Source organism: Rosa chinensis, chromosome 2 (assembly GCF_002994745.2).
Source record: "Rosa chinensis cultivar Old Blush chromosome 2, RchiOBHm-V2, whole genome shotgun sequence".
Lineage (NCBI taxonomy): Eukaryota > Viridiplantae > Streptophyta > Magnoliopsida > Rosales > Rosaceae > Rosa > Rosa chinensis.
Genome location: NC_037089.1, coordinates 77,993,988 through 78,066,076, shown reverse-complemented (window position 1 = coordinate 78,066,076; position 72,089 = coordinate 77,993,988). Strand labels below are relative to the sequence as shown.

The window sequence follows — 72,089 nt, the reverse complement described above, 5'->3', positions numbered from 1 at the left end:
CTAGTTTAACTAGACAGTTTTGTTTCTTGTGAATGTTTGTTGTGCTGTTTATAGTTGTGGTTTCTTTGGTTCGCTACAATTTTGCTTGTGGAGGCTGCCGGATTCCGGTACCAATGTTGGCCAGGCGATGAACAAGACAGTGGTCAGGCAAGGTGAGGTGGTTAGGCCACCAGAGGTTGCCTCTTCACAACATCTGCATGCTTGTCGTCCATCACCTCACTCCGTACTTGATATCCGCGAGCATATGGACCATTTTTCTTGATTATATTTGCTGGGAATTGCCATTGCACAAATCAAGGCAAGACTTGAAGCATTCGTGCAGACGTGCATGGTGGAGGAGAAGTAATGCTCGGTCTTCAATGCAATTCAAATGATATGTATGGTCTTTACGTTCACACATGAGTTCTTGGGTCCAATTACTTTGAAGGTTGCTCTCCCACTCTGTGGGAGATGTAGTTTGGATTGTCTAGACAGTTTTGTTTCAGTTATCAGGTGCCCTCTTTCCTCAGTTAGGAGTTTTTCCCACTGGGTTTTATCCGAACAAGGTTTTAACGAGGCCACCACTGTTCCTGTTCTTCAACCAAAGAACTTCTAGATTAGGTTGATGAGAAGAAGTGAAGACATTTTTCCACTTCTTCCGCTTTCTGGTTATAAGTAGTTAATCTTGTGAAAGTTACAGGCAGCGCAGTTAGTTATGAGCGCTTTTGTTTCCTGACTTTCATTTTAAGTTGTGGATTGTCATTCTTGACTTTCCCGTACTTATATCCTGTACTTGTATCTCGTTTGCGTATAAATGCAAATCATATTCTCAAAAAAAAAAAAAAAAATCTACAGTCAAATCAGTATTTTCCAATCAATTTCAAGAAACCCGAAAACATATTGACTTCTTGTACGGTTAATGTTACGTCCCGAACCTAGAATTTACGATTTACTTTCGTGTTGGACGGTAAATTGTTAAATATTTTCAATTTTGAATCTTTTTGGATGTTTTAGTGGCCCTAAAAGTTGACTTTTTGTTTGGGTCAAAATTTGAGAAAATGTTCTTCACGAAAGTCGTAGGGGACGTTAAACCGAGCGCGTGCATATGTGGTTCGTAAAAATCGGATTTCGTATGCAAGAGTTATGGCAGAAATAGTAAAGTTACTGTTCACGGTAATTTTTGATTAAAATAGAAAGTTACCTAGGGTAGGTTTCCATTTCCGGAAACCCACCCTTCCCCTTTTCTCTCTCCTCCCCCCGAGCTCTCTCTTCCTCCGGTTCGCCCCATTCCCTTCCTCCTCCGATTGCCGGCGATTCCGGCCACCCCAGGACGTGCCACCGGTCATCCCAGGTTCGCCTCCTCCCTCCGAGCACGCCTACATCCTTGGTTTTCCACGATTTGGCCGGGAAACCACGGATCGAACGAAAGACTCCTCCGGCTGCAGTTGACGATTTCCGGCGATTCCGGCCACCTCCGGTCCCCATCTTTCTGTCGAAGGTTTGGTTTTCATCACTGATTATTTTCCCTATGGTCTTGTAACACGATTTGAAGTGTAGAGGCCGGATCGAATTAGGGTTCTTGAATTTTCTGGGTTTGTGTTCTTGGTTTGATTTCGACTGTTTCTAGTTGTTATTTGGAATTGTTGTAGTTATGAAGTGGAATCAGTGTGTTGAGTAGGTGTTGTACCTGAAATTTGGTGGCCGGAGGTGGAGGTTGGCCACCGGCGCGTGAAACCCACGCACTGCCACTGTAGGTGGCGCGTGAAACAGGGTTTTGGCCGGAAATTGTGACTGTTGAACATGTATTCGATCCATTTTACATCTAGTTAATTATTCGAAGCTTGGAAATCGATTTGGAAGTGATTTGAATATAATTTTGATGGTTGATCAAGAAAATTGGTGAAATTGTAAATCGAATTACGAGGAATCCATCAATCGGATTTCCTCGGTTTGGCCTTTGAGCCTATATATTAGGGAGATAATATTTTTGAGGAAGATTGGAAGAAATTGGACAATTAAAGTGGATTTTGGGGGTTGATTTTAATTAATTCAATTTAATTTTTCCAACCCGAAATTAAAGTTACGAACGTTCTATTGTACAGGACGTGAGGAGGATTTCCTCGAGGAGGGTTTGGATCGACGGCAAGCTTAGCCGTACTTTGTGAGTGGACTTTTGTTTTCAAACAAGTGATGCATGCATTTATTTATTAAAGCTTGATTTATTTTATTAACGTATTTTTACCGAGCATATAAAGATAATTGTGAATTCTCTTATGGAATTACTTTTAAATATTGTTTCTCATGAAGTATTTATGATTGGTAACGGTTGTGAGTTTTGGATATAAAGTATTTATGCTCGGATTCGAATTTATATTTGAGATTTTTGAAGGATTTTTGAAATGGGATTTCGATGGAGTAAGTCTCCATATTTATTTACCGACTTTCGGTTTAGGCATTGGGAATGCCTCGTTAATTTATACGGTTTTTTACGAAAATCATTGTACGGTTGGGAATCGTACCCGTATTGTTCCTTATACATGGGACTTGGGGAAGCTTTAAGGATTTAACGGTTTTTAACCACCATACCCAGGGTCGTTCTATATATATTATATTACTGGCTAGCCTATTATTACTCCTCCCTACTTACTATGTGTTCGTAGGTGAGTAGAGGAGAGCATGGGATGCTCAAGAGTGTGGGACACTCCGACCCGAGCCAATAAGGCTCCCTTCTTTCGTATGGTGAACGTCCTTCCCCATATTTTATTATGATTCGACTAGCGGGGCTAGTCCGATTTATTTTATCCAGCAGGGCTGGAATGGTTTGCACGAGTTTTGAGTTTAAAGAAATACGTTTTATAAATGTTGCATGCATCGAGACTTTATATTGTAAACTTGTGGGAAAGTATAAATTTATCTTCATTTATACTTATTTATTTTGTCCACTCACTCTAACGTTTTTATGTACTTTCCCCCTGGGCCCTTTGGTTTAAATTGCCCAGATCACAGTGTTGCGGACCGGCATAGGAGCGGAGGCTAGTACCACCTCTATCATCCATTCTCAGTAGGTTATTGATTAACCTACTCATTGTATTATATTCCGAGTCTATTCCTTAGATTGCTCTGAATACTTGTTGAGAGTGGATTTATACATTTGTATAATTAGGTGTGTAAGAGAGTGGTTTATTTTTGGGAGATTGTTGAACGATTGAGTTGTTGGGTTGTATTTGTGTAAGATATTTTGGTTGTGAAGTTTGATGTTTTTATTTGGAAAATTATAGAATGATGCTAGGAAGCAGGGTGGCTTCAAGCATAGAATTTAAATTCCTATTGAGAAGTGTTTTCAGCAGGTTTAGGGTTGCCCATTTTTAGGGGAGGTTCTGTCGAATTTTCTCGAAAAGTGGGTCCCGCAGGTCCACCTAGGATTTAGGAGGGTAATTCCGGGGTGGGTCCTGACAGTTGGTATCAGAGCATTAGGTTTCCCGTTTCCTGTCATTTATACTACTTTGTACAATTGAGGACATCTAGTATCTTCCGAGTGATGGCCCGACCGCGGCGGATCCCCATCGTATGCTCTTCGATGCTAGTGTGTTTTTCAAGTGTATAAGGTAGTTATCCTAGTGTCTTCGTTGTGAGTCATCTAATTCTCTCTTAATCTCAGGTACTATGCGTCCTAGACGCCGGACTCGTGGGGAAACCCCTCCCATTCCAGGAGATGAGCATACTCCTGGAGGAATAGCGGAAGCGTTGGGACGTATTGTGCAGCAGTTGACTGCAGCGCTTCCGGGCTCCAGAACTGACTTTACCATGGAGCGAGCGAAGAGGCATGGAGCTTATAGCTTCTCTCATGCTCCTGAGGCTATGGATGCCCAGAATTGGTTGAATAAAATGGAGAGAGTCTTCACTCAAATCCATTGCCCTGAGGATCGAAAAGTGGGCTTAGCGGTGGATTTTCTGGATGGTGTGGCTTTTGATTGGTGGTCTTATATGAGCAGGGATTTAGAGATTGATGGCCCAATCACTTGGGAACAGTTCAAGGAGCACTTTAGTGAGAGATATTATGGCACAGCTATCCGGGATAGGATGAAATATGAGTTCTTGCATCTACAGAAAGGGGAAATGACCGTGACAGAGTTTGAGCAGCGGTTCACCCAGCTGGCCCAGTTTGTGCCTGATATGGTTAGCACTGAGAGGGAGCGGATTTATAGGTTTGTGGATGCTTTGGGGGTAAGTATTCTGATCAGCTGACCGGAGTACCATTTACTGATTATGCTGAGGTCGTTAATGCTGCTTTACGACTTGAGACTAGGTATATGTCTGGTATCCGACCTCGGGATTTGGGTGGCCCCAGTCAGGGCCCACCCAAGAAGGCTGCTTCCACTTCTGGGTCAGGATCTTCAGCAGGCAGCGGACAGAGTAGTGGGTCTGGTGCTGGATCTCGTTATAGACGCGGGGGGCGTGACAGGAGATTCCCTCGGGGGCAGTTTAGTGGACGCCCGTTTGGGCAGAGCAGAGTTGGTTTTGGTGGTCAGCATAGGGCTCCAGCTAGGCAGCCAGCCCCGTTTGGGCAGTACCAGTCAGTCGGATGCTTTGAGTGTGGACAGCAGGGCCACTTTAGGAGGGATTGCCCTCTATTGACTCAGAGAGCTGCATTTACTCCTTATCAGACCGCGGGTCAGTCTTCTGCCGGTACGTCTATTAGTGGTACCGTGGCTTCTACTAGCGGTACCCATCATAGTTCAGCAGCCCGTGGCAGCCCGCAGCGGGGTAGGGGTCAGAGAGGACGTCCTACCACTCAGGCTAGGTTGCATGCCATGACGCAGCAGGAGGGCCACGACTCACCAGATGTTATCATTGGTACGTTGTCTGTTTTTGGTCAGCCTGCTTATACTTTAATTGATCCTGGTGCATCGCATTCTTTTATGTCGAGTAGATTTGCATGTTTTGCGAATGTGCCATCATCACTTCTTATTGGTGAATGGAATGTGTTATTACCTGCTGGAGCATCACTTAAGATAGAATGAGTTTTTAGAGGTTGTGATGTTTTGATTGAGGGTGTTAGTTTGGAGGTTGATTTAATTCCATTAGATCTTGTTGAATTTGATGTAATCTTGGGGATGGAGTTCTTGGCGACTCATCGGGCCAATATTGATTGCTTTCGTAAGATTGTGGTCTTTTGAAGTCCAGGAAAGCCAATGATTACCTTTCAGGGAGAACGTAATGTTCTAGCTTCCTGTATGATTTCCGCTTTGACCGCTGAGAAGCTGTTGAATAAGGGAAGTCAGGCTTATTTGGCACATGTGGTGGACACTAATAGGGAAGAGCTGAGTATTAGAGAGATACCAGTGGTTAGGAAATTTCAGGATGTATTTCCTGACGAATTACCTGGTTTACCTCCTGCTAGGGAGATAGATTTCACTATTGATTTACTCCCTGGCACCACACCCATATCTTTGGCACCATACAGAATGGCCCCAGCTGAATTAAGAGAGTTGAAGATTCAGTTGCAAGAACTAGTGGATAAGGGGTTCATCCAATCTAGTGTGTCTCCTTGGGGTGCCCCGGTTTTGTTTGTTGAGAAGAAGGATGGTTCTTTACGGTTGTGCATTGATTATCGAAAGTTGAATAGGGTTACGGTGAAGAATAAATACCCTTTTCCTCGTATTGACGACCTCTTTGATCAGTTGAGGGGAGCCAAGGTCTTTTCCAAAATTGATTTGAGGTCTGGTTACCATCAGTTGAGGATAAGGGAGTCCGATGTACCCAAGACTGCATTTCGATCACGTTATGGGCACTACGAATTTAGAGTAATGCCGTTTGGATTGACTAATGCCCCTGCAGCTTTTATGGACCTCATGAATAGAGTGTTCCGTCCTTACCTTGATCGATTTGTGATTGTGTTCATTGATGATATCTTGGTGTATTCCAAGGACAATAGTCAACATGCCAAGCATCTAAGGATTGTATTGCGAACTTTGAGGGAGGCCCAGTTATTTGCAAAGTTCAATAAGTGTGAATTTTGGCTGAATAGTATTGGATTTTTGGGTCATGTTGTATCCGCAGAAGGTATCAGTGTGGACCCTCAGAAGGTAGTAGCGGTGCTAAATTGGGAAAGACCTACCACAGTGACAGAGATACGCAGTTTCTTGGGTTTGGCAGGTTATTACCGGAGATTCGTGCAAGATTTCTCAAAGATTGCAACTCCTCTTACAAGGTTGACTAGAAAGGGTGTGAAGTTTGTTTGGTCAGAAGAGTGTGAGCAAAGTTTTCAAGAACTCAAGGGGCGTTTAACTAGTGCTCCAGTCCTAACTTTACCTGATGATAGTGGGGAGTATGTGGTATATAGTGATGCCTCGAGGCAAGGCTTGGGTTGTGTTCTGATGCAACATGGAAATGTGATTGCCTACGCCTCTAGACAATTGAAGCCGCATGAGTTGAATTACCCGACACATGACCTTGAATTAGCTGCGGTAGTACTTGCACTTAAACTTTGGAGGCATTATTTATATGGAGCTCGGTGTCAAATTTTTACGGATCATAAGAGTCTTCAATATTTACTCACACAAACAGAGATCAATTTGAGGCAAAGAAGATGGTTGGAGTTGATTAAGGATTATGATTGCACGATTGAGTATCATCCAGGAAGGGCTAATGTAGTAGCTGACGCTCTTAGTAGGAAGACATATCCTTCCCTGTTGCCCTCCCCTTCCTTGTCGCATATGAGAACAGTTCGGGTTCCACTCCTTTATGAATTGCGAGCTACAGGAGTTAGTTTGGAAGGGACTGATGAATTTGCAGCCTTAATAGCCAGCTTCCATGTGAGGCCAATCCTTATTGACAAAGTACGAGAGGCACAGCTACATGATGAAGCTCTACAAGAAGTAAGAGAGGCAGTAGAGAATGGAGCTAGAGAAGACTTCATTGTTAGAGGGGATGGAGCTTTGATGTTTGGGAATAGAATTTGTGTACCCAAACAGGATGATCTTAAACAGGAGATACTAGAGGAGGCTCATAGTTCTCCTTATGCCATGCATCCTGGTGGAACCAAAATGTACCGAACTCTCAAGGAATACTACTGGTGGTCTAACATGAAGAGGGAAATTGCAGATTATGTACGAAGATGTCTAGTGTGTCAACAAGTGAAGGCAGAAAGACAAAAGCCCTCAGGTTTATTACAGCCCTTACCTATACCAGAGTGGAAGTGGGAACACATTACTATGGACTTTGTATCAGGACTACCACGTAGTCGTAATGGTCATGATAGCATTTGGGTAATTGTGGACCGACTTACTAAGTCCGCACATTTCCTACCTGTCAGCAAGACTTATAAAATGGATAAATATGCAGAGCTATACTTGAATGAGATAGTGAGACTTCATGGCACACCCGTTTCTATTACTTCTGATCGTGATCCTCGCTTCACTTCAAAGTTTTGGAGTGAGCTGATGGAGGCTTTGGGCACTCAGTCTCAATTTAGTACTGCATTTCATCCTCAAACAGATGGACAGACGGAAAGGACCATTCAGACACTGGAAGACATGTTGAGAGCTTGTGTTTTACAATTCAAGGGGAATTGGGATGATCATGTCGCATTGATAGAGTTTGCTTATAATAACAGTTATCACTCCAGCATTGGCATGGCTCCTTATGAAGCCCTTTATGGCAAACAGTGTCGTACCCCTTTATGTTGGAATGAGGCAGGAGAGAGGAAACTCATTGGTCCAGAATTGGTACGAGTTACGACTGAAAAGGTCAACCTGATCAAGGAGAAACTCAAAACGGCTCAGAGTAGACAGAAGAGTTATGCTGATAACAGAAGAAAAGATTTGGAGTTTCAAGTGGGTGACTGGGTATTCTTGAAGCTGTCTCCTTGGAAGGGCATTATAAGATTTGGGAAACGAGGAAAACTTAGCCCTCGATATATCGGGCCATATGAGATCACGGAGCGGATTGGTGCAGTTGCTTATCGTTTGGCACTACCTCCGAGACTATCTAGAGTACATGATGTCTTCCATGTCTCTATGCTTCGCAAGTATATTGCTGATTCCTCTCATGTTCTTCAAGAACAACCTATCCGGTTGAGAGAAAATTTGACATATGAAGAACAACCGGTTCAAATACTTGATAGGAGGGAGCAGATACTCAGAAACAAAACAATACCCTTGGTCAAGGTACTTTGGAGTAATCACATGGTGGAGGAAGCTACTTGGGAACCAGAGGAGCAAATGAGGAAGCAGTATCCTCTCCTTTTTGGCTAGCAGGTATGTAATTTCGAGGTCGAAATTCTTTTAAGGGGGGAAGATTGTTACGTCCCGAACCTAGAATTTACGATTTACTTTCGTGTTGGACGGTAAATTGTTAAATATTTTCAATTTTGAATCTTTTTGGATGTTTTAGTGGCCCTAAAAGTTGACTTTTTGTTCGGGTCAAAATTTGAGAAAATGTTCTTCACGAAAGTCGTAGGGGACGTTAAACCGAGCGCGTGCATATGTGGTTCGTAAAAATCGGATTTCGTGTGCAAGAGTTATGGCAGAAATAGTAAAGTTACTGTTCACGGTAATTTTTGATTAAAATAGAAAGTTACCTAGGGTAGGTTTCCATTTCCGGAAACCCACCCTTCCCCTTTTCTCTCTCCTCCCCCCCGAGCTCTCTCTTCCTCCGGTTCGCCCCATTCCCTTCCTCCTCCGATTGCCGGCGATTCCGGCCACCCCAGGACGTGCCACCGGTCATCCCAGGTTCGCCTCCTCCCTCCGAGCACGCCTACATCCTTGGTTTTCCACGATTTGGCCGGGAAACCACGGATCGAACGAAAGACTCCTCCGGCTGCAGTTGACGATTTCCGGCGATTCCGGCCACCTCCGGTCCCCATCTTTCTGTCGAAGGTTTGGTTTTCATCACTGATTATTTCCCTATGGTCTTGTAACACGATTTGAAGTGTAGAGGCCGGATCGAATTAGGGTTCTTGAATTTTCTGGGTTTGTGTTCTTGGTTTGATTTCGACTGTTTCTAGTTGTTATTTGGAATTGTTGTAGTTATGAAGTGGAATCAGTGTGTTGAGTAGGTGTTGTACCTGAAATTTGGTGGCCGGAGGTGGAGGTTGGCCACCGGCGCGTGAAACCCACGCACTGCCACTGTAGGTGGCGCGTGAAACAGGGTTTTGGCCGGAAATTGTGACTGTTGAACATGTATTCGATCCATTTTACATCTAGTTAATTATTCGAAGCTTGGAAATCGATTTGGAAGTGATTTGAATATAATTTTGATGGTTGATCAAGAAAATTGGTGAAATTGTAAATCGAATTACGAGGAATCCATCAATCGGATTTCCTCGGTTTGGCCTTTGAGCCTATATATTAGGGAGATAATATTTTTGAGGAAGATTGGAAGAAATTGGACAATTAAAGTGGATTTTGGGGGTTGATTTTAATTAATTCAATTTAATTTTTCCAACCCGAAATTAAAGTTACGAACGTTCTATTGTACAGGACGTGAGGAGGATTTCCTCGAGGAGGGTTTGGATCGACGGCAAGCTTAGCCGTACTTTGTGAGTGGACTTTTGTTTTCAAACAAGTGATGCATGCATTTATTTATTAAAGCTTGATTTATTTTATTAACGTATTTTTACCGAGCATATAAAGATAATTGTGAATTCTCTTATGGAATTACTTTTAAATATTGTTTCTCATGAAGTATTTATGATTGGTAACGGTTGTGAGTTTTGGATATAAAGTATTTATGCTCGGATTCGAATTTATATTTGAGATTTTTGAAGGATTTTGAAATGGGATTTCGATGGAGTAAGTCTCCATATTTATTTACCGACTTTCGGTTTAGGCATTGGGAATGCCTCGTTAATTTATACGGTTTTTTACGAAAATCATTGTACGGTTGGGAATCGTACCCGTATTGTTCCTTATACATGGGACTTGGGGAAGCTTTAAGGATTTAACGGTTTTTAACCACCATACCCAGGGTCGTTCTATATATATTATATTACTGGCTAGCCTATTATTACTCCTCCCTACTTACTATGTGTTCGTAGGTGAGTAGAGGAGAGCATGGGATGCTCAAGAGTGTGGGACACTCCGACCCGAGCCAATAAGGCTCCCTTCTTTCGTATGGTGAACGTCCTTCCCCATATTTTATTATGATTCGACTAGCGGGGCTAGTCCGATTTATTTTATCCAGCAGGGCTGGAATGGTTTGCACGAGTTTTGAGTTTAAAGAAATACGTTTTATAAATGTTGCATGCATCGAGACTTTATATTGTAAACTTGTGGGAAAGTATAAATTTATCTTCATTTATACTTATTTATTTTGTCCACTCACTCTAACGTTTTTATGTACTTTCCCCCTGGGCCCTTTGGTTTAAATTGCCCAGATCACAGTGTTGCGGACCGGCATAGGAGCGGAGGCTAGTACCACCTCTATCATCCATTCTCAGTAGGTTATTGATTAACCTACTCATTGTATTATATTCCGAGTCTATTCCTTAGATTGCTCTGAATACTTGTTGAGAGTGGATTTATACATTTGTATAATTAGGTGTGTAAGAGAGTGGTTTATTTTTGGGAGATTGTTGAACGATTGAGTTGTTGGGTTGTATTTGTGTAAGATATTTTGGTTGTGAAGTTTGATGTTTTTATTTGGAAAATTATAGAATGATGCTAGGAAGCAGGGTGGCTTCAAGCATAGAATTTAAATTCCTATTGAGAAGTGTTTTCAGCAGGTTTAGGGTTGCCCATTTTTAGGGGAGGTTCTGTCGAATTTTCTCGAAAAGTGGGTCCCGCAGGTCCACCTAGGATTTAGGAGGGTAATTCCGGGGTGGGTCCTGACAGTTAAGAAGCCTATCTGCCTCTAGATTCTTAAATATAAATAACATCCGTCATGTTTTGCAACTCAAGAACTTAAGAAGGGTCATTTCAGTTCTCTTGAAGTTACTGAGGCAATTAGCTGTCCTTAATATTTTACAGTTTTATTTGGTCACAGATAACGCTTTGGCCTTTGTTTCCTGTGGCCTTCTAGGTTTATTTCACTTCTGTTGCATTGGGTTTCATAAGTAAGACCGTTGGGAGTAACAGAGATGAGGATCAAACAGAAGTACTGATCTATAACATGATGCACTGCCTTGATGAAGCTTAATGGATTAGGCCACAAGTTTCTCTTAATAAGCCAGTTTCAAACCATGTGAATACCGTTTTCAGCTATATTCCCGGTGCCAGATTCTACATTCTTGAACAAGTACATATTATGACCCTTAAAAATAATTTACAGAACTTTTAATAAAACATAAAATAAATGGGGCCGTGACCACTTACCCAATTTTAGACTAAAAATTGTCCACTTACTCCAGCAAGAGTTTTTTAACCCTATTTACCCAATCTAACATCTATTGACATTTTAGCCCATATTAATTAAATTAAAATTCATCTTTCTCCTCTCAGTCTCTCTCTCCTTCCCAAACTCTCTCTCTCTCTCTCTCTCTCTCTCTCTCTCTCTCTCTCTCGACTCCGGCATGACGTAATATTTCCAGAAGCAGCGGCAACTGGAGAAGGCGTCGACCGAGTGGTTCTGGGTCGCCGGAGGAGGTGCCGATGAAGACCGAAACAGACCAGGTGTTTTCCGGGTCGGCGATGAGGCCTCGACGGTGATTGGGCGACTCATCGAACCCGAAACCAGTTCCTCCACAATCACGAGAAACTCTCTCTCTTTCTCCTCCTCCCTCACACAGAAGGTCCAGATCCTCGGTGCCCGCCGATGAACCCTGTCGTCGTCGTTCAGTTGTCTCCGATCAGATTAGGGAGCAGATCCTTCACTTCTCTCTCTCAGATCAGATTGGTGAGCAGTACTGCCGTCATCGTCTTATCTCTTCTCCCTCGGCTCCGTCGTCGAGGATGGCTCTGCTGAAGCAGCACGCTAGGTAGGGGAAGGACGAGGTGAATTTGTCTCTGCACGCTTGGCTTGTTTTCGAAATGGTTCAGTGGCTTGCTTTGTTTTCGAAATGGTTCATGAAGCCAATAATATGAGAGCAATAATATCATTACTAGGGGGCAATAATATGCGTATTGGGGGGCAATAATATGATTACTAGGGGCAATAATATGATCAATTGTGCCCTGTAGTGTATTCATTTTGGTTTTGGGAGTTTATACAATTCACTGGACGGAAATAATACGAATTTGGGAGGCAATAATATGATTATTGGGAGGCAATAATATGAGTATTGCTGGGTAATAATATGATTACTGGGGGGCAATAATATGGTTACTAGGTATTATTAGGGGGCAATAAATTCAGACACCGGAATCCGGACACCAGTCCGGTAGCCGGATTTCGGATTCCGGTGACCGGTCGCCAGATTCCGATCACCGGAGTCTGCGCCCGGCCATTGGTCACCGGAGGCCGGCAAGGTGGAGGATGACTTCTCCCTCTAAGTGAAAAATAAGGAGAGGGCAAAAAAGTCCCCAAAAATAATAAAAAAGAATTAATTAGGTATTAGGGAAATAATCTCTTAGAGTGTTTTGAGTAAATGGGGTTAAAAAATAGTTGGTGGAGCAAGTGAACAATTTTTAAGCTGAAATTGGGTAAATGATCATTTTCCCAAAATAAGTACCTTATATTTGACAACCTACATTGCAGGCTTCTTTATAACTGAAATAGGCGGCATTTAAAGTTGAGGCAGTAAGTCATTTGCATCAGCTCTGAGATGATCCCTATAGAGCTCAACTGACCAAAAACGCAAATAGCAGAGAAGATAGTAAAGGCAAAACCAGAAAGGTAAGTACTCTGTCGTTCAAAGAGGAAAATCAGAACATGTAGGCTGATAAACCATCAACCAAACCAGTAAATATAGCCCATTAATGGCCGTAAGAGTTGCTAGTACATATTGGCACATGTAAATAGCTATAAGCTCCATTCCAAAACCATGCAGACATGATAACCAAGAAACAGCCCCACTGTCCTTTTTAACCTAAGTTTTCAAATCATGAAAAACTCAATTGCATCCCAGCTTTTACTATCACTCTCCAATCTCCATGCAGTTTGCATCTGTATCTGCTCTATCTCCCATGGCTTCTACTCTTAACTCACCACCAAATCTTCACCCAACAATGCTAAATCCGCGACTATAAGAAGACCTCTTATGTTCCTACATTTCCACCACCAAGCCTTCTTCAGCAAGAGCTAATCCTATCCATTCCAGTTCTTTGATAATGGCAGCTTCAAGATCCCATTCTTCACTCCTGCCTCTCCTGTCCATCTTTGTTATCCTTCTTACAATAACTGGCCAAGCAGTTGCAGGGCGCGATGTCCCAAAAAACACCAACAAAGATGAGAAGAAAGAGCCTGAGTTTTTGTTTGGCCATGATGGCAGTTTTCTCATTCCAGGCATTGGGAGGGTGTTGAAACCACACAAGTTTTTTCCTTACACTTCTCCATACACTGCTCCACGCACTGGTGGAAGTACTGGAACAGGTGCGGCTCCACGCCCTGGTGGAAGTACTGGAACAGGTGTGTCAGCACCGCCAGGTCGTAACTATGTTCCTGGTGGGGATGATACCTTTGTCCCAAACCCCGGTTTTGAGGTTCCAAACCCTGGCCACCCTTGAGTCTGTTTCAAGAGCCTGCTTGGAATAAGTATGCTAGATTATCTGTATCACTAGTGTACTAGTTATGTATGTGTTTCAGTGTTTGTGTTTTCAGTCTACTGTGTTCTGCTAGAAGAGGGTGTATGTCCGCAGTGCCTTCTCACTTTGAATAAAGTAGCAACAAGATCTATGCTAGTGGTTGTTTTTCTGTGCATTGTTTCCTCTCTAGCAATATTTTGTGTGTTGTGTTTTGCATCTTCATTTTACATAGCATGTGCCCATCAACTGAGCTCCAAATTCTTTCATTGTTCCGGTAGACATAATATCAGGTGGATAAAACTATACAACTGACAACAGTCTTTACAAGAAGATATCACCAGAAATCAAAAATTATTAATGTATGCAATAAAGATCTAACATTAAATGGAACGGACTTCTCTAATATGTTGGAGATTAGCATGTAATAATCAGCATCAATGTTCTCAACAAAGTCAAGGTTAGTACATCTACATCACTCAATTAATCAATGGTTGGAAAGTCATCAATTCAATCTGAAAAAAAAAAAAAAAAAAAAATAGAGGTGTGCCATCAATGAAGATTATATAGAGATCACCATGGACATATCAGGTAAAAACTTGAAACTTTCATTTTGGTATGATAAGCAAGGACATACAAAATCATGTTCGTTAAAAAGAACATCATGAAATTATGATTGTACAAATTATAATGCTATAATTCCAGAATTAGAGGCCATAACAAGCAATTCTTTCTAAATCACATTTGATCAAAAGGGGACATGATTTTTCAATACCAAGAAACCATCATGCGCTTGAAATCGCAGAATCTGAACCCGACACCAAGGCCAGCATGCACAAAAGCCTTCAACTTGGACTTTGGCCTGATAATAATAGACATGTCATTAAAGAAAACAGCTGCAAAAACTTAAGCAACTGCCATACACAAATCCATAATCACTCATTAACAGAACGAGACACTTTTGATGCCATTACGCTCCATCCATCCCAGGTCCCCAAAGAAACACCAACTCCTAAACTTACACCTTCGGTTAGCCTCATCACTCAATCCAACACATTAACTTGAACGCATCCTATGAATTTCTCGACAACATTCAATTAACCAATCTAAGATAATTTTGGGCCACCACTTTTCAATAGCTCACACGAATCCGATTCAGAATTACACACACTCATGTTCTCTGTCCTCAGAAAATCTCTCAATTACTTGGATTCAAAGAAACATGTACCCTACACAACAAGGCATTGAAAAGCTTATTGGCATAAAAATAGCCTAGAATAAATGTCACCACCAACCCACATTTTCACACCATCAATTCCAACTACCCACAAGAGCTGCTAATTTCTCTCGATGCACAAATTACAACCAAATACCCAAAATTTCAACTTCCATTAAAGAAAGAACGATTCTTTACCTGAATGAAAAGAATGTGGTATGCGTCTAGATAGAGAAAGAATCAGATGCGGTGCCGACCAGGATCTTGAAGATGATGAAGAACAGGAAGCCGAAGAAGACAGCGAGGAAGAGGTAATCGACGAAGACGAAGAACTCGGTTGAGCCGTGGTTCCTCTTCTTCGTCTTCTTCTTGGCGATGTCGTCGGACGTCCCCTTGGGCTCTTCGACTTTCGCCATTGCCGCTGAGTCGGATCTGGAGTCGGGTTACGGGAGGATCCGGGAGTTTTCAGATCCAGAGGAATTTTGGCGTGTTGGGTCTTATTCGGTTACAGGCGGTTGAACCCCCGCGCTTTGTGAGAGTCCGAAGTCACGCGCATCGCATGTGGTGCTTTTCAAGCTTTTTTTTTTACCAATTAAAGTATGTAATTTGCCGACGAATAATTAGAAATCCGTTTGGCGAAGGTAATCTTAATATGACCAACATTTTTACCGATAAACTTTCATCGACACAAGTGTTTTAAATTTACGTATGAAATTTCATTTTTTTTTTTTTGGAAGAGGGGATCAATTAAGCTGCCCCAAGCTAGCCCAATAGGCATTAAAAAAGAAAACACTTAACCAGTTTGATGGACATGCCCATACAGACAAAACTAAAAAGGAAAATTAATTTTCTCCTGGGCTCCAATAGAGTCAGAATCAGAAAATTAATCCTAAAAACAATAAAAGCTAAAACATAGGCCCAATGAGAAGCCTGGTCCACTACCGAAACCCTAGTTGCTGCTGCCCAGTTTGCTCTGCGAGCCACACACAGTAGCTGAGGAGCCGCCGGACACAAAACACCTAGAAATTCCCTCGTGATAAACCGATGCCAAACCAATTCCAAAATACAGATCAAAGGAGAACCAACAACCAAAGGAATGATATTCCTCACAAAAGCATCATTTTCTCCACCAACGAGACCAAGTAGTAACCATGGCTGCCGACAAGGATCAGAGATCCAGGACATATAACCAGAACAAGAACAGTAACAGTAACAATGGAGAATTGGGGGGGGGGGGGGGTGAAAAACCCATGCGTGAGCATCCATACTCGCCTAGGTAAGTGACATGCACTTTGTGGTCGCAGCCATAAGGATCTTCTTGGTGGTTATGGGTAGAGATAGGAGCTGTGTTGTGGGATTGATTAAATTTTGACCTGGAAACGTATGGAATTGCTTGACAGTGAGAGGAAAAGAAGAGAAAAAATGAGGAACAGAGTCCTCCCATGCTGGACATAGCCAGAACTACACCACAGAGGGTAACAAAATCACCACAAGGGTGAGAAAGGAGTTGGAACAGCTTGATGAAAGAGAAGATCAGTAGGGATGGAGAGAAATTGGATACAAGTCAGAGTTGGTATGGCCTCCCCCAACTCTTCCACCATCAATCTAGATCCTTTTGGATTGGATCTAGATTGATGGTGGAAGAGTTGGGGGAGGAGGCGGGTTTGAATTTGAGATCTGGTTTCTCTCTCTAGTTTTGAGAGAGAGAGAGGCTCTCGAGCTTTTTTGGTAGATTGAAATTTCATTTAACAAATGAGAATGTTTTTTATCCACGACAAGTCCTTTTAAATTTATAGATAAAATTTCCTAAATGAGAATGTTTTTTATCGACTAATAAAAATCATATGTATAGGTATCTTAAAATTGGAATGACTTTTATTAACAAACACTCGGCGGCAAAAGTATTTTAAAATGAGAATCAAAATGCGTCTTAAATTGATAGAGATTTTTTACCGACAGAATGAGAACGTGTAATTGGGAAAGGTGTCTGAAAATGAAAATGAAAATAAATTTTGCAACAAACAGGTCTTCGATGGTGAATTCGGTGCTTACTCCAGTTCTTTTGTTATTGTGTCCCTTTCAAAATGAGAACGAATTTTTCCGACGAACGTGTAGTCGGCAACAGGCCAACAGTGTTCACTCCAATTCTTTAATGGTTGCAGTAATACTATCACCTCCCAAGACAAACGAAATTTGTCGAGAAAACTAACTGACCTATATATAGATAACCTATTAGGGGTGCAAAACGTAGCGAGAGACGAAATCTTCTTAATAGCACTATGGATATAAGTATACAGACTATAGATACTATTACATGAGTTGCCGCAGGCCTGTCAAATTCTACAGCTACTCGATTAAATTCTATATAACATGTGACGACCAGGAAGAGCTGATTCAATTTGAAACAGACATACAACATATCTGATGAAGAAAAAAATTATTTGCATCGTGTATATATACGTTAGTTACCCGAACCGATGAATGCTGGTTTCTCTATGAAGCTATAGGGGTGCTAGTCTAGTCAATCAATAGATGATGATCTCCCTTACTGCACATCTGGGATTTGCGCTTTCCCTCTGGCCTCAGAACACTAAATGAGTGGATATGGTGATTACTATAGAAAACTTCTTCTCAGTACCATATAACATTTAGTCCTGCTCAAGAACAGAATAATCTATTAGCAGATGGGAAAATTCATAGACAATATAGGGAGAAATTCAATAATCGTTTTTATTGGATCTAAAATTCATTCAGTCGTACTAGGCAAGAGATCCTACATTAACGATGCTAATGCGACATACCTTACGAGAACTGCTTGACGAAGAAGTGGAATCTGCTCCAGACGATACCTCCAATATAGTGGATTCTGACTTCTCATTTGAATATCTACATTTTCACCAGTGAGACAAGATAGAGATATCTATTAGAAAATAGTGTCACCTTACTATATGTATATGGAACAAAGATGAGAAAAACAGCTACGCATCAAGACTGAAGACCCAACAGATTGACAATCTGACTATTTCCATATTATGTAAAAGAAGAGATGAATACTAGACTGAAGGACCTAGAACTACTAGGAATTATATGAAAAGAAAACTAGTTTGTATAGACCGACTAGGATATTATCATGACTAGGCAAGTATTTGATTTGTTGAATCTCTTTGGTTAAAAGAGTAAAGAGGAGCATCGAATATGATGGAAAAAGAAGATATGGAATTGATTAAACAAGTTAAAATCGCAACTTTAAATGGTCATATATTCTAAAAAAGATCCAAGGCTTCCATAGGGAATTCTTGCAAAATAAAAATGACTAGGATGCTTACGTTGAGAGAATAGTAACCCAAATAAGCTCCACACAGTCCACCCAAAGAAGCCTTTGTTCAAGAGGAATCAGGCCATAGGTAACTAGATGAGCAAATGGCCAAAGTTTCCATCCTGCCTGTCATGCCAGTCAGAAACATAAGCAGGCTACAAATTGTTATGTAATAACTAAACCTGTATGAGAAAGACTTAGCATCAACAAGCATTTCGATCAAGTATGAGAAATGTACACGAAATTATGCCTTTTTTAAGAGTATCAAGTTAAGCTCTGCTGATATGAGTACACTAGTAATTGGATCAATTACTACTTTCTGCAGGACACATCAAGGCACCCGTCTCTTCTTTTAGTTATATGTATACACTTTACTGTCATATTGAAGTTATTTACCTGTTGTTGTTTGGGTGTGTGTGTGTGTGTGTAATTACATAATAATTGACACGACCTATGGAACAAAGCAAACCGTAAGCTTGAATCAGAGATCAGGTGAACAGATCTGTTAAGTGCTACTCTATCTGATTTGAAAAATACTTGTGTAATCTATTCAAAAAGAACAATTGAACCTCGCAAAAACAGCACAAAGGTAGTCACAACTGTTAGAATGAAGATTAAGAAGAGTTTCTTACAGTCAGCATGGGTAGAAATGTAGCCTTCAGTTCATCAAAAATCTTGGTTGGGGACTCAAAACGCAAGACCCCCAAAGCCACAAAATAGATGCTGTTCCATATAGCCGCCCACACTGTTTGGTCAAAGGCTATTTTGGCCGGGACAACCCACCAATCTTCCAAAGGAAAGAGAGCCTGGAAACCAGAGAAGTCAGAAATATGGTCTTAGCCACTCAAGAACCCCACCAAAGAAGTCAGAAATATGCAAATATAAATCAGAACCATCACCTCACAAAATTGGTAATAATAATGAGAAAGGGATCCATGGAGGGAAAACCCTACAAGCCCTGATCTGAACATGCGTGTTCTATCAAATTCCAAAAGCGGCTTCCCTTCATAACACTACATGTTTGATGAAAAATAACTTAGAAACTACAGAAACAAATCATATAGATATAAATTTTATGAGAGAATCTTAAGGGAATCAAGACTTACTTGGGCAATCCAATCTCCTAGAGTATAGACTACCCCACTTATCACCATTTTGGCTAAAACAGGGTTTGCTTGGAGGGCTTGTTCGTAGGCAATCCAATTGTGCTCAGGTACATACTTCACTATCTCGTAAAGGGTCCATCCCTGAAAAATAGCTCAAAATTAGTTCTAACACGCAAAATGCTACAAACATACAGAGACAAACCCTCATTCAATGAGGAAAGAACTCGAGTTTGGTTCAAATCGTCATTAAGTTCCAAACCCAGTAGATACTTAGTACAGTTTAGTAACATCAATAACGTATTCAGGATCATCTAATTCCAGCAAGAAAGCTTAGAACTTCAAACCAATCATGAACAAATTAAGACATTCCTAATTCAAACTAGAGGAGGAAAGAACCCAGCTTTGGTTCAGCTCAGTCATTATACTAAAAATCATTCTACTTAAACAGGTTCCCATTTCAAAGCTTAGAGCTTTAAGACAAAACAGACTTAAAACCTTTGCAGCTTATTTGCATATGAGCATCAAAATCCAAACTTTCAATTTCATAACCACAATCAAGGAAACCATAGTAGAGAAGAGAATCCAATACAAGAAAACATACATGCCAATAGTCATGGTCAATCGTAAGCAACTTAGACACCGCAAAGGTCCCAAAGCCGAGAACAATCAAAGCATTGACAGCTCTACTGGTCAACTTATCCAAATCCTCCCCATCTCCATTTCCTCCAGAACCAGACGATTCAGATTGAAGACCCACAAACTCTTCAGACCCATCAACCAACAACCGGCTCTCTTGATCAGCAGCCACCTCTCTGTCCTCCGTCACTGACCCAACAGTAAAGCTTCGTTTTTTCCGGGCCGAGATGACCCATTTCTTCGATGGGCCAGGTCTGCTGAAGTTCTGGGCACACAAGAAGAAAGGAAGAGAACTGGGTTTGTGGGGTTGAGGATTTAAGGAGGAGGTTGTGAGCTTATGAGCTGCGTTTATGTTAAGTGTAGCCATTAGAGACGCTAACAGAGTGTTTGGGATGGAGCTGAGAGAATTGGAATGGGATTATAAACGATTATGGTTACGTGGGAGATGGGAGTTCGGCTCCGACGAAGGTTTGATTACGATCGTACTTGCATTTTCTACCATTCATGGTTTGTTCCTGCTACCGACCAGTATCAGGTACGTGTATTGACAATCTTCTTCTTGGGCCGTATTTATAATTCTATGAGGTCAGACAGCCCAAGCCCAATGAACAGATTGGGTTAACTTCAATCTCAAGTCATCTAATCTTTAATCGGTTGAGGACAACAACTCCATATACAAGTAATGGCGGAATCATATTCGAACGACCATGATGATCATAGGTGGTCGAATAAACTCGTAGATGACATCGTGCAGTCAATTCTACGACAACTTTGAAGTCACTCGTGCAATGCAATGTCCTGTTGAAACATATTAAAACTAGCAACGTGCGCTAACCTGTTGGCCACACCATTTGCTTCACGGAAGATGTAACTAACCTGAATTGAGTGAAAATATGTTAAATATGACTTACAATCATCGATAATACGCCCAATGTCAGATCTATCTTCCACCTCACGCTGTAGAGTAGTGACAACAAGGGAACAATCGCTCTCAATATCAATAACGTTCATGTCCTGATGGATTGCCAATAAAAGCCCAGCTCTACATGCTTCAGCCTCCATATGTAAAGCAGATGAAGCATGTGGGAAATACCGAACTAGAGCTGACAAACACATACCATTTTCATCACGCATCATAACTCCCACTCCACCATCACCATGATCAGCCCGGTAACTCCCATCCACATTCACTTTCAAACGCCCACTAGGAGGGTTCTGCCATTTGGTCTTTTCCCTTCTACCTTTCGCATTTCCATGCACATGAAGTTGCTGATATTCCTCAAGAAATTTACTAGCCCATTGAGCAGCATTAGATGCACAGAAGAAATTCCCGTTCCACAAGACATTATTTCTTTCAAACCATATGACCCAGAGTGACATGAAAAAAGCACAACGTTGGTTACCATCCAATTTATCAATGACGTTGAACACCCAATCCTCCACACATGAAGCAGTCACCTTCTTGGCCAAAAGGCCCAATTTGGTACACACCCAAAACCATGTGGTAAAATCACAATCTCTGAACAAGTGTAATCCATCTTCTAAGGCATGATTACAAAAAGACAATTACTATCAAGAAGACTAACCTTATGGGAGAGAGCTCTTCTTGTAGGTAAAATGCCTCTAAGTAATCTCCATATGAACACATGCACTTTACGTGGGATGTTGGCCCCCCAAATTATCTTCCAGTAAGTGGCAACAACGATGATGATCATATGTGGTCGAATAAACTCGTAGATGATATCGTGCAGCCAATTCTACGACAACCTTGAAGGCACCCGTGCAATGCAATGTCATGCTGAAACATATCAAATCTTGTTAACAATATGTTCTGTTGACATAAAATGATCAAAATTTAACCTTTGCACCCATAATAACTAAATTGCACCGTAATTTTTGAGTTATACTAGTTTGAGAAATTAATGTTTAAAATGTTGTAAATGATAATGACTATTCATGCAATAGGTATTGCTTAATGTATGTGATTGACAGACTTGTAATGTATGCAATTGACAGACTCGTAATGCATGCGATTGACAGACTCATAATGCATGCGATTAACAGACTCATAATGCATGCGATTGACATACTTGTAATGTGCGATTGATTAGTATAGCTATTATGTATTGCCTTTTGTATACATGATGTAACCCTATATAAACCTCATGGTGAGATGAATACAATACAATTATCCAATTCTCTACAACATGTTATCAGCACGATACTCTAACCCAAGCCCTAGCTAGAAAAAAACCCTAACACTCGAAATTTCTTTAACCAAAAACTGCAGCAAGCTCCTAGTCCTTATTAGCCATACCGTACGCTGCACCTGCAGCCCTTGAGCACTCGTGTGGCTCCTACTGCCCCTGCAGCATCGTCGCACGCCTGCTGCCCCTGCAGCACAGTAGCACCCTCGTTCCTGTGCAGATCATCCTGTTTACACACTCGGAAACATCTTGATTAGGACCTCAGATCAAAATCCTTCCTTCATCAAAGTTGTTCATCTCTGCCTCTTCTATCTGACCTCTAAATTTCAGCCCTATTGGAGTCTTTTTGAGATCTATACACCATTCGAAGTAGGAGTTATTCAGAAACGAATCTGCTTTGAATTTCAACAAGTTTTAAAGATTAAAGTTCCTGCTTTCTTGTCTTTTAAATTCCTTTATTTTCTGTAGGATTTTCAATATACGAACATGGTTCGATTATTTAATAAAGAGGAATTGTGGGGATTCACGCTTAACGAACTAAGAGTGTTCGTATGAACTAAGAGTGTTCATAATCCTCGGACTAAGAGCGTCCGCAAGCATCAAATTGTGACCATATTAAAACATTATTGTTTGGTCTAATCCAAAAAAGATTCTTGGAAATTATTTTCTTGGTAGCATAGCTTGGAAATCTTAGTTTTCGTGGAAGTTTAGCTCCGAAACTAATATATATTCTCTTCTTATTTTCAGGATGTCGAATGAACCTAGACTCGAATTTCTCATGCTTGACTCAACAGGCTCGGATTACCACAGTTGGGTAACCGATGTTGAGAACCACCTCACTTCAAAGGGAATATTACGCATAATCCAGGCACCTAACCCAGATCGTGTGTTCGTGTGAACCTATAAAACATGCTCAAGCAGTTATCTTGATGCGATGCCATTTGGATAAGACACTCAGATTGGAGTATTTTTCGATCAAGGATGCAAGAGAGTTATGGCTAGCGCTAGAAGAGCGCTTTGGCAATGTCCAAGATTCCCTCCTCCCTGACTTGAAGGTTCAATGGAACAATCTGCGCTGTGCTGATTTCAAGTCTGTTGCTGAATATAATTCATAAACTCTTTGCCTACAGTCCATGTTGAGGTTTTGTGGATAACCTGTCACAGAGCAAGAGCTAATTGAGAAAACTCTCTCCACCTTCCCCGTTTCAGCCATTGTGGTATCAAAGCAATACAACACTGAAGTCAATGCTGGACGGATCACGAGGTTTCATCAGCTTCTCAATCTCATATCTGTAGCTAAGAAACATGATAACATACTCATGAGGAATTATAATTTAATACCCATTGGAACTAAAAGCATTCATGTGGCGAATTATAATGCACCCAAAAGAGGGCACAAGGAGCGAAACCCCAAGAATAAGGGATATGAGGGACGCATGGGTCCATATAACCTCCCTAACAAGGAAGGAAACAGCAAGTTTGGTGCGGATACACGTGGTGGCAATGCCACACGTGGGAGAGGTGGTCGTGGTGGTGGCGCCCTGGCTCGTGGTGGAGGCGTCATAGGTCATGGTGGTGGCACCAACCCTCCTGGGGAGCGCCCACAACGTGCACAACATGCACCTCAGCTAAAAGGAGGCAACCATAATGACATGTGTCATCGATGTGGATCAAGTGAGCATTGGTTCAAGCAATGCAAGGCAAGCGAGCAACTAGCTTCAAGATATATGGCATACAGGGACCTGAGGGAGCAAGAAGTGTACCTTGCAGAAGAAGAAGAAAATGGTGGAGACATCCATCTCACCATAGAGGACTTCAAAGCTGACCATGAAGTGCACAAGGATGCCGCAGACTTTGATTAGATTAGTCCCTTTATTTTCCAAGAATTTTTGTAATGGCAATATGCCTTAGCCAATAAATGACAATTGTATTAAACTCTTTCTTATGTGGTGCACCCAATGAAATATAATGTCTAGGAAATTCATTGAGATTAATGGTACTTAAGAGAGTCTCGCTCCACTAACATCTCTCTCTACTTTCCTGATCATATTTGATTGGAGTTACCAAACGGATAGAGTGACTACAATGTGTTTTAGTTTGATTTTATTTTGTATTAGACTTTTTGGGACATTTGATGTAATCATTGGCTATCTTTACTAATAAAGTATCGTATTATTATTCGATGTCATGGACATGTTTTAATTTCGAACTTTATTATTTTTCAGTATGTTGCCTGGAGAGTCGGAATGCCTTGTTGATAGTGGCACCACACAGACTATATTGCGACATAGGCAACTATTTCTATGGATGACGCCTAGTCGATCTTTTGTGACTATGATGGCTGGACCATCACAATTGATTCATGGTCGAGGACCAGCTAAATTTATGTTGCTAAATGGCACAAGTATTAATGTCACCGAAGCTCTATATGCTCCTAGGACTGGAAGAACCCTATTCAGTTTTAAAGATATAAGAGCCAAAGGTTTTCATGTGAAAACACATTGTGAGAATGGACAAGAGTTCCTTTGCATCACCTCTAATGACTACGGACATAAACGAGTATTAGAGAAACTTATGTGTCGATCTAGTGGGTTGTATGCAACCACTATTCGAATTATTGAATCCAACCATGTCATGAAAGATGACTTATGGGATTCTGACACATATAGGCCTTGGCATGACCGTTTGGGACACCCACGTCGTGATATGATAATCCGTATATTAAAGACTTCACACGGACATCCATCTTTCAAAACGAAAAGAAGTAAGAACCAAAATTCGATCCAAGGTAGGGCTAGCGCCGCCTACCCCCTGCGACCCAAAAGTGGTATTGACGACACCAATACCTCCTTGGTTCCTTTTTCTACTTTTAAAGTCAATTGTGACTTCGTGGCTCAACCGGATACTTCCCTGGTTGATTCTAAAGCCCATCTTTCGCTTTGCAAAGCCTGCTCTTTAGCAAAATTAGGATCGAGATCATCCTATGCAAAGAACATTAAAGAAAATATTTCATTCTTACAAAGAATCCAAGGTGATATTTGTAGACCTATTCAACCAACTTGCGGACCGTTTAGATATTTTATGGTGTTAGTTGATGCATCGACACGATGGTCACATGTCATGCTATTGTCCACAAGAAATGCTGCATTTGCTAAACTCCTAGCACAAATCATTAAATTAAGGGCTCACCACCCTGATCGTCCCATTAAGTCAATTCGTCTTGACAATGCTGGAGAGTTTACATAAAAAACGTTTGATGACTATTGCATGTCCATTGAGATTGAGGTTGAACACCCTGTTCCTCATGTTCACACCCAAAATGGTCTCGCAGAAGCTGCCATTAAAAGACTTCAAATGGTCGCTAGAGCATTGGTTATGCGCACCAATCTCCCTGTTTTTGCTTGGGGCTATGCAATATTGCATGCAACTGTGCTCATTCTTCAGAGGTTTACTGCCACTCAACCCTTTTCTGCATCCCAGATGGTTACTTGATATGAGCCTGATGTCTCACACTTGTGCATATTTGGGTGTACAGTTTATGTGCGAATTGCGCTGCCACAGCGAACCAAAATGGGTCCTCAAAGACGATTAGGCATTTATGTTGGATATGACTCTCCAACCATTATCCGCTACTTAGAACCCTTGACAGGCAATCTACTTACCGCTAGATTTGAGGATTGTCACTTTGATGAGACAATCTTCCCGTCGTTAGGGGGAGATAGGAACAATAATGTTCAACAGGAACGACATGAATTGTCGTGGTCTGTCCCCACTTTGTCTCATCTTGATCCCCGAACCATATAGTCCGAAATTGAAGTGTGGAGAATTCTCGATCTTCAGAACGTAGCAGACTTTATGCCTGATGCGTTTTCTGATATCGTTAAAATGACAAGATCACATATACCTGCTACAAACGTGCCTGCAAGGATTGATGTCCCTAAAAATCATGGACATGGCACCACCCCTAGGGGTATTGGGCATGGTGCCTCTACCACTAATAGTGATGGCAATGTGGCTCAGGCCGAGCTCCCAGCAAGGAAATTTGGGAGGCCCAAAGGTTCGATAGATTCTCACCCGAGAAAGAAAGCGAGTTTGGAACAGAAAGATCCATTAATCATCGACATAAATAACCTGTTTCATGAAGATATTCCAGATTATGGTTATGTCCAAGAGACATCATTGGGGGACGCTCCAATGTTAGAACCAATTCCAGTGAATAGGGAGATCTCCATGAATTACACTAGTGTACATGAGACGTTGAATCGAGATTCTATTATCTTTGATGATACGTTTGCATATTCTATTGCTCAAGGAATTATAGAACACGATGATATCGAACCTCACTCCGTTGAGGAATATCAATGAAGAGCAGACTGGCCTAAATGGAAAGATGCGATCTAAGTTGAACTGGATTCATTAACAAAGAGACAGGTATTTGGGCCTATAACTCTGACACCCCCAAGTATAAAGCCTGTTGGTCATAAATGGGTCTTTGTTAGAAAGCGTAATAAGAAAAATGAGGTTGTTAGATACAAAGCCCGCCTTGTGGCTCAAGGTTTCTCACAACACCCTGGAATCGACTACGAGGAGACATATTCTCCCGTAATGGAAGTTATAACGTTCCGCTAGCTTGTTAGTTTGGCAGTTTCCAAAAAACTTGACATGCAGCTTATGGATGTGATTACAGCATATCTCTATGGGGATATAGATTCAGATATATATATATATATATATATATATATATATATATGGAGGTTTTAGATGGACTTCAATTACCCAAGTCAAGTGACTCTAAACCACGGAGCGCATTTTCAATAAGATTGAGACGCTCACTATATGGATTGAACCAATCCGGACGGATGTGGTATAACCGTCTAAGTGACTACTTGATTGGGAATGGATATGTCAACAATGAAATATGCCCATGAGTGTTTATAAAGAGGACAAGTTCCGGATTTTCAATTGTAGCAGTTTGTGTCGATGACATGAACCTAATTGGAACTCTAGATGAGTTAAAGGAAACTGCTAAGTAATTGAAATCCGAATTTGAGATGAAAGATCTTGGGAAAACACGGTTTTACCTCGGACTAGAACTGGAGCACCATAGTGATGGGATTCTGATCCATCAGTCAGCATATACTAAAAAATTATTAAGGTGCTTTAATAAAGATAAAGCAAAGCCTGTGAGTACGAGCCTGAAAAAGATCATTTCTTCCAAGGGATGAGGACGAAGACTTATTAGAGGCTGAAGTGCCCTATCTAAGTGCAATAGGCTCATTATTGTACTTAGCTCAATGCACAAGACCGGACATCTCATTTGCAATGAACTTGTTAGCTCGACACAGTTCTGCGCCAACACGCCACCATTGGATTGGCATAAAGACAATCTTTCGATACTTGAGAGGTACGATTGATATGGGCTTGTTCTATCCCTACAGAGAGAAAAGAAATAACGGAAGTGTGGGATCGAACTCCACAAGGCAAAACGCCACCTTCCGTGCTCCTCCTCCCTTCCATCAAAATGACAACGATGTTTTGATGGGTTTTGCTGATGCAGAGTATCTCTCTGACCCTCACAAAGGTCGCTCTCAAACGGGTTATGTCTTTACCATGGGAAGCACTGCGATATCTTGGAGGTCTACAAAGCAGACCCTTATTGCTACTTCCTCAAATCATGCAGAGATTATCGCTCTACATGAAGCCGTGCGAGAATGCATATGGCTAAGGTCTGTAGTTAGACACATTCTAGGAACTTATGGTTTGAAGTCTACCACAGATGAACCTACATGCATTTATGAAGATAATGCAGCTTGTATTGAGCAAATGAAGTTAGGTTTCATCAAGGGCGACAACACCAAGCATATATCTCCTAAGTTCTTTTACAATCAGCAACACAAATGATGCGCTCAAAGCAAGCGCGCAATTTAACCCTGAAATGTCGTTAGTAATATAAGTAAATAGGGATCGTTCTATTCCGGGGATTGAGGGTACACCTGTAATTGTGTAACAAATAAAGAAAAGTATTATTTACAGAAATAAAATAAAGAATAAATATATACAAGTGAACAAAAATAAGGGGGGGTTTTAAGAATTAAAGAATTGAAAATTAAAATAAAGAAAATATAAAAACACATGTACAAGAATGAAACATAAGAAACAAAGATTAAACCCTAGTTTATCATTGAATTCGAATTAACCCTACATTGTTCTTCCGAGTCATGTGAAAGGAGTTGATCATGTGAAACATTCGAAAGCAAACGATTTCCCATATTTTATGTAATATCCCGAAAAATCCAAATTAAATTCCGTGGATTTTTATAATTGATTTCTCGGTATTAGGAGCGAGTACGAAACTTGGAGAAGTTGTGGAAGTAGTTCGAACGATTTTATTTTCGAAAACGAACGTTATTTAGGGGGTCTCAAAAAGTGACTTTTTTATACGTACCGAATTTGGGAAAATTTCCTTCATGAAAGTTGTAGAGCTCGTCGATACAATCGCGTGCATATGTGGAACGTAATATTCGGAGTTCGTAGGAATTAATTATAATTTTTCGAAAAAGTTTCCAGTTTTATATAAAGCTTCCATTTTCAGAAAATTTCCCAAAATATTTCTTTTCTTTCCCATTTTAGAAACTCAGTTTCTTTTTCTCTCTCTCGAGCCGCGTCGGCCTCTTCCTTCGCCGGCGTCTATCTTCCTCTTCCGGCCACCTCTGGACGATCAACCACGTCCAGCAGCTTCACCTCACTCCTCTGAGGCCGTCTGTGGCAGCCTTTCACGGTGGTAAGGCCTGTAGCGGCGGCGGCAAGCTCGTTTCGATTTGAGTTCGATTTGAGTCAACGCCGGTTTTCTCCTAGCTCCGGCCACCAAAACTTCTGATCCTTAGATCTATGAACTCGCCTCAACCTGCTGATCATCATACCAGAAGGATCGCATCTGGAGTAACCGGTTTCACGTTCGTCGGAGCTCCGCCGGTTTTCCATCGAAAACCAAAACCTTTCGATCGCGATATCTTGAGCTACAGACCATCATTTCTTGTGATTCTTGCGCTGGTGAACTCATATTGAAGTTCTAAAAAACTTTCATGAAGAGATCGAAGTGAGTTGTTGACGTTTTTACGTCGGAATTCAAACTCGCCGGATTCTGGAATTTTTCCGGCTACCGAAGCTTTCGATCGTGATATCTCGAGCTGTAGAGCTTCGTTTTGAGTGATTCTTGAACCAGTGAGTTCGCCTTGATGTTCTTAACAACTCTCCAGAAGGAATAGAGGCCAAAAGATGAAGTTTTTACGTGGAAAAATCGGTTGGACGGTTTCTGCAAATTTCGCGCGTTTCTGGAAATTTTCCGGCCATCATGACTGTTTTAGGTAATTTCTCCTACTTCCGTTCATTTTCAGACTTTGTGCTAGTTATGACTTATGAAAGTTGATCACCCTTTTATTTTGAAGAAGTTTGTGGTTGAAAACTTTTGCATCGGAGGTGGTTGACCGCCGCGTTGACCGCCGTCTGACCACCGATTGTGGCGGCGCGTCGGACCTTTTTTTGAGTTTTCATTATCTAGGCGATGATCTACGCATCCATACGAGCGTTTTGATATATCACATGGTTATTTTAGAAAAAGTGGATAAATAGTGGTTTTACGTTTTAACGGTTTTACGTTTTATCTTCGGTTTACGATCTGTGAAGATCAGACCATCAGTTTTACTTCAAATTTTAATATATTGATCGTATGACTGTCCCGATGACTTTGTGAGGTCACGGGCGAAGATCCGACCGTTGGATCTTCGTATATTTGTGAAATAGTGATTCGGAAGGCGATTCGTGAGAATCCGACCGTCGGATTTTCATGAAATTTTGTGGAGATGTTTATAAGGACGATTTAGGAAGATCCGACCGTTGGATCTTCATGATAATTTTGGAGGATGATCCTAAGGGCGATCCGTGAGGATCCGACCGTTGGATCATCTTTATTTTCGAATCCGACCGTTGGATCGTCTTTATCTTAGAATCCGACCGTTGGATCGTCTTTATTTTTATTTATGAGTTGGTTGGCTAAGTTATGGTCATATTGGATTTAGGTGATTGACGGTCTTCCTTGGTGAGCGGTTTTGACGTGTTTTTGTGAAATTGAAGACGCAGCGGGATTAGAGGTGAGTAAACCTCACGTGGTTCATATTACGAACCGAATAAATTTAATTACTTTATTTTGTCGTAATTGTGTGAAAATATTTATGGAATAAATATTTGTTTTAAATCATATGGACTTGATCAACTACGGTCCATAGGTAAGTAAAATGATTTTATTATACAAATGAATTTCACGGTTTCTATACTTGAACTATAGTTGGTATTAGTGGTCATTCCTGAGCGGATGATTACGTATATATATATTTACGTGAAATATATATGTTGATTGATGTGTGATTGGTATGATGAAATGATTGAGAATGAATTGGATATTATTCAAGCTATTAATCTCTCATTTAATTGTTGAATAATGAAATGTTGATCATGTGATGTGAAAGCTATTTTATATGGCCAATTATGAATATGTGGAAATTATTTTAAGAAGTAAAGATTTGCCTTGAAATAATATGTCTCTTTATATGGGTGTACATATACATTTATACACATTTATACAATCTAAAATTTATAAAGATTGTATGTTGAGAAATTGGTTATGTCTGAGAAGTACAATTGTGAAGCCGGGTGTTATCTACTACCCCGTGCTTAAGTGAATTACTGGTAAATGTGTTTTGGTGTTATGTGGAAGTTAGCCTTGGGCCCTAGTCCCTACAGATAGTGCACTATTATACTCTTAGGAAGGTTGCTTACTTTGAGTATACATACTTTGGTAGTGTCCTTGGTATGCTGATGGCTGTCCCATGCTTTGGTATAGTACGTTGGACCCTAGCATGTGGATTTATGATATGTTACCAGTCAACCTGGTTTTCCCGTGTTTTGGGTATAGTACGTTGGACCCTAACACGTGGATTTATGATTTGTTACCAGTTAATCTGAAAATTCACTAAAAAGACTGAAATTGATCAAATATCTATCTATGATATATTTGAAATATGTGAAGGTGTTAAGTGAAATTGATCAAATATCTATCCATGATATATTTTGAATATGTGAAGGTGTTGGTAAAAAGAAAATCAAGCATGCATTGCTTTAATGTTATTTATATTAATGATGCAATATTTGTTGATTGAGTTTTAAAAGTGAGTATCGAAAAATACATACTTTTGTGTTTATATGATTTTTGGAGTTACCTTGTGAGTGTGTTGATTGTTTACTTGAGTTATAATAATTGTAATTTAAATAATCAACAGTTCTTTCTTGTTTACTCACGAGCTTTGCAAAAAGCTTATCGGGTTTGGTGTTGTTGCAATCCCGGTACACTATTCAAATTGTGTAGCGGGTAATCTCACAGGTCAGGAGAATCAGGGCAGTGATCGTGCAGTTTAGAGAATTAGTATTAGATTTACAGCATTTGTTTTGTGAGGAGAATTATACTCATTGAGTTTTACAATTCGATTTGGTGAGAGTGTGCTGTAATAAGTAGCTTGAGGATTTGGTTTATGTAATATTAAGAGGTGTAACTAGTGGTTGTTTCTGAGAGAAAAATTCAGAACGTTGTTTGTATTGTTATTAGTCATGTTCCGGATTTGAATCCTTATTTCAAAATTCGGGGTGTGACATTTTACTTTTCAATGCTAATTAATCTAAGTGAAAGCACATAGACTAATCCTATCAAACATGTAATCAAGCCCTAGAAAGCTAGTCAATCATGACATGTTCAACGCATGAAACACATAGAAAGGCTATCAACTCAAGTGTACAACTTAGTATGAATAAGTTCACCTAATTGCAATCCTCTTCTATTGAATTCGATTTTTGTCCAAAACCTTTACTACTTTGATTCAAGTTTACACAAAACGAAAAGTCGATTTCATGTTCTTAAACCTAGCACCATTCATATCAAAACCCTAAGTGTTTCGAACCACATAAGATTAAAATACAAAAGATATCTATAAAGCAAATTCAATCGAACAATCACACATAAGCAACTTTGGAATCACAACATAAGAATCGAAATTCTTTATTCAATCATAAAATTTCAGAATATAAACCTTGTTCAAACATAAATGTCAACTAAAAACAATTCTCACGAAACTAAGCAAGATTACAAAGAAAGAGGTTGAATTACACCGTGAGATGGAGATGGGGATGAAGGATGAAACGTTATGGATTCTTGAATCTCGAAAGTAAGCTTCAAGGTGGAGGATGGATGATGATGCTCACGGCTCCTTCTTCTTCTTCTTCTTCTCCCTTGCTTGAAACGTTGAATGCACTAGAGGATGAGAGAAAATGGAAAGGAAATGGAGAGACAAAGAAGATGGAATGGATGAAGGAATTGGTATTTTGAGAGTGAGAGGAGAAGTGTATTTATAGCCCAAAAAATGATGAATGGAGGGTGGAGATGAACATAAATGAAGGGCTAGATATGTTAGACAAATTTGTAAAAAAAATCTTCCCACTTGTTTATCACTTGTTTAACTTGAATTGATTTTCCTCCTCAAGATTTTCCACTTGCTTGCAACTTGGTTATCTTTTTCTCAATTAGGAATGATTTTCCTCTCTAAGTTTGACAAAGTTTGTTAGCAGATTTAGAGGTGAATTTCTGCCCCTTTATTCCTTCAATTATTTCTCCATCAAAACTTCATATTGGGCCTCCGATTTCTTCATATCAAATGTTCCTCTATGAGTGTAGATCATCCTGACAAATTTTCAGAGCTTCAATCCATGTGGTTGGGCCGGAAATGCTGCTGGACCTCTTACAGGTCCAGTTTTTCGGTTTTGCTTCTGTAGAAAATTGGGCTGATTGTTTGAAGGCCTTCCACTCATATTTTTCTCTGGCACTCTTCATAAGAAATGATCCTTTGGGTGTCTAGAATGGATCTGGAAGGTTTCAGCTCATTTGAAGTTCATTTGGTCAGGCGGCCGCTCCTTCTTCTTTGTTTGGCTCTGATTCTCCTAGCCGGAGTAAGAAAATATTCAAGGTTGACTTTTTAGTGCATTTTCATTCTTCTCCATCATTTCTAGGTAATTATGGACGTAACACTCATTTCTTCTTCATCTACTCCAATGTACCTAAAAATAGAAATTAAGTTAAAAATCGATTCGTTAAGGAATAACTAAGCAAAATGTGAGGAATTAACATTTAAAATATCACATTAAAATGCGGCTATCAACAAACACTTCTAAATATTGAAGTGAATCAAATCCGTTCAGAGGATAATGTAGCGGACTTGTTTACCAAGTTGTTACCTAAATCCACATTCGAGAAATATGTGAAGAGCATCGGATTAAGAAAGTTATCCGAACTCCCATAATTGTAGAATTCAGGGGAGAACTTGACATCAGGGGGAGGTATGATGTCTATATGTTCGATCAAGAAGAGTGAAGGACATGTTGTGCTCTTTTTGCCCTTAGACCAGGGTTATTTTTGTCCCACATGGTTTTTGTTACCTGGCAAAGTTTTTAGTGAGGCAATGATCAAAACGTCATCACTGAGTTTGAGCGACACAAGGGGGGGGGGTGTGGAAGGATGTCGACTACTCCACATTCACGCGCATTGTGCTCTTTTTCTCCTTCGACCGAGGTTGTTTTTTCCCATAGGGTTTTTATTACTTGGCAAGGTTTTTGACTAGGCAACTTAGAAGCGCATAGCAGAGGCAACACTATTGACATGGAATATCCAAGGGGGAGTGTTGTAAATGATAATGACTATTCATGCAATAGGTATTGCTTAATGTATGCGATTGACAGACTTGTAATGTATGCGATTGACATACTTGTAATATGCGATTGATTAGTATAGTTATTATGTATTTCCTTTTGTATACATGATGTAACCCTATATAAACCTCATGACGAGATGAATATAATACAATTATCCAATTCTTTACAACAAGAAAGAAATTTTCCCTGATGACACAACAAATTTGCTTACATACTGTAGATTCAAAATGAGATTTTAATTTTAATTCCTTTCTAGTAAAGATCATCAAAACTAATGACTTTCAATGTCATCTTCCATTTTTTCATGATTACTTATGCCACGAATAAGTACAAGCTTTCGGCTTTGGGAAAGTCGTAGGAGTTATTGATTTTCTCATCTTAAGTGATAAGATCCCCGCGTAAGGCTTTGCAGAAAACTTCTTTCCTTGGAGGAACTTTATAGCACCAGTAGTACAAGTTCTGTTCTCAGTAATGCTCTTCAAGAATGTTGAACTTGTTCCAATTACTCTCTGTTGGATTTGAAGGCTTTTAGTACCAACTTGGCTATGGCTACTAGCCAAACTTCTATGATCCACCTTTAATGGAAAATAAATCGCTTTGTTGATGTCAGCAAGCAACTCTGTTTGGGAGTCAAATGCATTTGTTGAGTTGTAGAACATCTGAAATGCTTTCAGGCATTGAAAGTGGAGTAGTTTACATGCTTCTGGCATATCATTCACTCCATTCACCAAAACCTGTTCCAGGAACTGTTTCTTCTTTTCGTCCAATATCTTCTGTATAACCTCAATTGATTCTTCAACTCCCAGATCCGGATTTTCCTTCATGTGTAGCAGAACAAGGTTTGGCTTCCCCTCCTCTTGTTCCCGCTGCAATATTAATGCATCCGGGGCATCAGTGATTTTTTTCTTTTATATCAAATTCAAAGATAAAAATAACTGAGCATATGATTGTGTAAACTAGATAGCTACCTTATAGGTTCCAATATCGTTCAAAAAGCGTGTTGAAACCATAAGTAAATTTGTAAGCGGCTCATTTTGAGGGCACTTGAGGATGTCTATTCCGGGTTGTGGACTAAGAAGAAGAGCTGCTGGAAGAATAATAGTTTGTGCAGCTATTGAACTCGTGGCTACTTGAAGGTACTCAGCTATTGATGGGGTATGCCCAGTACTGCTCCACTCTGCCTCCTTTAACCATTTCACAAATGTTTGATGCCACTATATTTGACAAAAAGAATAGAACAAAAAAAAAATTAGCGATATAAATCCTACCTTAAGATACAAGTCTAATTTACAAAATTTTAATTCAATCATAATCTTACTAGATCTTGAAGGTATATGTTTACGTCATATCCATATTTATTGAAGAATTGCATAGAAATGTCATCGAGGAGATCCTTGAGAGCTTTAAATATAGTTTTGCTGTGTCCATTCAGGCCTATCTGCTGACGTCTGAAAATTGCTTATGATAACCACATTAGTTATTACAACCTCCAACAAAGTCATTGTACACGAGAAGTGCTTATTCCTATGAGCCTATCGACGCACTATCAAAGTTGTTCTTGTTTATACCTTTTGACGGCATTTGTAAAACTTTTGAGATCACTCAATGAACCTTCCGCATCAAAAAAATCATCAGCCACCGTAACAAGGATTGCACTTTTGACAAGTGCCAGCCTCACATCCGAAAGGGAAGGAGGTGATACAGTTGATGCAACTGCAAAATAACAGTGTGCGGTTTTCTGTCGTGCAAACCCCATGTCACAAAGTCCCATGTCCTTTGACCACCTCTCTAACTCGGTTAGTTCATCTCTGAATATTGATTGTCTGAGTGAATAATTCTCTATGGCAAGTTGTTGCAGCAGAGCATCACTCGAAAATGATAGTCTGTAGGTAATTGATTAAAATAAATATTTAATTAACACATAATAGTCACATTAATTTGACTAACCTCGATCATCTAATTACTAAATCTTACCTATACGAAAAGGCTTTTCCTGTCCATGGATGAATAGCATCTTCCCTCTCAATGCATTTCCTGTGTTCCAAATGATCCAACCGAGCAAGCCATGGATGACTAAGTTCATGCTTAATCTACACAAGGGGAAATGCCCAGCAAATTCATGATTACTCGGAACTTTACAAGTTCCGGGCTATAAGTTACCAATAATCCTCATTTTCAGGATTTTTTTTTTTTAACTAAAGTTTTATGCGGAGACTTTCAGCTACAATAATGTGGTGTTCATGACCAACGAAGTCACCAAAGTTAGATTTTAGTCACAAAATTTGTTGCGACTAAAAGCTAGTAATTTTTGTTGGGGTTTTTAGTTGGTAATTTTTTTTTCTTAGTTTTGCTTCTGAATTATTTCTATACATACCTGGTCTACTAGCAATTTCTCGGAATTCGTTGTTTCCTTTTCCAGTATTCTTGTAGAGAATAACCTAGCATCTTCAAGCTGACTTTCTCCGGCAAAAGTAAGATCTGATGCCCTGAATACATTATACATGGCACTCAAAAACGTTTCATGGTGCTCTTCTATGTGCACCAATATATCTTCATCTTGGAGGAACCAGCAGAACTTCCCTGTAGATCATGCAATAATCAAATAAAGAATGAGGATAGTAAATTTACTAGTATATATACGCACCGATCTATACTTACAAGGAGATACAGTATAGCCATGTAGTCTTAGTAGCCGAAATGCTAGTGAATCTCTATAAAGTTCTAGTGGAAGCAGACCATGCTTCACCGTCATCTCTGTCCCTTCATTGTTCACATAACTTCTGCTCTTCGAAAAAAATTAGTTAGTTCAACCGGATTTAATGTTTATATATAAATATATACATATATATATATGGAGTCGTTTAGAAGCGGACGTCCGCAAAACAGAAAAAGTGTAGACGTCCATCCTCACAGTTGCATCAGGTGCCAACGCGCGGCGCTGCTCTTGCCGGACGGAACCATGCCTCAATTTCGAGCCTCTTCTTACTACTGGACTCGTCGATGAAGAGTTCAAAGTCAACCTTGGTGGTGCTTCCATGGTTTCAGGCGAGCTTGCCAGGCATGCCTTCGAATCCAATCACCTGAGGTCCTGAGCCTTCACCTTGATGGTGACATCATCCGAGATGTCCAGAGTCTTCGTCCGGAAACAGCAACGCTGCCATCGATGCTTGATCAAGGGCAAAAGTGCGGACGTCCGCTTCTGATCCAGCTTGATATATATATATATATATATAGGTATGTATGTATGCATGCATGTAGTGATGATTCTAATGGAAATGAATTACAGTCTTCACCTGAAAACTTGATCAAGTAGAATCGTTATCTCCTCCATGAAATACTCTGCTAGGCCCAGTGTCTCAATCCGGTTAATAAGACAAATCTTTACGAGGTCTTCATCCATGGGGTAAATCGCAGGAACTGTACGTACACACCAAAATTGTATTCCTTTTGTCAATGAATGAGTGTTTGTATATATATATTTCTTGCGAAGAAACCTAATGATTTATGATGTAGACGGTAGATTTCTGCATCTTTTATTTGTTTGGCGGAGGACTGTACATGCTGTTATGTTGTATCTTTAGAGGATGTCCACGTACAAAATTAAATATTTTTGGCATGACACAATTTTGAGGCTCCAATGCAGTATCCGTGTTTCTAAACTCTCTCTTATTTGCGAAGAAACCTAATGATTTATAATATAGACGGTAGATTTCTGCATCTTTTATATGCTACACTTTTGAATCTATGCAAATTATAACAGATAAATTGAACCTAATTTAGACCAATAAGTTTTTTTTTTTTTTTTGCAATATAATCCAATTATCACAACCACTCATTCTCTTACACAAGGATCATTCATGCAAAAATTATTCACATAAAAAAGTATGGAGGTATAAATTATGTAAACAAAGTCAAGTAGCGTTTGATATTGTTCCAATATATTTATATCAATCAAAATATTAGTAGAAGATTCAAGTTCGAATATTCTTTTTCCCTTTGATAAAAAATATAAAATATAAAATAAAATAAAAAAGATGAACAGTAGAAACAAACTAGTCTATCAGATATTGAAATGAAAACTAATGAACTATTTTAATCATTGACCTAGGCATCTCCAACAGAGTAGTTAAATTTAATTTGTAGCTATATTTAACTATTTTTGAAGCAAAATTCAACTCCAACAAACTAGCTATAGCTAAGTTATATTTAACTTTAGCTAAATTGGCTAGCTATATTTAGCTAGAGAATCTTATATAGCTAAAGTAAAAGTTATATTTCTCTCTCATCTTCTGTCCACGTGTCAGTCTACGATTTGATTAAACATAATATATCATTTATCAATAGCTACTATTGCTGAAGCAACATTGTTAAATCAATAGCTATAATTCATAAGTTTAGCTAAATTTAATCTAAAAATAAATTCTACTGTTAGACATGCTCAAAGTACGTATATGCAACTGAGTGGTCGAAAAGAATATGTATGTCCACATTTTCTGAATTCGTCGATGTCCATTATTTAAAGATAGATTTCCAAAAACATACTATTTGTCGATCCGTAGATATCATACCTCCATATCCACATCTTTGGACAACAGAATTCAAATTCACCAAAAGATTCTTATTTCCTGTCTTCATAAAAGCATAGGCGGTGGCTGATGGAAACTGGATGAGGATCCCATAATCTTCACTCTGTTGTAGCAAAATCTCATTATAACTCTCCGGCAAAGCTTCAAGATATGGCATCAGTGTCTCATAGTACTCCTGTCCCGACCTGCCCCACAAGTTTGGAATTGATTTTGAACATGTGAACCAAATTAATTTGACGAAATTAATAATACTATGTTAATCAAATTTGATAAACAACACTGGTGAAATAACGTGGTGGCCTGGTGTTTAAGGATATTTGTTTGCGGCGACTACGTACGTGGGAGGAACAAAACCACCCCAATTAAGTCAAGTCATAAGTCTATTCCCATCAAAAGTTATACCTGTTGATTTGGAATAGCTGTTGTCTCTCATGGAAGATCTGTTGTATAAGCGCTTTTGAACCATTTGAGAAATGAACATGCAGGCCTTTGGTCTTTGCAAGGTCAACTATTGCCGGTAAAAGAAGTACAAACCACTCGGGAAAGCAGCCATTTTGCTCTTTCAGTATCTCTTCTGCATTTGCATGAATGAACCCCAACCCTAGACACCAATCTTCACCAAATTAATTCAACCAATTTCAAAAGTTATGCATATATAAAAAGAAAATTCTACAATGTTCCTAAACATATGATGCGATGCTCCTTACTGTTTAACCATTGAATCCCATTAAAAGAAGATCTAACAGTTTAAAATATTAGAAATTATTCTCCCACACCAAACGAGAAATTCATGCCTACCCTTTTGAATGGCAGTGTGGCCAACACTCCAGGTGGTGAGTGCAACAATGCAAGCGAGAGTCGAAGTGAGGGAGTATAAGGTACTTATAGAGGTCGACTCTGATGATCCCCAGAAGCCTCCTGGTTTTTGGTTCCGGAGCACCCATTGCAAGCATCCCCGGAACAAGGGCCGATCTGGTTTTTCAGGATTCGGAACCATGGCGAGCCAAGCAGTGTCGTAAGCAGAAGGAGACACAAGACGATATACATCATCATGTTCTGATGATGAAGATGAAGATGAGAACATCTCCTTTTTAACCTTCATTACAAGATTCTTAACCAATGAGTAGTCTGGCAATTCCATACTGAAGATGTTAGAATACGTACTCTATTAGTTGTTTGAAGAGGCTCGTATGCCATATACTACTTATATATATAGATGGAACTACAAGACAGTAAGGCACGTGGGAATTGAATTACTCATCTATCGAAATTAAATCATGCATGCATATATACTGTACGTAGGGTATACTCCTGAAAATTAAGATCAAAAGAATAATTTTGATTACTCGAACTCTCGAAGTTTTGACTATACTAATTATGACATCAGTCACATCACTATGCACGCCTGTTTTTTTTGTTTTTTCTCTTCTTCTTCTTCTTGTCTTTAGGGAATTGGTGTAGCTTAATTACTTGGTTCATTTAAATACAATTAAATATAAGTAGCACTAGAACTGTTCTCACTTTATGGGTGTGGAGAAGTGGGTGGTCACCATTCTAGTAGTGGGTAGTTAATTTCTTAAAATAATAAATTTTCTTATTAATTACTTATTTAAGTACTTTTGACTTTTTTATCTTAAACAATTAGAAAGATATATAAAGTTATTTAATATTTCAGGGATATAAAAGTAAAAAAAAAATTAGTTATGGTGAGCAAGCTCTCTTCTCTTAAATATAGTATTGATAATACTTGTCAAAGAGATAGCATAACACTTGTGGCATCACCATCACTATTTTCACATAGGTTCATTTATATATCAAGTCATACAAGTGAATCTCCCACATTTGAGGCCTAACATGTGAATTTTTCACTTAACTATTTAACTGGATTTTAGGACAATGAATATGATTGATGCATAATCCTCCTTGATAGCGTGTGAAATCTAGGCATCCAACTAAAGTTGTTAACAAATTGGATTGACCTCAATCAAATCACAGTCTATTGTCATTTAAATCCAATCTGATTGTAATCAATAGTCTATCTATTGGATTCAATTTAGGGATTCAAGTCATAATCTATCAAGATTATCATCCCTTTAGCATTAAAGTGAATATTGTTTCTCACGGTTCTTACTTGTCTATTAGTTTTTGATATCGAATTTTAAATTTATTAATAGTGCTCACTTACGAGACCAAAAAAGACCGTGAGAAATACTTATTTATTTTGAACAAATAAAAATTCAAGCTAATCTATTTTGTGTATGTGCTTATATATAAGGATTCTCAATTGAAGTTAACTTTATCATTAAAAATTATCGTTACACACGCTCTTAAAAACACACAATGTATAAAATTATAGCAATCGTTCATCTATTCTAAAAAAAAAAGTCGTTCATCTTTTAGGTCCACTACCCTTGAGTGATTGTCTTAGTACATTATGTGACTTGATTGGTTTTTTTTTTTTCTGGTGCGACTGCCCTCAAGTCTTGATTAATGAAACTGTCGAATACAAGGGGGGGACATAGAGCCTGAACCCCCTGATTACAATAAACATCTAGAGAACAACCCGAAATGATATAAGGAGTCTTTACAAAATACATGTATTCTAACAAGCACCAATTAGCAAAGAGTGCATCATTGGCAACTCCATTTGCTTTGACATAGAGGTGACATAATGGAAAGATAACTCGATTACAATAAAGTAGGCTTGGGCGTTTGCACCCGAAAGACCGAAAGAGCAACCCGGACCGAGCAAAAAAGTCTGATTCGGTTTGGTTTTGATATGAAAATACTTGGTTCGGTGCAAAGCCTGACCCGAATGCATTATATCGGTTCGGTCTCGAGCTTCACATTTTATGAGACCGAAAGCCCGAATGACCCGATTTCCCATCATTTGCTACTTGTCCCGGTGATATTATAATATATTATTAGCACATGCAGCCCTTCACTTTGTCTCCCTCTATGGTGATATTATAATATATTATTGGCACATGCAGCACTCCACTTTGTCTCCCTTTGGCTGTTGCACTACACTTTGTCTCCCACTATTATAATATATCTGCAACCCGTTTCTCTAATTATTGAGCTCACCACAAACACTTGAGCTCACCACAACCCATTTTCCCGATCTCAGCCTCTCAACCCCATTTCAAAAAACACTCAGTGTTCTTCCCCAATTTCTGAAAACCCAGTAAATGTGCTTCCCAGATTAAAACTCAGTGACACTAACCTTAAACCCGATCTCAGCCTCCCTCAATCCTCTCTCTCGAACCTAGCTCAAAGCCTCAGTCTCTCAAATCTCCCTCTCAGTCCCTCCCTCACCCTTCTCTCTCTCTCTCTCTCTCTCTCTCTCACTCTCTCTCTCTCTCTCTCTCTCTCTCTCTCTCTCTCTCTCTCTCTCTCTCTCTCTCTCTCTCTCCATCCGGAGGGGAGGTCCAAGCCCATGATGCGGTCGTGGGGCTGGAGCACAGCTTTGTAGGCGGCGAAGTTGGCTGGGGAGTGGCAGAGGTTCTCGATCTGGTCGATGACGGCAAAGGAGGTGAAGTTCTCGAAGGCGATGAACTCGATGCTGCGGCAGTGGCGACGCTTCTCCTTCTCGATCAGGTCGTGGATCTATGGGTCCATGGTCTCCAGGTTGGTGTTCCCCCAAGCGTTTACTGCCTCAATTGGAGAGAATGAGAAGAGAGAATGGGGAGAGATGAAGAAGAAGAAAAATGGTTGTGGATTTACAAGAAAAGCTGGGAAACTGAATTTTGGGCCCGAAAAGCCCGAGGACTGAACTGACTCATTTGGGATCGATTTCTGTCGGTTTTCATTTTTGAAAAAGCCCGAATTGGCCCGAACAGATTGTTTCGGGCTCAGTCTCGGTTTTACCAAATTTCGGGCCCGATCCGACCCGAGCCCAACCCTACAATAAAGCATAATTACCAATATCACAACTTTTCTACTATGCTACCACCGGAAAATAAATCTGACGACACTTAGTTTCATCCTGCCACTAAGAGGTAGCGACCATTTAACAATGAATCGTTGCTTCGCTAGGTCAGACAAGGCACTTAGAGTGCCTACACAGTCATTTAGCCCGACTAACCCTACAAAATACATGCAGACTTATTTCACGCTAAATGCGAGACATAACTAAATAACAAATAAAAACAAAGCTAGCAACAAAAACAAAGCAGAAAGCCCACGTCAAGCCCAATCCTAAGCATGTACCCAAGAAGCGAGGAGACCACGGGTCACCTTCCAAGCTTGGTATACCCCCACCACAGCCACCCCTGCTAGGCCACTCGCCCTGCTGCTGTTGTCGGACCGCTGCCATCGACCTACCATCATCCCCGTCATGCCATGGATAAGTGCCACCCCACGCAGACAAACCCATCCTCAGGTCGAATCTCTCATATCCGACGTAGATCAGATTAGTCCAATCAGTTCTAGGTCACGCCGCCACAAACACACCACGAATAGGCAACCTCCGATCAGTTTCCGGTCGTGACACCAAACCAGTCCGCTGACTAAGCCATCGAGGAGTGAGCCAAAGCCAGAAAACTATCGCAATCTCCCCCTCGCTCACCTGGCACACCGCCATCTTGATCTCCCCAATCCGAAAGTCAATCGAGGAAATCAGCCACACACCTAACCCACAAGGAATCAAAAATGGCCCGTCCGACGACGACACATGGGCTCACCGGCCACGGGACAGGGAGGGAAACTCTCTGTTTGTTGAAGCGTGTTCTCTTCTTCTCCAAGATTTTTTCTTTGATTGGTTTAATGGTGTGTGATTTTTAAAGAAGATCCTAAGAGATGGTTGATTCTAATTGTTAATTGGACTTGGGAGTTAGGTTTAGATAGCACATGAGACTTGGAAGTGGTGTTAGCTAAGTGGTTAGAGCACCCACTATCTAAGATCCAGGTCACGGGTTGGAGTCACCATGGGGTAGGAGTGAAATCTTTTGATTCTTTTAGGAAAAAAAAAAAAAAGGTTTAGATAGCACATGGGGTAATAGGCTCAAAATTTGAAACATATTCAATTATTCGATCATGTTACAAACGTAATAAGTTGTCACCTCGCTGGGATTAAGGTGTGCTATTTGTTCATAAATTCATTTCTTTTCGGGAATTTATGCTCCAAAAATAAATGCAATGCACGTTCGCCTAATACTATTATGGGGAACACCCTCTTAATTAATAAGTTGAAGTTGAAAATCTGTGGTATTTGGCGTATATGCATTGATGTGGATTGTTAAGAATAATTTATGTATGTGAATAATTGACAAATAATATTACTGTACATACGAATAGAGTCCAATATAATATAAAAATAGGTTAAAGGTTTGACTTTTGTTTTTCTATAATACAAAAATTATAGGGAAGCTGTTGGAGTTGCTCTAACATATACAGAAACAATATACACGCTTCCATACCAAATTTAATTGGAAAAGAATTTTAGAAAGAATCATGATTAAATGTATGTATTTGAATTTGAATTCAAATTGTTAACAAAAATTTACAAAACTAAACAAACTAAAAAAGGTTGATAAAAGCAGCAAAATCGCCGAAACATGTTTTTGCGTAACCTGGAATCCATGAAGACTTTGATTTCCCCTAGTCCGGTTGTTATGTTGATAATTGCGGCAGCTACATACTCAAAAAAAAAAAAAAAAAAAAAAAAAAAAAAAATTGCGGCACATACATGTGGTTCACGCTCAGATTGATATGGATGGTTCAAAGTTGGAATTCAAATAGGCAGCCATTCAAATACACAGATCGATCCGACAGTGATAGATCCGGCCCGCCATATTTATATCAGTGTATGAGAATGTTGAATGGTGCGTGGCTCAAATTTAACAAACCAGTAGCCATATACGATGAGGGAAAAAGATCGATCTTGTCTGAATGCGAATCGTCAAAAGAGAGATGGCGGGTGCATTCACGCGTCCAATTAATAATGCAATAATGCATGGCCGGGCCGGGAGAAACATTCATGCACCTCTGGAATACTGCATTCGTCAGTCAATCATCGAGTCATGAGTCTACTATTCTCGATCTTTAAAACTAGAGTCTGCTTTACTACATTATACTTTTTTTTTTTTTTTAAGGGATTTAGAACTCAATTACGCTGGGAGGCTCATCTCTCCGCCTGACTTATCGATCTCAAGTTCTGTGTGTGTGTTCTTGTCGTGTTTGACTCTGATCTTTCCAAAAATACGAAAGAGAAGCTATTAGTCTCTCGCCTAGTTTCATTTTGTCTAATGTCCTAAATTTCTTATTCGTTAGTCAAAGGTCAATTCACGCAAGACTAATAATAGTTGTAATTATCAATTCTTTTGTTTTAGTTCGATCAAGTACTTAATTATTAAGTTATGAATAATACCTTGTATCACAACTTTTGTAGACTACTGTACGAACACCGGAAAACTGGTAATATATATGTAGAAGTGTAGGATTATGTTTGGGTGGCGCGCATCAGCTCTTAGTTGTCAACTTGTCACACATCATGCATTAGTTCTTAGTTGTCAGTTGTCACACATTATGGATAAGTTCTTAATGTTGGCACACATCATGCACAATAGTCCAAGAGGTCGATGCATATTAAATAGTGTTCTAAAAATTTCTCTAATCGGTAGCCAGCCTTCTTGACTAGTTTGTGCGGCGCTCATGCATGTAAATTAAAAAAAATGATCAAAATATTTTTTTTTCTAAACTTAAAAATAACTTTGTTTGTAAGTAGTTATTTATATGCTTAACTTTTTCGTTCTATTTTTAATCAATTACTACTAGGGTGATTCCAGTTGGATCTCCAAATTTAATATTTGGACCTCTAATTTTTTTCAATTATTAATAGAATTTGTCAAGTTATATGAAAAGACAAATAAGGACAAAGAGAGAAAAATGAAAAAAATAAATAAATAAATATTCTTCTTACCTCCTCCAATCAAATATAACATTTAATTAAATTATTTTTTTTTCTTTTCAAAATTTCTTTATATTGCCTATGTAGTTTTACAATTTACCTAAAATAATTAAGTAAAAATAATAATTTCTATACATGACCCATCATTTAATACAAAAATAAATTCAAAACAATTTGATTTGGAATTTTTTAAAACTAAATTAATTGAATATTATGATATAGTTATTACTTGATCTTCTAACCCAAAAACCCTTGAAATCATTCTTTTAGCAAATTCAAAGATATTCTAACAACATATCAAGATCAAGAACCAACCCTTTGATTAATTTTTGTGGAGGAGAGACCTACTCATAAGAGAGCAATATAATGTGGTTTTGATTCATTTTTCTTCTCGTGGTTGAAGAGATATAAAAAATAGAGTAAAAGATTGTTATATCTCATGTTCAATGGCGTTTTGGTAAAAATAAGGAGGTCTACTTAGCTTTTCAAGTATTCTAAAAAGTAAATTAGAGGTGTACTGAGTATTGGAGGTCCAAATAGCAAATTTGGAGGTCCAACTAGAACCACCCTTACTACTAAGTATAGCTTTTTTTTTTTGAAGAAGAAGACAGTAGCCAATATATTGATAAAAAACCAAAATGACTCTTACATATCCTTCCGCTGCCATCTAGACAGACAATATGATGTGTTAGTACCCACAGTGGTACATAGAACTAGGTCACTCATTTGACATTGAATACATCGTAGACATAGCGGAATCCTCCTTTGGTACTACGCCGGAGGCGCTAAAAGAACTAAATAAAATAGAAAGATCCGGCCCCCCCAACCTAACTCTGAAACATTGAATCTAGTCACCCAGCCTTCTCTCCAAACACGCTAGCCTCGAAACCAGTTGCACCTTTGCTCTGCCGACCATGCCACACCTACTCCGCCATGATCCCGCCGCCTCGACCCAATCACCTGAAACAACGTTGCCACACCTAGCATCACCACAACTCGCCCCAGTCCCACACCTGTGATCCACGTTGCCACAGAAAGGTAACTTTCCCAGAATGTCGTCGATCCAGGAAGCAACAAAGCGAGTCTCGATCCCTCATAGCCACCGCCATCATAGAGATTCCACGCTGAACCTGAAGCCAAAACCAACCTGCAAAAACCTCAAGCAATACCCCTCACAGAAGCTCCCCGAAAGCTAACCATTCATCCATGTCCGGCAGCAGACAACGCAGCGTCAGCGAGGCCAAAGGTCAGCCTAAATGCCAAGATCGCCGCCGGACGAGAAGCGATCTCTCGGTCTAAATCAGCCGCGTCGCCGAGCTTAGGGTTTTCTCTCGCTCTCTCTCAGAGAAAAGATATTATTTGACAATGATTCATATGTTTTATAACAAAATAAAAATTCACCTAGCCACCCACATTAGCTCACCTATTGCTTAAGAGCATCTTTAGCAGACTCTCCATTTTGGCTCATTAGCTATTTTGGAGAGCATGTATAGTTTTTTTTTTATCTATTTTAGCAGCTACACCCTAGACTCCTAAGTGGCTCTTCATTATAATTTTTAGCTATCTCACTCCTAAATATAGAGAGCGAGATGAGACTCTCTATAATTTAAAACATTTATTTTAATGTTAAAGGAAAAACATATTGTGTGCCTTCGTCAAAGCAACTGACGAAGAGGGAATCGAGGAATCAGTAATTACCATCAATCAACGCAATTACGGATCAATCAGCATTTAATATCATTAATGTAATCGATATTTCCGTTGTAATTCTATCTCTATATAAAGGGACTATGAAATGAAATGAGTAGACCAATTCCAATTGTCATTTTACTTTAACACTTTATCAGCACGCTCAGAGCAAATAGCCAAGAGGAAAAAGTCATCGCTTTGATAAAAAAACCGTAAAAGAAAAAACTTTTTTTTTGCCGCCACCCAATACAAAAAAAAAAAAAAAAAAAAAAAAAATCTCGGTCCAGACCGACCTCCTCCCCGCTTGTAGCAGCCCAGCCGCATAGCCCTGCTCAGTCCAGACGCATAGCCACCAGCGTCGAGCCTTTGACGCACGACCTGTCACCCTTGCAGCAGTCCACCAAACCCCACCAGCCTCTGCTCAGCACTCTACCGTCTCCTACAGCCCGGCCTGCAGCAGATCCCAGCAGCAGCGCACCCAGGGTGACCCAGCCTCTCATCCCCGCCGACTTGCGTCCCGGCACCCTCACCCCGCCTAGCCCAGGCCCTTTGTCCCCTAGCTCGTTTTGCAGTCTCCGGCATCGACGCAACAGCTCTGCATCGAAGAAGAAAACCCAGAAAAAGAAGGGAGAGAAAAAAAAAAGGAGATAGAAAAAAAAAAAAAAGGCTGACCCGGCCCAATAAAAAAAACAAATGGGCCTTGAGTGTGATGCGACCCAGCAAAAACAGTAAAAAAAAAAAAGTAGGCCCGCGGCCCAGAAAAAAAAAAAAACAAAGAAAAAAAATAAGGCCTTGTGGCCCACTGTTGAAAAAAGAGGAAGCGGCCTAGTTTTCCTCAAGCCCAAAAACATCACTACACACGTTTTATTTTCTCGACAACAAGTATCTTCTCTTTTATCTATTTAATTTCATACTCTGATATATTTTTATAATTAGAAATTTTAAGCATGTTTAGGTAGATAATTTTGATCATTTTAAGCATGCCTTGTTATTTATGTTTTACATGATTATGTTTAAGCATGTTTTAATTATGCTATGGTTTATACTTTATTTTGAACATGCCATATATATTTTTTTGTTATATATTATTTATGCAATTTTGAGCATGTTTTGTGATTTTTATTTACGACTATATAATTATTGCTAAGCATGTTTTTATATTATGCTATTGTTTATAGTTTTACACATGATATATTATGTGTAGCATATAAAATTTATTGTATATTTGTGAAATTTGAGCATGCCATGTAATTTATTATATGCTATGTTATTATTATTTATTATTAAATGTGCTATTATTAATTTTAGAATGCAACATATACAATCCGCTTTGCCATGATAATGAAAATTCATGCGCATTATACACACACACTTACCGTGATAAAGTATTTTCACATAGCATCGAAAAAAATGTGATCATTACGAATCTTGGTCTTGAAATCTAATTCATATGTTTGGAAAATAATTTACGTGGATTTCTTTATGACTGCGTAATTTATATCTTCTCTCTTGTTTATGTAGATGGCTGATGCAACTCAACCTGAATCTGACATTTTGGACTCAGAAGGACTTGAGTACCGTCGTTGGGTTTTTGATATGGAAACTGCATTTGTGGCAAATGACTACACTGCCACCATTACCGACCCCAAAGATGATGAACTATCTAATAAGGTGAAAGCAAATGCCTTAATGTTTTTGAGGCGACATATTGATCCTAATCTACGCTGGGAGTACCTTCATTTGAAGACACCCAAAGAACTGTGGGATGCCCTTAAGGGACGTTTTGGGAACATTCATGACACCTTGCTCCCAGAACTGACCGTTCAGTGGAATGAAATCCGCTTGCTTGACTACAAATGGGTCAATGACTTTAACAATGATATGTTGCGCCTAAAGGCACGTCTAAATTTCTATGGAAAGGAACTCACAGAAGATGATATGATCCAGAAAACTCTTTCTACTTTTCCTACTTCAGCAATTATACTAGCGAACCAGTATAGGCTGGAGTATGACAACAAAAGAATCACAACATTTAATAAGCTGATCAACCTACTGCAAGTGGCTGAGAGGCATAATAAGGTTCTTTTGAATAACAATGCCAGGCATGTTGGGACAAAGAAAATTCCTGAGGCTAATTATGGCAAAGTGAAAAGTGGAAAGAACCCCAATGCAAAGGGGGTTGGACGTGCTGATCCCTACCCACGTAGCAACAATGCACCACGTGGGGGTCGTGATATAGGTCGTGGAGGCCCTCCCAATGTATGCCACAGAGATGGTAGTGCTGGCCCTAGTGGTCATGGAAACAAGGTGCAAAGGGCACCTAAGAACCCTTCAGTCAAACAGGATAGAGTTGGCAATGAACCATGCTATAGGTGTGGAGTCATTGAGCATTGGTACAAGAACTGCCAAGCAAGCAACATAGTTGCAGCCACTTACAAGAGGTATAGGGAATCTAAAGAACAAGAGGCTCATTTTATGGAAGAAGAAGGTTATGACCCAGATGTCAACCTCACTATTGCAGACTTCAATGGCAACCAGGAACTTGCTTTGTCAAAGGATGCTTCAGACTTTGACTGATCTGCTTTATTTATTTTCCAAAGACAGATGTGAAGGCATAATACCTCATTTTTAATTAGACTATTGCTTGGTCTTAAAGTTTATTTCAATAATAGTTTGATGAATTAGAACAAAACCTTGATTTGATTATCGTTGGTTTATTAATAAATTTTGAATTTTATTCTGAAGCACTGAATTTATTCAAATTTATTTCCTATACACATATTTACATGGTTCGGAATAACATTATATAGATGTAAAGCAATACATGCATCTAGAAAAAAGAAAATTATTAGAATGCAAAGAATATCATTCTACTAAAATAGAAATACTCTAAAGAATATGAGATATGCTCTGTATGCACCAAGAGCTAATTGAACCTTGTTAAGTTTCAACGATATTCGTGCCAACGGTTATCATGTAAAAACACACTGAGAATGGAACTCCATACCTTTATATTACCTCTAATGAATGTGGAAGGAAACACATTGTAGAGAAACTTATGAGTCAATCTAGTGGACTATACCTCACTATGATTCGGATCATTGAATCCTATACTGTTACCAATAATGAAATGTGGGACACTGACTCATACAGGATTTGGCATGACCGCCTAGGGCACCGAGGTCGTGACATGATGATCCGTATTTTAAAGAACTCATATGGACATCCCTTCTTTCGAGTGAAAAATAAAGTGGGAGAAAAATCAGTCACACTGCAAGGTGTCGGTCCTAGTACTGCTCAAATGCAGTCATTACTTTCTGAAGTACCAGAAGTACTACCTCCCATTATGCCTCATTGACTATTTCAAAGGCACATCACTCGTTTTACAAAGCCTGCTCTTTAGCACAAACAGGATCGAGACCTTCCTATGCTAAAGACACAAAACAAAACATTCCATTCTTACAAATGATACAAAGAGATATCTGTGGACCTATCTATCAAGAATGCGGACCACTTTATGGTTCTGGTGGTTGCTTCAACACGCTGGTCACATGTCGTTTTATTGTCCACAAGAAATGCTGCATTTGCAAAACTCCTAGCACAGATTATACGTTTAAGGGCTCACCACCCTGATCACCCTATCAAGTCTACAAGACTTGATAACGCTGGAGAGTTTACATCAAAAGCATTCGATGATTATTGCATGTCTATCGAGATCGATGTAGAGCATCTTGTACCCCATGTACATACACAAAATGGTCTAGTAGAAGCAATCACCATCAAAAGGCTACAAATGGTAGTTAGGGCATTGGTTATGCGCACCAACCTGCCTATATCTGCATGGGGTTATGCAATATTGCACGCAGCTTTACTTATTCGTTTCAGACCCATTACAAGCCAACCATTTTCTGTGTACCAGTTGGTAACTGGATATGAGTCTAACATTTCACACTTACGCATATTTGGTTGCGCAGTATATGTGCCTATTGCGCCCCCACAGCGCATCAAAATGGGTCCTCAGAGATGATTAAGTATTTATGTTGGATACGAATTCCCAATAATTATCAGCTATTTGGAAACCTTGACAAGCGATCTCTTTACCGCTAGATTTGCAGAATGTCACTTTGATGAGACAGTCTTCCCATCGTTAGGGGGAGATAGGAAAAAGGATTTTCCAAGGGAACGACATGAATTGTCGTGGTTTGTCCCCACTCTGTCTCATTTTGATCCCCGCACTTCACAATGTGAAAGTGAAGTGAAAAGAATAATTGATCTTCAGAACATAGCAGATTCGATGCCTGATATGTTTACTGATATCGCAAAAGTGATGAGATCACATATACCAGTTGCAAATGTGCCTGCAAGGTTAGAAGTCCCCAACAAGGGGCACGGTGCCGCAGATAGAGGCACTGCAACCACACTTAGTGGAGGTGTGGTTGAGGCCGTGGCTCCCCAAAGGAAGAGGGGGAGGCCACTTGGTTCGATTGACACTCACCCAAGGAAGAAGAGGGCGAGTAAGGCACAAACCAATCCATTAATCATCAATGTAAAGAACCCCTCTCATGAGATTGTCTCTGATTATAGTTATGTCCATGAATCAATACTGGAGGACGCTCCGATGTTTGAAATGATTCCAGAGAACAAAGAACTCTCAATAGACTATGAGAGTGAGTATGAGTTGATAGAAAGATCTTCCATACACATTGATGATGTATTTGCATACACTGTTGCTCAAGAAATTATAGAGCACGATGATATCGAACCACGCTCTGTTGCAGAATGTCAACAAAGAGCATATTAGCCTAAATGGAAAGAAGGAATCCAGGCAGAATTAGATTATCTGACAAAGAGACAAGTATTTGGTCCAGTAGTGCTAACCCCACCAAGTGTAAAGCCTGTAGGACATAAATGAGTCTTTATCAGAAAGCGTAACGAGAAGAATGAAGTCTTGAGGTACAAGGCTCTCCTTGTGGCGCAAAGTTTCTCATCACAACGCCCTGGAATTGACTACGAGGAGACATACTTTCCCGTAATGGACGTTATAACGTTCCGCTACTTAGTTAGCTTAGTAGTTTCCGAAGGACTGGAAATGCAGCTCATGGATGTGGTTACTGCATATCTCTATGAGGATCTAGATTCAGAGAGAGAGAGAGAGAGAGAGATATATATATATATATATATATATATATATATATATATATGAAAGTGCCTGATGGCCTTACATTACCCAAGTCAAGTGACTCTAAGCCATGGAGTGCGTTTGCAATTAGGTTGAAACGCTCACTTTACGGATTGAAACAATCCAGGCGGATGTGGTATACCCGTCTAAGTGACTACTTGATTGGGAAGGGATATAAGAACGATGAATTATGCCCCTGCATATTCATAAAGAAAACAAGTTCCGGATTTGCAATTGTAGCAGTAGATGTCGATGATATGAACATAATAGGTACTCTTGATGAAATAAGAGAAACCGCGAGCTACTTGAAATCTGAATTTGAGATGAAGGATCTTGGGAAAACTCGATTCTATCTAGGCCTTGAACTAGAACACCGAGTTTGTAGAATACTAATCCACCAGTCTGCGTATGTCCAAAAGTCAGGCAATTTAACATGGACAAAGCGCATCCTGCTAGCACTCCCATGATCAGTCGAAGCTTGGATGCGAAGAAATATCCATTTCGTCTAAAGGAAGATGACGAAGAGGTGTTGGGAACTGAAATTCCCTATCTAAGTGCAATAGGCGCATTATTGTACTTAGCCCAATGTACTCGACCAGACATTGCATTCTTAATGAACTTGTTAGCTAGATTTAGCTCAGCGCCAACGCAATGTCACTGGAATTGTATCAAGAAAATTTTCGATACCTAAAAGGAACCTTTGACTTGTGACTGTTATTTCCGAGACAAGAGGGACCGCAGATGGAACTGCAATCCCTAAAGGAAATGTTGATGGCGAAAAAGACACTCACTACACTAAAACGCCAAATGACGTTTTGGTCGGTTTTGCTGATGCTGGATACGTCTCTGACCCACATAAAGATCGTTCCCAAATTGGTTATGGATTTACCAATGGGAACACGGCGATATCTTGGAGATCAACCAAGCAAACCCTTGTGGCTACCTCAGAGATCATTGCTCTACATGAGGCGATTCGTGAGTGTGTATGGTTATGAATTATCATTACACATATTCGAGGGACTAGTGGTTTGAGTTCTACCACTGAAGAGCCTACTTGCATTTATGAAGACAATGCAGCTTGCATCGAACAGATAAAGCTATGATATATCAAGGGTGGTAATACAAAACTCATATCGCCAAAGTTTTCCTATAATCAGCAACAACAGACCCTCTTCAAGATTCAAGTGAATCAAGTAAGGTCTGAGGAGAATGTGGCAGATTTGTTCACCAAATCACTGCCTAAGGTCACATTTGAGAAACATATGAAAAGTATAGGAATGCGAAGACTTTCCAAGCTCCATTGATTAATGTAAAGATCAGGAGGAGGTGTAAACGTCAGGGGGAGTCTAACGCACACATGTCATCCTCAAATGTAAAAGGTGCGTTGTGCTCTTTTTCTTCGACCAATGTGTATTTTTTGTCCCACAGGGTTTTTATTGTTACTTAACAAGGGTTTTAGTGAGGCAACAACTCATGCACCATTTCGTCTTTGACTTGGCACAAGTGGGAGTGTTAAAGGAAAAACATATTGTGTGTCTTCGTCAAAGCAACTGACAGAGAGGGAATCAAGGAATCAATGATTACCATCAATCAGCGCAATTACGGATCAATCAGCATTTAGTATCATTAATGTAATCGATATTTCCGTTGTAATTCTATCCCTATATAAAGGGACTATGAAATGAAATGAGTAGACCAATTCCAATTGTCATTTTACTTTAACATTTAAGTTATTTTATGTCATTTATAAATACATTTAAACTATTTAATCTTCATTAAAAAATAATATAAATTCAAAACTAGCTAAAATAGAGAGCACTGATGCAAACGTATTTCTAAAGTGACTAGCTAAAATAACTTTTTAGCTACTTTGGCTAAAATTTGACTCAAAAATGACTAGCATTACTAAAGATGCTCTAACGATTTTTGAACATTGATATTAAGTTATTCACGGCCAGTGGACAAAAGATGACAAAAGCAAACAACTTAATATAATCTTAATAATACCGTCACGCTACATATCACTCTTAGTAATAAATAGAGCCTCAATGTCAAAAGGAGATGACTTTCAAACATTTTAAAAGGGAAACTGCAACTATTCACCAAAGCCAAATAGTCCCCCAAATCATATATTTGCTCATTTCCAAGCCTAAATAATCAAGCTCTCACTATATAGAAAGCCTCTATCACTCTATATCCACTCTCTGGTATCAATTTCTACCCCGCTATTTTAGCTCATATAAAAAAATCTTTCGTATGTATTTGATGTTGTTGTGTTTTGTTTTTTGTTGTTTTTTTTTTAGATGAATGATGTCAATTTTTATTGAAGCAAAAAGAACTAGTGATTACAGGATTCAGAGGTTATAGCAGAAGCAAGATAAGAAGGAACTCCTGAACATAAAATAGTAAGGCCTGTAGAAAAAGCCTATGCTACAATTAGATGAGCAGCCTTGTTTTTCTCCCTCCTTGTGTGAACCAAACGGACATTTGGCAACTCCTTAAGCAAGAACCCCAAGTCATCATAGATCCTACCAAGCAAAGACAAGTTGTTTCCCGTCCCGGTCAACTGTTGCTTAATAGTGAGAGCATCAGTTTCCACTATAATATGTTGCAAAGAGTATTCAACAATGAGCTGAAAAGCTTCTAACAAGCCAGCAATTCAGCATGTTCAGCTGAAAGCAAACCAAACATTTGCTTTCCTTTCCCAATCAAGAACTGCCTAAAAGAATCACGCAGTACCAAACCCACTCCTCTTGCTCCAGTCTCCTTGACAAAGGCACCATCAATATTTAATTTAACACACCCCACTGGAGGACACTTCCAGATTACAACTCTTGCACCCTGGATGCTCCACCTTGACTACTAGAGTTATAATAAATTAAATTTTGAAGTCTAGAAGTAGACATAAAAGTCACATCACTAGCCCTCATAACCTTACTCTCCCACACTCTACAATTTCTTTCTCTCCACACTCCCCATAGTAAGAAAATTAAACTACCAAAATGGTTCAAATTTAACCTTTCAAAGCAGTAAAGCAGGCATTCCAAAACCGTCATGCCATCTGTCTCAATTGTGAAAAATATTTAAGCTAGAACTGAATTAGAATTGATCACCTCCCTTGAGAAAATGCAATCACGACAGAGATGCAATTTCATCTCCGTGGCTCCTGTGCACAACACACAAACTTGCGACTCAAGTACCACCTGTTTAGAAACCAGCCTCTCCATACTAGGTAAAATGTTGTGGCAAATTTTCCAAACATTTACCCTTTCTGTACTTGGTATATTGGCTTGCCAAATTTTCTTCCAAAAGTTAGAATTGGTAGCCTCCAAAATTGGAGGACTGTTCACAGATTGTTAACGTGATCTTTTGGGTGCCAGAGTAATCTTTTGGGTGCTGATGATGACTAAGCTCCCCTGGGTGAGTTGATTTGTTCAAGAGACTGATTGCCAGAATGGAACCTGGCGGAAGAGAGTTGCCGCTGACAGTGCTTGGCGGAGCCGCTGAGGTTAGCGGGGCTGGCTAGAGGTGATGGCCTATGGAGGCTGCTGGTGCTGCTGGCGCTTTGGTGTGCTAGCGGCGTACGACTAGCGGAAGAAATTTTGGTCAGCGGTAGCCTAGTCTAGCGGTTGAAAGTGGCAGTGTACAGTGTGGCGGAAGATTTTCCGGCGGGGGTTGCTAGCGGTCCGTTTCCGGCGGGGGATGGCCTACTGGTGGTAGCAGTCAAGCTTGCTGGCAGTGCCTAGCGGAGCGGTGAAGCCTTGGCTAGCAAAGCTAGCTCGGCGGTAGGCCTGCTGGCGGTGGCCGTGAAGCTTGCTGAGCGGAACTTGGCCGGCGGTGGGCTGTAGCGGTGTGTTCAGCGGTGATGCCAGCGGTGAGTGTCCGCCAGTTGGGTTTGCCGCTGGTGGAGGCTAGCGGTGTCATTGGAGATGCTCATGGAGCTCAGCGGAAGAAAGTGCTACGGGTAGAGCTCAGCGGAAGAAATTGCCGCTCATGGAGATCAGCGGAAGAAAGTGCCGCTGATGGGCTTAGCTGAGCCGTTGAGTTGGGCGGTGGTTCCACTTGGTTCCCAGCTGAGGAAGTTGGGCGGTGTAGCCTAGCAGTGGTTGCTTGACGGAGATAGTCCAGCTGTGTTGCCTGGCGGAGGCTGCCGGCAGAAGTGGCTAGCGGTGATCCTGGAACTCAGCGAAGGCTGGCGGAGCGGAGCCTAGTCCAGCGGAGCGGAGGTGACGATTGCAGATGGAATGGGTGTCCAGAGTAAATTGGCACCTGCAAATTTTTTTTTTTTGCTAGCGTTGACTTTTTTGAGTTGGGCGTTGACCAGCCTTGACTGGCGTTGACCGAGTGTTGATCGCCCAGATGGGTCAAAGTTCGTGGTAGGTGACGAAGCCTTTGTGTGTCTGCTTCCCACAGACAGCGCCAATGTTAACGTTTGGATCCGTTGGGGATCTAATTAACGTAAAGAATGAGAGAGAGAGATTGACACGAGACGTATAGTGGTTCGTTTCCCGCCTTAGCGGGAAACTACGTCCACTTGAATGTGCACTAGTGTGTCAAGCCTTGCGGCCTAACAAGATTACAAGAGATGTAATGGGATTCCATTTAAGTGGGATTAGGCATTCCTTTTATAGGTGAAGGAATGCTTCTCCTTTACATTGTTTTCGATGTGGGACAAGCAACCACCATTTCTAGTCTAGAAAGCCTATTTGTGAGGGCATGTTGGCAAGGCCGGAAAGGTGGCTTCCCGGCGACGGATTTGCGACTTCCGGATACCGTAGCGTAGCTTGAACATAGGGCTACATGATGCAAGTAGCGGTTGGATCCCATGAGGGTGTTGTTTATGCTTGGTGAGGTAGCAAACTAGCCTTGCTAGTAGAGGTATCTACACAGATGAACTAAAACTAAACATGTAGGTTGTTTTAACTGAAAATCCTCCCTTTTTCTCCTACCTCCAGACCAACCTTTCCATCACCGCATGACTAATTAAAGGCACAGCCAACACGGCCTCTGCTTCAACTTCATTGAACAAATTTCAAACTTTTTCTTCATCCCAAAACCCTTGTGCATGCATCAAGTCACACTGTCATATTTTCATCACTCAAAGGCCCCTTACTAGGCATCAAGCCAGGCAAGTCGGGAACCTATGCATCAATTCAAACCTTCATAAAAGTCCCCGTACCAATCTGCCAATAAAACCCTGCATTTACGAAATCTCTTGTAGAAAAAGTACTACGCCAGGAATACGATGATGAGCTATGACCAGCAACTTGCCAAAAAGATTCATCAAGAAAATACTGAGCTTTATGAACTCTAGCAATAAGTGATGTAGGGTTTCAAACAATCCTCCAAGCTTGCTTGGAAAGCATAGCCAAGTTAAAATCAGAAAGCTTTCGAAACCCTAGTCCACCCTATTCTTTAGAAAAACAAAAAGCCTCCCAAGCTGTCCAATGTATTTTTCTCTTATCTTCCTTGCTTCCCCACCAAAATCTTGCACAATCTGCTCTAAATCTTCACAAATTTTTTTTGTTAATTGGAAGACACTCGTTGCATAGGTTGGAAGTGACAGGACCCGACCCAGGAATCACCCCAAATACCTGGATACGAGCCTGCGGGGCCCACGTTAAGCGAAATCCTACCGAAAATTTGGCAGAACCTCCCATAAACATGGGCTACCCAAAAATTCACAAACCTGGACATGATTAAAACTTTAACTTCTACTCAACCTACAATACCATATTTACAATCCAAGCACATATATTACATTCGGAAAGTTCAAATCCCAACATAACCTCCGTAAGCAACAACAATCCTAACAACAACATCCATCAAATTAAAACGGTTATCAGAGTAACACTAATAACTAAGCCGATATCATACAAGGTAGGTTAAGTAATAACCTACGGACAAAAATGGAAGCGCTGATTCCAAAGTCTCTAGAGCCTAGACGCGATCTCGGCAAATCTGAAATCTGGGCATTTGAAAACGAAGGGCCCAGGGGAAAACATATAAAAATTCATTAGAGTGAGTGGACGAAACCGAAACAAAATCTGAAACAATTAATGGAATGCTTCCCCATTTCTCTTTTTAACAAAACCATCATGCAGCGAGACTCCATGAAATTCCAACTCAATCCTTTTTCCAAGAAAACTCATTTGATGACTAGGAAGGACTGCTTCCTAGGCATCTCATGCCATCTGGGAGGGACTGCCACCCAGATGACGCATCGGAAGGGACTGCCAACCGGAATAGGAGGCGGTGGTTAGTTAGGACTGCCAACTAGCCACGGGTAGTAGACGGGACTGCCGACTACTACCTCATGTCATCTGGAAGGGACTGCCAACCAGATGACGCTTCGGATGGGACTGCCAACCTAGTTGTAGTCTGGAAGGGACTGCCAACCAGGCTATTACCTAGAAGGGACTGCCAACTAGGTAAGATACGCATGCGCCAAGCTGGCCTCCTTGTCAACTGCTTCCTTTTTAAATCATTTTCTTTCCATAAAATCACATTTACTCAAATAACAATCCATTTCAAAACTTAATACCATGCTGCATGCATTATTTAAATAAAAATAAAGGTCCACTCACAAGTAGTCCCGTAGCTAAACCTGCTGCATGCCCGTGTCCTCCTCGCTCGAGGGCTCAGTACGTCCTGTAATAAATGGACATAATAATTAACCTTAAAGCGGAAACAATCTCAAGATCAAAACTCCTTCCTTTGAGAAAATTAGTATTCATTCTATAAAACAAAACTCACTCTTCAACTTGAAATTTACATTCTTGAATACGGAAATTTCCTTACAATTTAACGTCCACGCTTAATCTTTAACCTTCACCTTCACAAGGATCGTTCGATAATCTAATCAATTTAAACTCGATTCCTTGACCATAATTGATCACCAAATTAAACATAACATCCTTTCCAAAATTTCCAAATTCCTTATTAACTTCCCCTATTTCCATTCACCAATCCATCTCTAAATTTCAAATCCTCTCTAATTTTTTCTTTTCCAAACCACAAACTCAACTCCAAACTCCTAAACAAAATAGAACAATTTCGCAATAACATTAATAGTAATCTATCAAGAGATTTAGCCAAAAGATTCATCAACTATAAAATTCAAAACATCCAAAATTCCAATTTCTCTTTGACATTCGAAACCCAATATACTTCTCTAACCTCTCAACACTCTCAACTCAACACTAAAAACATGACAACAAGTTCTCAACCCAAGATAATAATCTTAACCTCCTTAGAACCACAACCAACATCAAAACTCCAAGGACACTCATTAACCAACAACCTTAAATCTAACACAAATATTCATAGATTACAACTAACAGTTCCTATACCTGCAACAACAACCAAATTCAAGTAGAAATATCCAGAAAAATCAAACAAGAACCCAAGAATTCGAGAGTTACTGTTCACAGTCTCAAACACCTTCAAATCTTCCTCCACCGATCAAAACGAGCTGCAGCAAGGTTAGGAACACGTTCAGCACTTCCCCAACAACCAAAACCCCCAAAGAATCCAGCCGGAAATCGCTGGAAACCGGACATCAAAGCAAAAATCCAATTTTTCCCATTTCTGCAATTCTCTTCGAAACTCAACAATCAATGATACCCAAGGTGAAAAACTTACATATCTAGGAAAAGGAGGGAGGAAGGATCATGCCATGGTGAGTGGTGCGCACTAGGGTGGCCAGATGACGTCAATTTTGGTGGAAGAAGGCCGGCGGCGAAAGAAAAGGAAAGGGGAAGGGAGAGCTCAGGCTTGTCCCGATTTTTCTTCAATCTGTGACTTTCTGTCTCTTCCCAACAAAAGAAACTCATTTAAAAACCTTTACCCAAAATAGTAATTTCCAATTTGGTGATATCTTTCCCAAAGAAAATCCGATTTAAACAAACTACGTGTCCACAAACTCGATTTTTCGTATTTTACGACATTCTCAAGGAAAATTCCAACTTAACAGACAAAATAGAAAGTCAACTCCTCGGTCAAAACCGATAAAAACGTACTTCATAAAAATATTAAGGTACGGGGCCTTACAGGAAGAGCGTGAGCCACCACCTTAATCAAAATATTCTTTCTTGCACCACTCAACAACTTCCCTTGCAATTCTTTAACTTTCTGGCCAAATTGTCTTTTATATACTGAAATGTCACCTTTTGCTCTCTCCCCACATAGGTTGGAAGCCCTATATTTTTCATGTGATTCCACAATTTCCACCCCCATCAAAGAGGCATTATCTTCTTGTAACTCAACTTGTACATTTTTACTAAAGACCACTAAACACTATTAAAATTGACCAGTTGGCCTAATGCTCTCCCAAAAGTCTCAAGAACATCTTGAATTTCATAATATGCCTCAAGAGAACTTTGAGCATTGATAGGAGCATTTTAATGTGATATTTTAATAGTTAATTCCTCACATTTTGCTTAGTTAATTCCTTAACTGAATCGATTTTAATAAAATTTCTATTTTTAGGTACATTGGAGTAAATGAAGGTGAAATGAGCGTTAGGTCTATAATTACCTAGAAATGATGGAGAAGAATGAAAATGCACTAAAAAGTCAACCTTGAATATTTTCTTACTCCGGCTAGGAGAATCAGAGCCAAGCAAGGAAGAAGGAGCGGCCGCCTGACCAAATGAACTTCAAATGAGCTGAAACCTTCCAGATCCATTCTAGACACCCAAAGGATCATTTCTTATGAAGAGTGCCAGAGAAAAATATGAGTGGAAGGCCTTCAAACAATCAGCCCAATTTTCTACAGAAGCAAAACCGGAAAACTGGACCTGTAAGAGGTCCAGCAGCATTTTCCGCCCAACCACATGGATCGAAGCTCTGAAAATTTGTCAGGATGATCTACACTCATAGTGGAACATTTCATATGAAGAAGTCAAAGGCATATAATGAAGTCTTGTTGGAGAAATAATTGAAGGAATAAAGGGGAAGAAACTGACCTGAAAACAGCTCAACACCACATATTCATGTTTCCCACCCACATGAAGAAAGCTAGATGCTTTTCTCTTTTTCCTTGGATATATTTTTTCTACAATCTCTTTAATAGATCATCATCACTTCCATGTTGCTGCACCTTCATGCTTTGCTTTCATTTCATCATTTCTCTTTCTTTTCCATATTTTACAAATCACTTTCATACTCCACTTTCATTATTTTTCTTCCACTCATCATTTCACTCTTCTTTTTCTTCCCTATATAAACACCTTCTCCTCTCATTCTAAAACACATTCCTTCATCCATTTCATCTCCTTGTCTCACCATTTCCTCTCCATTTTCCTTAGTTTTCATTTTCCCACACATTCCTTCATCCATTTCATCTCCTTGTCTCACCATTTCCTCTCCATTTTCCTTAGTCACCAATTCCTTCATCCATCTCATCTTCTTTGTCTCTCCATTTCCTTTCCATTTTCCTTCTCCATTCTCTAGTTGCAAAGTTCTGCATTTTCAAGCAAGGAGAGGAAGAAGAAGAAGGAGCCGTGAAGATCATATCCTCCATCATCCACCTTGAAGGCTTGCTTCCAAGATTCAAGATCCAACCATCTAGCTCTCCATCTCCATCTCCATCTCCACTCACGGTGTAATTCGTTCATTTTCCTTGTAACCTTTTTGGTTTCCTTGTTTGATTTCGTATGAACTTGTTTCTAGTTAACAATAATGTTTAGGGCAAAGTTTAAGCCCAATTTCTATGTTTAAATAAAGTTTTCGAATTCTATAATTGTGATTCTAAGTCGCTTATGTGAGTTTGTTCGATTAAATTTGCTTTACAGAAAACTTTTATATGTTTATCTTATTTGGGTCGACACTTATAGGATTTGCATGTAATTGGTGCTAGGCTTAAGAACATGAAATCGACTTTTCGTTTTGTGTAACTTGAATCAAAAGTAGTAAAGGTTCTGGACAAGAATCGAATTTAATTGAAGAGGATTGCAATTAGGTGGACTTTTCCATAACTAAGTTGTACACTTGAGTTGATAGCCTTTCTCTATGTCTAATGCGTTGAACATGTCATGATACTAGCTTTCTAGGGCTTGATTGCATGTTTGATAGGATTAATCTAGGTGCTTTCGCTTAGGTTAATTAGCATTGAAAAGTAAAATATGGGAAATCATTTGCTTTCGAATGTTTCACTTGATCAACTTCTCTCTCATGACTTGGAAGAACAATTATAGGGTTTGAATCGAATTTGATTACATGGAATTTGTTTCGATCTTTGTTCCTTGCGTTCCACCCTTGTATATATGTTTTTACGTTTTCTTTATTTTATTTATTTTAATTTTAATTTTAAGAATCCTAATCCCCCCCTTATTTGTGTTTACTTGTATATATTTATTCTTTATTTTATTTTTGTAAATAATACTTTATTATTTTAATTCTTTATTTGTTTATACAATTGTATATATTTATATTCTTTATTTTATTTTTGTAAATAATACTTTTCTTTATTTGTTTCACAATTACAAGTGTACCCTCAATCCCCGGATAGAACGATCCCTATTTGCTTATACTACTAACGATATTTTCAGGGTTAAATTATGCGCTTGCTTTTAGGCGCATCAAGCATACATCATACGATCATACGCAAAAAGTAGATGGTTTACTTAAGGAGCTTTATGACATACCGCAATACCCGGCAGGAGACCAAAAACTTTCTTCTGTTGCAATAATACCGAAAATCTTTCTGCCCCAATCAAGAAAAGATAAGGTGACAAGGGATCACCCTGTCGCAATCCTCTACTAGGAATCACCATTCCCCTGGGCTTACCCCTTATCAAAAATGAGAATCTCAAAGAACAGACACATTAATATTGCATAACATCTCAAACCAACCTCGAGCAAAACCAAGTCTCTCCATCACCTTTCACATAAACAACCATTTCATTCTATCATAGGCCTTGCTGAAATCCAATTTCAATGCCATGGACCCATCATGCCCATCCCTTTTATTGTGCACAAAATGAGCAATCTCATTGGCAACCAGAATATTATCCGTAATCAGACTTCCTGGGTTAAATGCACTCTGAAAAGGTGAGATAATTTCTGGTCATACAAGCTTCAACCTGTTAGCAATCGTCTTCGAGCATATCTTGTAAATAACGTTACATAGAGCAATCGGCCTCAAATATGACATATGTTCAGGGTTTGTAACTTTAAGGATCAAACAAATATGTGTAAAGTATACTTGTTTCAAAAGTGTGCCCGTATGTAAAAAAATTTGAACCGCCTTTGTCACATCTTTCCCAATGATCTCCCAGTAATGCTTAAAGAAGAGAGGAGGCATCTCATCCGGTCTAAGGGACTTGGTTGGATACATTTGAAAGAGTGCACAACGCATTTCCCCCTCACTATACTGTTTACACAATTGAGCGTTCATAACAGGCGTGACTCTAGGTTGGATAGCCTCTAGAGTCAAAGGCCTATGAAAGATTCAAACTTGATTCATTACTTTTTTAAATACTCCAAAATAATCTTATTTTTGACCCAATCCGAAAATAGAATCGCAAAAAAGGGAATTATGGAAAACAAATGAAATTATTGTCAAAAAAAAAAAACATAAAACAAATGAAAACCTATGTGGAATCCAAGTAAATTGTGGTAATTTTGAAAAAAAAGATCTAGGTTGGATAGTTGTTGGATCATCATTCATATATATATTTGTGCCCTAAAACATGAAAATAACTTGTTCTCAAAGTTCAATTTAGTGTTGACTAATCTAATTTCTTGTTTTGTAGAAAATCTTGACAAGAGGAGAAAAAGTGAAATTCCAGCAAATTTTCCATGTACAACCACTTTTGGCAGCACAAATATTTCGTGAAGCAATCCCAGAAAAATAGGAGTTTAAATGGAGCAATAAAGCCATGGACCATGAAGTACTAATGCAAAGGACTAAGATTGATCACTCTTTTGGCCGAAAATTACAAGGGAAGTCCACGAAAATCGTTATGCAAAGAGTTGCTGCAAAGCAGAAAATTGCAATTTCAGAATCAGATTTTCAGGAACAGTTTCGGAGAGCATTTCTTGCATTCTTCCAACTACATCTTTACATAAAGGGCCAATATTCATAAATATATGATGTTTTACTTCAACATGAGCCAAATAACTAGTCAGAATCATGAACGAGACAGCAGGAAATCAAGTGCAAAATAGGTTTCTCGGCCAGTAAGGCAGAAGCTATCAACTTTTCACGAAGCTTTTTGCGAGATCTTTTTCGATGACTTACTTGTAGTTTTTTCTAGAAGGTTATTGATAATTATTGAAGATATGATGTCATAGATCATGGATAAGTCAAGAACCATCCAGAATCACGACAATATCAAATCAATCCTTGTCCAAGAAGGAAGTTTTAGAGAAAGAAAACGTATCCTAGTCAAAACATGGCAGTTTGGCATAAAATCTTCTTTGGGTGGATTTCTTGTGCATTTTTGGGAGGTATATGATGCTGCAATTATCAAGGAGAATCTCAGAAGAATCCTACAAGATTATGGCAAGATTAATCCATCAAATTATCTTTTGGATAATAGGCATCCCTATGCACTTTCTCTCCCATGCTTGTCACCTTGACTTTGGTGACCCAAAACCACTCCAACACTCTTCATTTTCATGCATCCCATCCACAATAAAGAGAGCTAGCTGCTCCTCTCTTCTCCCTTAACCATATTTTCTACTCTACTCTCTTTTTTAACTCCATCTCTTTCGTTTTTTAACTCCATCTCTTTCATACCATTTTCCCTTGTTTTTTGGATCTATTACCACTCCAACACTCTCTTTTTAGCTCCATTCATGAAGCTAGCTGCTCCCTTTTTCTTTCTTCATCATTTTACACCTCTCTCTCTTATCTATATAAGCATTCTTTCATTACACTCTTCAACCATCACTCATACCACCCTATTACAACTTTTTTCTCTCTATCTCCACCACAAAACCTCCATCTCCACCTCCCAAAATCCAAACTCATACTATGCATACTACTCTATCTCTTCCATCACCACCTCCATTTCTTATCCTCTACCTCCATTAACACCGCCACTACTACAACATTTCTCCACTCTCTTTTCTATCATCATTTTCTCCATCTACTCCACTTATTCGCACAATAAATAATACAAGCTTCACTATCTTTTATCATCAAATATTCAAGAGCAAGAAGGAGAGGGAATCACCACCACCACCATCACCACCAAGACGTGAGCTTGGGGACCAACCAACACACCACTAAGCAAACTTTATCCCTTTATTTACTCTAGATTATATTTTAGTGTTTAATTTGATTATGAAGTTAGTATATGTAATTATAAGCGAGTAGTACTTCGTTGGGGCTAGGGTTGAAAGTCCTAGCCAATCTTGTATGGATTGATGTTATAATATTATGTGATGCAATTAATATGCGTACATGTTAGTTCAAAATTTGAATGCATATGCTTAGACTTTACCACTTTGAGTATGTGTGTTTGCTATGTCATGATATAATGTTTAAAGCTTGGTAACCTTTGAATGTTAAAACATGAAAGCACACTAGATGTGCATGTAGGGGTTGTGAATTACAATCACTTAGAGATAAGATTGGTTGGTTTACATGATTTCTTTATCTCCAAACTTTATGGAGTTAGGGTAATGCATTAGATACCTAACTGGATTGAAATGCATGACTTAAGTAGTTAAGTACTACACCCAAGAGGGGTTGCTTAATATCATAAAAGAAGTATGTCCCTTATTATACCCGAGAGAGATGCAAGGAGAGAAATTGGTTAATTGATTTAGCATCATTCATATTGAAATACATCAATATTTGCAAGGGAGGTTAGTGATAGACATTCTAAATCATAACTTTCTTCCATTTGATCACTAGTTTAGTTTAAACTAATTTAGTTTACATCTGAGCATCTAGTTGTTTTCAATTCAAAAATATCTTTAAAAACCAAAATCAAATCACTACTCCATTTTGTACATACTCAACATGAGCCTAGATTTCCTTATGAATTTACATTTGTGATTGTACATTTGCATATTCTAGCTCTCCTTAGGCTCACAACCTAGCTAGTGAAAGGAATCCAATCCTCGTGAGTTCGACAACCTTTCTTAAATCCCTATACTATTACTTGTACCCCTTATACTTGAGAGTGCCTATTTGGCTAACAAAAGCCTCTAGAGTCAAATGCTTATGAAAAGATTCAAACTCGATCCATTACTTTTTTAAATACTCCAAAATAATCTTATTTTTGGCCCAACCCGAAAATAGAATTGCAAAAAAGGGAATTATAGAAAACAAATTAAACTATTGTCCAAAAAAAAAAATGGAAACTTGTGTGGAAACTAAGCCTCATCATTTGGCTCGCGGATCAAATGGTCCGATGGAGGCCCGCAAACCCAACGTGTAAAAGCCCGACCCACATAAAAGCATGCAAAAGGCCCGGCCAGGTGAGTATAGGGCCAGGCTTGGTTTAGGGATTTGAAGCCCGGCCCGTAAACCCGTAAATTAAATACTATACTATATATGTGTAGTTAATTATATATACTCTATATATATATATATATATACACACACCACATATATAAATTATATATTATACAACAAATGCATATACATATATATATATATATATATATATGGCCCTTCCATTAAGGGATTTCTTTTTTTGGCCATTTAAAGAGATCTCTTGTGGGACCCACTTTTCCATTGTATTTCGCATCTCGACCGTCCAGTTTTTAGGTCCTAATGTGTAGATCATTTCTATAAATTTTCAGCCAAATTGGTGATCTAATAGGTATCGAACTAGATTAAATCAATGGACGAATGAAATCTGTCCAACCTGAACCGTTCGTGTTTATAATTGTAAATCGCAATTATAAATGTCTTAATGATTATCAATTTGGCTGAAAATTTACATAGATGATCAACTCATATATACCTAAAAATTAAACGGTTAATATGTGAATATGTGATCGAAAAGTGGGTCTAATGAGCGATCCCTTAAAATGGCCAAAAAAATGGATCCCTCAATAGAAGCACACACACACACACATGTATATGCATGCGCATGTTCTTCCCTAGATAAACGAGGGCTAACCGGCCCGGCCAGAAAATGTCTGGTTTATATGGGCAGGCTTAGATCTTGAAATTTATAATAAATCTCGACCCATCATTATGTAAAAACATTGCAAGGCCCGGCCCAATCAAAGCCCGCTACGGATGGAAACCGAGTAAATTGTGATAATTTGAAAAAAAGAAAAACTATAGAATAGGAAAAGAAAATGTCCCACTGAATTAATGGACGAACAGAATCTATCCAACATGAGCCGTTCGTGTTTATAATTGTAAATCGCAGTTATGAATCCCTTAATGATTATCAATTTGGCTGAAAATTTACAGAGATGATATACTCATATATACCTAAAAATTAAACGGTTAAGATGTGAATATGTGATCCAAAAGTGGGTATAATGAGCGATCTCTTAAAATGGATCCCTCACTAAAAGCGCGCGGGCGCACACACACACATATGTATATGCATGTGCATGTTCTTCCCTGAAATTAAATAATTCAAGAATCCTAATTAACTTATTTAGGTAAAAAATTAAAATATTTATTATTTGGAACTAGAAAATATAGGCCTGGTGCAGCCCAGCCAAGATAAATGAGGGCTAACCGGCCCAGCCTGAAAAAGCCCGCAAAGCCCTATTTATATGGACGGGCTTGGATCTTGAAATTTATAATAAAAACCGGCCCAACCCAACCGAAGCCCGCGCTACAGATGGAAACCGAGTAAATTGTGATAATTTAAAAAAAAAATTAAAAAAATCTAGAGAATGGGAAAAAAAAAAATAAGAAAAAAAAAGGTCCCACCGAGATTTGAACTCGGGTTACTGGATTCAGAGTCCAATGTCCTAACCACTAGACCATGGGACCTTTCACGCCCGATACGTGCTTGGTACAAAATATAGAGAATTCCAGTAAGTAAACCTTCCCGGCAATTCATAGGCAGTAAACCGTGATGAGAAGAAGCCTACTCAGACTCGGGGCTTCTTCAGCAACCCATGGCCTCCTCCTTCCTACTACAATGGTGGGTCTTCATCAAAAGCCTCAAACTTTCAGTCCACGTCAGCTTTCAGCTCAAATTCCAGGTGGGTCGTCGTCACCAACTCTCTTCCTCCACCAGAATGCGTAGAGCCTTTCAATGACGTCTCTGACATAGTCTCGAGCCCACAACGCTTCGACCCATCTCCATGGGTCGCCCAAATTCTCAATCTTTTAGACGGGTCTCCGCAGATGGAACCCAACTTAGACTCTTACTGCCACAAATTCCTGATCAAGCACGTTGCATATGTGTTGAAATCTGATGATCTCCGAGGAAAGCCCGAGACTGCTCTCCGGTTTTTCTCCTGGGCCGGTAAGCAAGCAAAAGAAGTATCATCATAAGCTTGAATGCTATGTGTCTTTGATTGAGCTTTTGTGTTTGTGTGGTGATTTGGGTAGGATTACATGTGTTGTTGTTGAGCTTAAAAAGATGAACTTTTTGATGAATTCGAATGCGGCGAATTGTTTGATTAGGAGTTTTGGCTGTCTTGGAATGGTTGAGGAGTTGTTGTGGGTTTGGCGTGGGATGAAGGAGAATGGGATTGAGCCTAGTTTGTATACTTATAACTTTTTGGTGAATGGATTGGTGAACTCGATGTTTATTGAATCCGCGGAGCGGGTTTTCGAGGTGGGAAGATTGTGCCTGACATTGTGACTTATAATACAATGATTAAAGGGTATTGTAGGGCAGGGAAAACCCAGAAGGCAATGGAGAAGTTTAGGGATATGGAGGGGAGGAATGTGGAGGCTGATAAGATTACTTATATGACTTTGGTGCAGGGGTGTTATTCGGAAGGAGATTTCGATTCATGTTTGAGTCTGTACCAGGAAATGAGAGAGAAGGGGATTGAAATTCCTTCTCACGCGTATAGTTTAGTCATCAATGGGCTATGTAAAGGTGGGAAATGTATGGTTGGGTATGCTGTTTTTGAAGATATGATTGAGAAGGGTTGTAAAGCAAATGTGGCAAACTATACAGCTTTGATCGATTCATATGCAAAATGTGGGTGCATTGAAGAGGCAATGAAGCTTTTCGAGAGGATGAAGAGCGATGGGCTTGAACCAGATGGGGTTACTTATGGGGTTATTGTCAATGGATTATGTAAGAGTGGGAGATTGGATAAGGCCATGGAGTATTTTCAGTTTTGTCAAAACAGCAGAATGGCAGACAATGCTATGTTGTATTCTAGTTTAATCAATGGTCTTGGAAAGCCTGGAAGGGTTGATGAAGCTGAAAGGGTATTCAAAAAGATGATCGTAAATGGTTGTCCACCGGATTCATACTGCTATAATGCCCTTATCGATGCCTAAGCAAAATGTGGAAAAACTGATGAAGCTTTAGCACTCTTTAAGAAAATGGAAAAAGAAGGTTGTGATCAGACCGTTTATACATACACAATACTCATTGATGGACAATTTAAGGAGCATAGGAATGAAGAGGCATTGAAGCTGTGGGACATGATGATCGATAAAGGCATCACACCAACTGCTGCTTCATTCAGAGCTCTCTCAATTGGGCTTTGTCTCTCAGGCAAAGTAGCCAGGGCCTGCAAGATTTTGGATGACCTAGCACCAATGGGGGTAACTGAGACAGCTTTTGAAGATATGATCAATGTGTTGTGCAAAGCTGGTCGTGTCAAGGAAGCTTGCAAATTGGTTGATGGCATTGTGGATAGAGGTAGGGAAATACCAGGAAGAATTCGAACTGTTCTAATCAATGCCTTGAGGAAATCAGGCAATGCAGATTTAGCTATGAAGTTGATGCATAGTAAGATTGGTATTGGGTATGACCGATGGGGTAGTGTCAAAAAGCGAGTGAAGTTCCGTATTCTCATTGACATTTGAGTCCTAGCCATGCTGTATTTCTGAGGAACTCTGTGTATCTAATTCAACCATTGCCTAATAATGATTATCATCAGAAGTAGTAGAGTTGATGTTCACCTTCCAATTCCTGTATATTACATCATTCAATTTATAGAAACTTTGGCATACATGTTCTGGACGCTTGAACAAGTTCTTTCTGAGTGTACATTGTCCGGAGTAGATGGAAGAGGAATTTGATTCACTTCTCCTTGGCTACATTGCAAGTTCAACGTATGTGTTATCTCTGATCTCTGAGTCAATAACCAGGTGTGGCTTTCTTCCTGTATCTCAAGACCAAGTAATTCATGCATGAACTGTCATTTAAAAAACATGTTACTAAATGGAGATATATAGTCAGTTATCAAAAATAGATCAACATGCATCCTATTCAACATCCTTTTAAGCGTGTTTCACAACTATATCAAAAATAGAAAATATCAGGAAATGCCCAGAAAGAAACAATAGGGGTCGCTATTAGATTATCCTTGGAGAGGCTAAGATTCACCAGAATATCATCTTAGCAAAGTGATGGTCCTTTCTATGTGATGCAAATACCCAAATTAGTGAACAAGACTAGCTTATATTTGCAAGTTGCAAATGTAAAGAGGTTGTGAGCATTAATGCTCATTCAGATCAAGGCCCCATGCTCCCAAGGAATGGCTATCAAAATCAAGTGGGACGTGTGGATTTTGTTGTCATTTTTGTTTGTTAGTTTTTTTTTTCACCAAAAAAAAATTATAACAGGAAGATTCTAGGGTTGATGTTTTGTAGGAACCAGTATGAAAAAATGGGTCCCTAAGAGCAAAGATAAGATTGAGGATATTGTAGAGCCTAGACCCTAGAGATGCCTAAACAACTGGGGTAGGACAAAATCTTGTATAGCCCACTCATATCATCATTACAAAAGATGCCCTTGCATTCCTACCTTGTGTAAAAGAGTATTTGAAAGGGGCACATTTCTTCACTCTCTATCAATGACTTGATGTCCTTGGATACTTGGTCATCTGGCTTTGAGAGTTTGAGTGCGAAGAGTCTTCTGTGAACCAAGGTCTACCTGCACTAAGCCCAAAACGCGCGGTTTTCAATTTAACCATGGTCCACCTGCACCATGATTCATAGTAGTCTCAAAGTCTCAAGATCAGAATGGCATTGAACCTCTTCTGGCCAGTTGTATATGCGAATTGATAAATTCTTTGTGTCATGAAAATAACTGTGCGATCTAGTCCCGAAATCGTTTGTGGGACTATATATTGTGAGGTGTATGAATTTCAAACCCCTACAGAATCGGAGAAATGATCTTTGGCTTGTGATTTAACGGCTCCAACCGTTACACGTAAATGGAATGATTAACGAATGATGATCGGTAGGAAAATACGTAGCAATAATTTTAGCACACCTTTGGACATAAACACACATCAGCTTAAGACAGTTGTGCGTACCAACACCAATGATGCGACGCAGAAGAAAGTGAACCTGCAAAATTTTGTATAGGTCCAAGAAAATTAATGTTAATGGTCCCAAATAGTAGACGCAGTTCGAAGTCAGGGGCCTGAAGTTTTATCACAACCACTTATGAATCATCCAACCAGGAGAGGATTAGATCAATGAGAAATGCATGTGGAATTATTGCACCAATTATATGTTACGAAAATGAACTTTCCTGGGGATTTTTTTGATAATAAGTAGTATGGTTTAATTAGAGATAATTTATTGAAAGGCCCAAGTTTAGGATCACACCCTAAGTTTCCTGACTAAACAATCCAGCAGCAGCGTTGTCAGGGTTCGTTACGGAGCGCTTTTGCAGGAAGCATTCTGTTGAAAGCCCTTTTGTTCGGTGGTACTTCTGTTAAAAGCTCTTTTGTTACAAGTATATCATTGAG

The 72,089-nt window shown here is 39.5% G+C and overlaps 4 protein-coding genes, 1 non-coding gene and 1 pseudogene across 6 annotated transcripts; 2 read left to right on the top strand and 4 right to left on the bottom strand.

Moving 5' to 3' along the window:
• The first annotated feature begins 13,187 nt into the window (after positions 1-13,187).
• Positions 13,188-13,583, top strand: LOC112185077 (putative cell wall protein). Its single transcript, XM_024323283.1, has one exon. It carries the CDS (start codon positions 13,188-13,190, stop codon positions 13,581-13,583), a length of 396 nt encoding a protein of 131 aa, XP_024179051.1.
• A 3,479-nt stretch (positions 13,584-17,062) lies between these two features.
• Positions 17,063-20,399, bottom strand: LOC112190024. 2 transcript variants are annotated; one of them, XM_024329437.2, is made up of 7 exons: positions 19,838-20,399; positions 19,237-19,377; positions 19,030-19,143; positions 18,763-18,936; positions 18,141-18,256; positions 17,616-17,700; positions 17,063-17,468 (listed from the first exon to the last, which is right to left on the bottom strand). In XM_024329437.2, the coding sequence occupies exons 1-7, from the start codon at positions 20,237-20,239 to the stop codon at positions 17,463-17,465; spliced, it is 1,038 nt and encodes a 345-aa protein (XP_024185205.1). In that variant the 5' UTR covers positions 20,240-20,399; the 3' UTR covers positions 17,063-17,462. The 2 variants fall into 2 exon arrangements, 1 of the variants encoding a protein (XP_024185205.1); XR_002932208.2 differs by lacking the exon at positions 17,063-17,468 and having other exon boundaries at positions 18,141-18,252.
• A 250-nt stretch (positions 20,400-20,649) lies between these two features.
• On the bottom strand, positions 20,650-21,252 carry LOC112185076. Its single transcript, XM_024323282.1, has one exon. The coding sequence runs from the start codon at positions 21,250-21,252 to the stop codon at positions 20,650-20,652; it is 603 nt and encodes a 200-aa protein (XP_024179050.1).
• Positions 21,253-34,192: 12,940 nt separating this feature from the next.
• LOC112190046 (S-linalool synthase) lies at positions 34,193-39,611 on the bottom strand. The gene is made up of 11 exons (XM_040513606.1): positions 39,269-39,611; positions 38,873-39,071; positions 38,453-38,655; positions 37,178-37,301; positions 36,543-36,664; positions 36,259-36,464; positions 35,859-35,974; positions 35,438-35,767; positions 35,203-35,332; positions 34,853-35,098; positions 34,193-34,750 (listed from the first exon to the last, which is right to left on the bottom strand). The coding sequence occupies exons 1-11, from the start codon at positions 39,609-39,611 to the stop codon at positions 34,193-34,195; spliced, it is 2,577 nt and encodes an 858-aa protein (XP_040369540.1).
• Positions 39,612-56,113: 16,502 nt separating this feature from the next.
• LOC112185075 lies at positions 56,114-70,411 on the top strand (annotated as a pseudogene).
• Positions 68,107-68,178, bottom strand: TRNAQ-CUG. The gene has a single exon. It is a non-coding gene; the product is annotated as a tRNA-Gln (tRNA).
• Positions 70,412-72,089: the final 1,678 nt, after the last annotated feature.

Bases quoted from the DNA above. Each gene is read 5' to 3' on its own strand.
- LOC112190046 (XM_040513606.1), bottom strand. From the start codon at position 39,611: ATGGAATTGCCAGACTACTCATTGGTTAAGAATCTTGTAATGAAGGTT. The intron at 37,302-38,452 runs GTATGATATCTA...GTGTACGTACAG, and splicing joins CCAAAGATGTGGATATGGAG to TTCCTGCGATTTACCCCATG. The intron at 35,333-35,437 runs ACTTTGATAGTG...AGCAATTTTCAG, and splicing joins AAAAGGTATAAACAAGAACA to ACGTCAGCAGATAGGCCTGA.
- LOC112190024 (XM_024329437.2), bottom strand. From the start codon at position 20,239: ATGGCTACACTTAACATAAACGCAGCTCATAAGCTCACAACCTCCTCC. The intron at 19,378-19,837 runs GTATGTTTTCTT...GCTATTTTTCAG, and splicing joins TTGACCATGACTATTGGCAT to GGATGGACCCTTTACGAGAT. The intron at 17,701-18,140 runs GTAAGCATCCTA...GTGAAAATGTAG, and splicing joins TGGGTTACTATTCTCTCAAC to ATATTCAAATGAGAAGTCAG.
- LOC112185077 (XM_024323283.1), top strand. From the start codon at position 13,188: ATGGCAGCTTCAAGATCCCATTCTTCACTCCTGCCTCTCCTGTCCATC.
- LOC112185076 (XM_024323282.1), bottom strand. From the start codon at position 21,252: ATGTCACTCTGGGTCATATGGTTTGAAAGAAATAATGTCTTGTGGAAC.